The sequence below is a fragment of the Setaria viridis genome, chromosome 7 (assembly GCF_005286985.2).
Source record: "Setaria viridis chromosome 7, Setaria_viridis_v4.0, whole genome shotgun sequence".
Lineage (NCBI taxonomy): Eukaryota > Viridiplantae > Streptophyta > Magnoliopsida > Poales > Poaceae > Setaria > Setaria viridis.
The window spans coordinates 12595779-12666546 of NC_048269.2; the positions used below are offsets into that span (position 1 = coordinate 12595779).

At 44.4% G+C, this 70768-nt stretch overlaps 6 protein-coding genes across 6 annotated transcripts in view; 5 read left to right on the forward strand and 1 right to left on the reverse strand.

Moving 5' to 3' along the window:
* The first annotated feature begins 5045 nt into the window (after positions 1 to 5045).
* On the forward strand, positions 5046 to 11355 carry LOC117863771 (putative disease resistance protein At3g14460). Its single transcript, XM_072294897.1, has 5 exons — positions 5046 to 5592; positions 5708 to 10449; positions 10583 to 10700; positions 10803 to 10918; positions 10997 to 11355. The coding sequence occupies exons 1-2, from the start codon at positions 5390 to 5392 to the stop codon at positions 10437 to 10439; spliced, it is 4935 nt and encodes a 1644-aa protein (XP_072150998.1). The 5' UTR covers positions 5046 to 5389; the 3' UTR covers positions 10440 to 10449; positions 10583 to 10700; positions 10803 to 10918; positions 10997 to 11355.
* A 1602-nt stretch (positions 11356 to 12957) lies between these two features.
* On the forward strand, positions 12958 to 15783 carry LOC117862864 (pathogenesis-related protein 1A). Its single transcript, XM_034746398.2, has one exon. It carries the CDS (start codon positions 14852 to 14854, stop codon positions 15581 to 15583), a length of 732 nt encoding a protein of 243 aa, XP_034602289.1. The 5' UTR covers positions 12958 to 14851; the 3' UTR covers positions 15584 to 15783.
* An 11079-nt stretch (positions 15784 to 26862) lies between these two features.
* LOC117864600 (pathogenesis-related protein 1C) lies at positions 26863 to 27405 on the forward strand. Its single transcript, XM_034748727.1, has one exon. It carries the CDS (start codon positions 26863 to 26865, stop codon positions 27403 to 27405), a length of 543 nt encoding a protein of 180 aa, XP_034604618.1.
* Positions 27406 to 28053: 648 nt separating this feature from the next.
* Positions 28054 to 31869, forward strand: LOC117864320 (protein root UVB sensitive 1, chloroplastic). Its single transcript, XM_034748374.2, has 7 exons — positions 28054 to 28783; positions 28873 to 29148; positions 29328 to 29384; positions 29832 to 30030; positions 30533 to 30639; positions 30918 to 31091; positions 31171 to 31869. Exons 1-7 carry the CDS (start codon positions 28082 to 28084, stop codon positions 31441 to 31443), a joined length of 1788 nt encoding a protein of 595 aa, XP_034604265.1. The 5' UTR covers positions 28054 to 28081; the 3' UTR covers positions 31444 to 31869.
* Positions 31870 to 55287: 23418 nt separating this feature from the next.
* On the reverse strand, positions 55288 to 62043 carry LOC117863339 (putative ABC transporter C family member 15). Its single transcript, XM_034747001.2, has 10 exons — positions 59684 to 62043; positions 59412 to 59498; positions 58657 to 59322; positions 58396 to 58560; positions 57979 to 58273; positions 57670 to 57884; positions 56599 to 56904; positions 56143 to 56206; positions 55774 to 56013; positions 55288 to 55663 (listed from the first exon to the last, which is right to left on the reverse strand). Exons 1-10 carry the CDS (start codon positions 61970 to 61972, stop codon positions 55548 to 55550), a joined length of 4443 nt encoding a protein of 1480 aa, XP_034602892.2. The 5' UTR covers positions 61973 to 62043; the 3' UTR covers positions 55288 to 55547.
* A 6948-nt stretch (positions 62044 to 68991) lies between these two features.
* Positions 68992 to 70768, forward strand: part of LOC117865405 (short-chain dehydrogenase TIC 32, chloroplastic) — a 3199-nt gene continuing 1422 nt past the window's right edge. Inside the window, exons 1-5 of the mRNA XM_072295275.1 lie at positions 68992 to 69100; positions 69503 to 69734; positions 69959 to 70038; positions 70302 to 70515; positions 70616 to 70694. Coding sequence (XP_072151376.1) covers positions 68992 to 69100; positions 69503 to 69734; positions 69959 to 70038; positions 70302 to 70515; positions 70616 to 70694 — 714 coding nt within the window. The remainder of the gene's footprint in view (positions 69101 to 69502; positions 69735 to 69958; positions 70039 to 70301; positions 70516 to 70615; positions 70695 to 70768) is intronic.

Sequence of the window (70768 nt, forward strand, 5' to 3'; positions counted from 1 at the left end):
GTGAGGATGTCTTAGATGAAGCAAGGAGAGAACCAGGTCAAACACAAGCCAACAAAAACAGAGGAGCGTGTTGATTAGTTCATGAAGATTGAAAGAGTCATGCATGCCGTATGTGCAACGGACATGACGGAACCTCTATAGTAAAGACTTTCTTACTATACCGTGGCTACCGTAGCCTTTTACTGGCATTTTGATTTAAGTTGTTGGATTATGTAGTGAAAGCAACTCAACTTTTTTTTTCAATAAGGGAAATTTTATCAACTCAACTGCTGGTAATTGTTGAATTTATAGTTGGACAACAACACAGTCTTCAAACAATAGGTTTCAAATTCGCAACTCTACATAGTATGAGACTGTGAAGTTATGTTTTCAAACAAATCTACTTTTATATTCCCAAATTTATGGTACATATATACTTTTTTATGATACTAGACGAAACTTTGAACTTTTGAGTTGGAACTTTTCTGAAAACATCATGAATTTGAAGGGATTATCACTCAATAATACCGCAGAGGTTCTAGTTTACTCTAGTTGGCTTAGTGATCAGCTAATAATAATCTCATAAAAAATAGTCAAAACATATTAGAGATAGAAACCAATATAATCAATCGCTTATCGATCCGACGATGAATGAATATGTTCATGCACAGGCAACTAGGTAGGTGACCAACCTGTCGATTGGAATTGGTGGCTCACACCATTAAGTGGCATCAACTAATAATAACTAAGATGATTGATAGGATAGTCGTCTGAATATTTCCATTTTTGGTCCATATGCCACTATACAGTAGTGGAATCAATCAGTATCTCTTTTTTTTAAATAAAAAGAAATACCGAATTAACATATTTTCTTATATGATGTAGATAGATTGGTGCCGTGCGGTTTTGATAGTTCATCCCTGGAGTCAATAAGCATTGCTTTTATACAGATGCAAAAAAAAAAAAAAATAGGAGTCAGCTTTCAACCTTTACAAGATTGCAGCTAGTCTGTATGTGTGTGTACGTGGTACAATATCAGTAGGAGATAGCAGACTTGACCAAGGCGTGAACCTGTAGAGAAACACGTGCCAATACGATTTCTGAGATGATGTTGAATTGGTTGATCAACGTAGCGTCCTGTGGGAATTGACCTTGGGAGCTCGGATTTTGTGGATGGGAAAACACGTGCCTGCACGACTGAATTATTCCGCCTCCTGCCTATAGTCAAGTTTATTTGATGTGCAGCTGTTAGGTACTTAGGGTTGTAATAAAACGTTGGTTCTAATTGTTTCTAAGAATAGCCTAGCCTGTAAATTCCAATCTCATCTATTTTTGGCTCTATCGTATGAATTGAACCAGTTTTTTAAGGGCATGTAGAAATTTGATGAGGTTTAGTTTGGTCTTGAAGCAATTTCACTAGCTTTCCTTGTCTCTTGAGCGCAATTTCAATTTTTTTTTAAAAAAGATGGCAGTTTCTCTTTCTTCTACCCCTCTCGTTCGTTTTTCGCTAGTCATCTGTCAACAGGGTTTAGGATGAGGAGTAAGTGGTATAATAATGTATCAGGTGCAAACCATCTACCCCGTGTAATCTTGGAAACTCTAAATCAAGGCCAAAAGATGCTAATCCAATGGATAAGGTTAGAGATGGGGTTATTTTGCAATTTAGCACCCGCCGGCCAGCAGTTTTTTTGCGAATGCCCCCTACCCCTGAATCCATTTCCCCCCTGCCCCTTCCATTGCGATAAGCCGCCGCCGCCCCTTCGTGCCTTCGCCGCCACTCGTGGCCCTCTGTAACACCCAAAATCTCCAACTTTGCATTTTACTAAAATTTGCTAGAAACAATTTTGCTTGTTCAAAGCATATAAGGTCATTTTGCATTTTTAGGCATAAAAAAACATTTTTCCACATAAATTAATGAAATAAAGGATTTTAATTGAGCATTCATGCCGCTGCATAGTTTTCATCTTGTTTGCTCGATTTCAAGTTTGTGTTTTGCTTTTGGGTGGCCAATCTTCTTTTCTGTCTTAGTTGTGTTTTAGTTTCAGAGTTCAGTCAGTAGTTATCTGTTCTTTGGTTCTTCAGTTTCAGTACTGTAGCTTTCCAGTTTTCTGTCGCCAGGTGTTCATATCGAGCTTCTTCAGTCTTGGTTGCTGTTGGCAGTAGCAACAGGTGCCAGTTTTCTTTTCAGTCCACAGCTGGTGCCTTTCAGCGTTCAGTTCGCCAGTCAGTTTCTGTTTTCGGTTCAGAAACAGCAGCAGCTTGTGGCCATGCTCGCTAGCGCTGGGCAATAGCAGCAGTTGTGGCCTGGTTTCTTTTCTTTCAGCCAGCGAGCAGCCCAGTGTTTCCTTGCTGCGCTGGCCCAAAGCTCCTTTCTTTTTCAGCCCAGCGCAGCACCTGCTACTCCCTCTGGCCCAGTTCCGTTTATCCCTATGCCGGCCCAACAAGCAGCGCCCAGCTGCCCTTTCCCACGCGCGGCAGCTCTCCCCCTGACCGCTGGGGCCCGCGTGTCATCTTCCTCACCGCGCCTTCCTTCCTCTCCCGCACGCAGCGCCGCTCGCCCCTTCTCCGCACCGGACTCGAGTCCGAGCCGCACCCGTGCCGCGCCCCCTCGCCCCACGTCCGACTTGGCCTCGGGCCCGCACGCCTAGGCCGCCTAAAAACCGCCGCCACCGTTTTCCCCTCCCCCACCAAACCCTCGCCTTTTTTTCGCATCTATAGAGCGCCCGCCTCCCGAGCTCGAGCTAGCGCCGCCACCGTCGATCTCCCTCGCTGTCGCCTTCCCGTCGCCCAGAAGCTCTCCGGAGCATCGCGCGTCGGTGAGGACCCCGGCCGAGCTGTCTCCGCGCGTCTTCTCACCGTCTTCCGCCCGCACGGCCGCGCCGAGAGGAGCTCGTCGCCGTCACGCTCTGCGCCGCCACCTACGCCTTGTTTCGCCCGGCGCCGACCGCCTAAGCGTGTTCCCCCCGCTTCCCTCTTCCTCCCAGTGCAACCCGCTTGCTGAACCGGGCCCTGGAGCGCCGTTTCGGCCAACTCCGGCCGGCCGCCGCCGTGCGCCGCCGTCCCGCAGCCGCAGTCGCCGCCAGCCGTCCGTTGCCGATCTGACGGCCCGGATCTGGCCGCATCCGGTCAATACCGGTCAACCGCGCCGCATTACTCTTGCATTTAAGCCCCTGCGTTTTCCGCAAAGTGCGCCGCCGTCCGCAGCAGTTCAAAAGTTGTTCAAAAAGAGGTCCCGTTTTCGTTTGATTTAAACCCCGAGCTTTCGCAGTATAGCACCCGCAGTCCTGTGTTACCTTTTTGCGCATAAACCGAAGGTTTATGCGCGTAATAGTGTTTAGGTCCTTGTTTACTTGCTGTTTAGCCTCTGGAAGTTTGGTTTTCTCGCAGTTAGACTCCTGCATTTTGTTTTAAGCATAGTTTTTGCATCTTAGCTCCGTTTTTGGCGTTCTTTATATCCGCGTGTTCATTTTAATGCGTAGAATAGTTTTTCAAGCTTATTTTCTCATTGGGGTACTATTTTCTTATGTTATGTATTTGTTTACTTATATATGCTCGTGTGATGTCTGTAGACGGTCAGCAATTCAAGGGATTTGAAGATCAAGCTTTCGAGGAGTATGAACAGCAAGAGCAAGGTCAAGAAAGCAAGTCGTATCCTTGATCACCTCTTTAAGTCCTATTCACCTTTACTTTCATGTTCTATACAACATTGCCATGCACAATATAGTTTAAACTTGATGGATCCCAATTAAGGATGTCCTAGATTCCTTTACCTTTGCCTTAACCAATCGGGTTAAATTTATGTTGGGTAGCTCATGTTTAGTGCTCAAATATGGTTATGGTGGTTTAATCTGAAACATTATTAATTTGGTATTATTTATGTTATACCTTCAACCATAATGTTTAATCAGAACATGGAGCGACCACCTAGAAAAACAGTGCTACCACGAGACTAAATGGCTCTGATCTTGGCTAAATAATTAGAAACCTTGTCTAGGGTAATCTTACTCGTGATGAGGCAAGAGGGGGGATCGAGTCGTTGCATTAGCGGCCTGTGATAGGTTGTGCACGCCAGACACCGAAATCTTAGCGGGTTACCACTAACTAATGAATCTTTGTAAAGGTCTCGTAGCATCCCTATGCAATCATACCTCGGAAGTGTGGTATGGTGCCTTGCAAACACCGCATGGTTGGGTCCAAAGTTCTTTTGAACTTTTCGCGACTTGTGGGTAAAGATGTACAACCTCTGCAGAGTGTAAAACTGATCGATCAGCTGTGCTCACGGTTAAGAGCGGCCTGAACCCTCACATTATAATATTATCGAAAGATGGATTTAAATTGTTGTTGTTTCATTCATGGTTATGTTATTACTTTATTTATTCATGTTCCCATTTAATTTTGGGTGGCATAAACTTACACTTAGTTAATTGCTAATAAAATTTGACCAACTAGATTAAAAGTTGATGCTGATTAAGCCTTAGCCATACCTTGATTGATCTTACACTACACTGTTTCCCACGACTTGTTGAGTACCAATCATAAATGTATTCATACTTGCAAAACCGCTGTTCAGACCAAGTGGATACTGAGGAGTTCCTACAAGATTTTGAGGAGTTCTAGGCATGCGTTTCTTTAGTCAGCTGCTTGTGGAGTCGTCGCTACTTTTGGAGTTCCGTTGCGTAATAATTAGACTTCGTAGTTTATTTAAGACTTTCGGTCATGTAATAATGGTTAGTACTCTCTTTATTTCGTTATGGCACTGTCTTTGTTATTACATTATGTCGTACATGTATGTAATTTGATCCTGGCGCACATGTATTCAATGCACTTGGTTTTATCCTTAAAACCGGGTGTGACACCCTCCGCCAGCCTAGTGAGGGTACCGCCACCCCTTCGCCTCTCACCTCTCGCCCCTTCGCCTCTCGCCGCCCCTTCGCCCCTTCCCGGATGAAGTCGATCGCTGATCGTGCCTGCTTCGCCGCCGTCTGCCACCGCTTGTCTTTTTGAGACGACGACGCCGGCTCTGTCACCCGTGGATCGTGTTCCCATCCCCGGCCATCGGCAGCGCCATCATCACGACCTTTTGCCTCCTCTTAGGCACAACTTCATCCGAGAAGGGGCGAAGGGGCAGCGAGAGATGAAGGGGCGGCGGCGCCCTCACCAGACCGACAGAGGGCCACGGGCGGCAGAAGGGGTGGCAGTGGCGAACCGTGATGTGAAGGGGTGGCGGCGTCTTATACGCTACTGGATGGGAACACCGTCCGGGCCAATGTTATATCAATGCTCAATTATATGCCGCTCCTACCCCCTCCCGACAGATCCAGAGATTGGTGGACCAATGTTTTATCAATGCTCAATTATTGCGCGTTAGGTGCATGTCGTGGTTCCAATTACTCGATACCTTGCCTGCTTGATGATACTACTACCTATCTTTTTCCTGGTTTCCCCACTCCATTCCTGCATAGAGCTTGCTTTCGCGTACACCGCCTGCTCATCGCCTCCATTTGTGTCTTGCTTGACAGAGGGAGGAGTCTTCGATCTGTCTTGCAATAACACGGGACACTTCAAGTTCTGCGATCAAATTCCAGTCTCGTTCAAGTTTAGCGTCTCCCTATGGTGAGCACAATTTTACTAGTATAATGCCCTTTAATGTTCTCCACTGGCAATCTTAGAATCTTTACTGCGATTGTGTGACATCTCTAAATTCATGGTTTCCTCATCCTGCGCGCAGCAACCTCGTACTTGAAGCACACATCGGTCTGAGGTTCGTTGAGGTTTTGACGATGGAGGCCGCCGTCAGTGCCGCGCGGTGGGTGCTGGGCAAGGCCCTGGCGCCCGTCACTGACGGCTTGCTGGAGGCGTGGGCGGCCAGCGCCGGGCTTGGCGACAACATCGACGCCCTCAAGATGGAGCTCCTCTTCGCGCAGGCCATGCTGGACAATGCCCGCGGCAGGGAGCTTCACAGCCCCGCGCTAGCGCAGATGCTGCACAAGCTGCGGCAGCTGGCCCATGATGCCGATGACGTGCTCGACGAGCTCGACTACTTCCGCATCCAGGACGCGCTCGACGGCACCTACCACGCCGCTGACACGCCTGCAGACGGGTGCGCAAAGAGTCTTGCTCTCAACACTCTCTACACTGCCAGAGCTCTTGCCGGTAAACTCAAGCTCACCTCCGGCTCGAGAGATTCTGCTAACCATGGTGATCCTGACGACCAAGAAGATGATGATGCCAAAAGAGGACGCCTATCTGGGGTTCCCTGCTCATGTGGCGGCCGTGCGGTCACCTCTTCTCCACCATCTCCCACCAACAATGGTGACCAGAAGGCTAGTGGCAAATGCTTGCCAAAGTTCGCCTACAGGGCTCGCAATGCTGCATGCGCTGTCGGTAAACACCTCCCATGCTACTCCTCTCCATGTGCCCATGATGATGCTCACTCTAGCATGTCGGAGAAGGGCTCCAACGAGCCGGGAAATGGATGGAGAAGCATATTTTCTGCTTGTCCGTCCAGGCCACAAAAAATAAATGATGCTGCGAAGTTGCCAAAACTGAAGTTTGATAGGGTGGAAATCTCTATAAAGATGAGGGCTATCATAGAGCAGCTCAAGCCCATATGCGCGAAGGTCTCCACCATTCTGAATCTAGAGCCATTAGGCTCCAGCTGCACCACTGCCAAAGACATCGCTATGAACAGACCCATAACCAGTTCAGAAATCATAGAGCCTAAATTGTATGGGAGGGACAGCCAGAAAAAGAGAATTGTGGATGCCATTGCCGATGGTGAATATGCTGCCAACAAATTTACTGTACTTCCAATTGTTGGGGCGGGAGGTATAGGGAAGACAACTTTCACACAGCATGTATATCAAGAAGTGAACAACAATTTCCAGGTCTCAGTTTGGACATGCGTCTCTCTTAATTTCAATGCAAATAATTTGTTGCAGGATATTGTGGACAAGATTCCAGAAGTTAATGGTGAAAGCAAAAATGATAGCGTCGAAGAGCGAATAGGGCAAAGAATAAAATCTAAGCGGTTCTTGCTTGTCTTGGATGATATGTGGACATATCATGAGGATGAGTGGAAAAAACTGTTAGCTCCATTTAGAAAAGGGGAGGAGAAAGGCAATATGGTTATGGTCACAACTAGAATCCCAGAGGTAGCAAAAATGGTTAAGACAGTCGATTGTTGGTTAGAACTGGAGCGTTTGGAAGCAGAAGATTTCCTGCGTTTCTTTGAAGCATGTGTTTTTGGTGAAGAACAGTCATTTAAAGATCATGATGCATTGCTTGGCGTTGGAGAACAAATACTGGACAAGTTGAAGGGTTTCCCGTTGGCAGCAAAAACTGTTGGGAGGTTATTAAGAAACCAACTTAATTTGGATCATTGGAGAAGAGTACTGGATAGTAAAGAATGGGAACTTCAAACCAGTGATAATGACATTATGCCAGCACTAAAGCTGAGTTATGATTATCTCCCTTTTCACCTCCAACAGTGTTTTTCTTATTGTGCATTGTTTCCCGAAGATTATGAATTTGATAGCAAAGAGTTAATTCACTTGTGGATAGGACTAGATATTCTGCACTCACATGAGAAAAACAAAAAAGTTGGAGAAGTTGGAGAGAGCTACCTACATGAATTGGTTAGTTATGGATTTTTTAAGGAAAGCAAAACAAGATCTGGCTCACCATGTTATGTTATCCATGATCTACTACACGACTTAGGAGTGAAGGTTTCATCAGATGAATGTCTTAGCATATATGGTTCAAACATGGGGTCCATCCAAATCCCCCCTTCCGTACGTCACATATCTATTGTTATTGAGGACACAATTTTGGAGGATAGAATCCGTTTTGAAGAATGTAAAACAGGCCTGAGTGCACTGGATAAAAGATTGAATGCTGAGAACCTACATACATTGATGTTATTTGGAAATTACCATGTAAGCTTTGCCAAGGAATTTCGTGATTTGTTTAGGGAAGCAAGACGCCTTCGTGTTGTATTTTTGTCGGAAGCATTATCATCCTATGATGTCGATAACTTGCTATGCAACTTCTCTAAGCTTGTACATCTTCGCTATATACGGATTGCATGCCGTCCTTATCTGTTCCCAGTAAGACTACCTAGTAGTACTGCAAGATTATATCACTTGAGGATCCTTGATGTATCAGGATGCAATATTGACTCGAGATTCCTGAGGGAGATGAGAAACCTTACAAAATTACAACACTTTCTTACTCTTGATGACAGCATTCTCTCTGGGATTTTTGAGGTAGGGAAACTAAAACTTCTACAGGAGTTAAGAAGATTTGAAGTCAGCAAGGAAAATTCTGGTTTCGAACTAAAGGAGTTAGGGCAACTGCAAGAGCTCCATGGATCACTTAGCATTTATAACCTTGAAAAGGTTCAAGCAAAGGAAGAAGCAGAGCAAGCAAAAGTAATACAAAAATTCCATTTAAAACAGTTGACATTAAGTTGGGATAGTGAGCAGTCCGATGGCAGTAAGAATCCTAAGAGGGAAGAGCTTGTCCTTGAAAGTCTGAAACCACATAGCAATCTTCAGGAGCTATGCATTAGAGGACATGGAGGAGCTAAATGTCCTACATGGCTAGGCACCAACCTTAATGTTCAGAATTTAGAATCTCTTTGTCTTTATGATATAGGTTGGAAAAACCTTCCACCTATAGAAGGGCTGTGGATGGTCAGTGGCCATGCTGAGAACTGCCACGGCCAAAGTTTCAAGAATTTAAAGAGGCTAGAATTAGTCAAGATACCAACGCTGGAAAAATGGGTTGGAAATGACCCTTGTAAAGTCTTCTCTCACTTGGAAGAGCTGGTCATAAGAGATTGCTCTGTACTCATGGAGTTGCCATTTTCACGTTCTACTTGTGAACACCGAGATAAAGAGGTGAACCTGAATTGGTTTCCCATGCTAAGGAAGCTCGTAATTATTAACTGCCCAAACTTATTGTCCTTGCCTCGTTTACCTTGGACTCGTGCTCCATGCTCCCTCAATATAGGAAACAGTGATGCATCTAAATGTTTTGAGAGTCTATTTTACAGAAAAGATGAATCTGAATGCAGCTTGAAAGTCGATGGCTTGGATGGTGCATGGCTGAAGGTGTTGGACTTTGACAACCTAACGGAACTAAAATCTTTGGAGGCCCAGAGATGCCCTCCTCTGCCTCCGGATCACCTCCAAATGCTTTCATCCCTGAAGACCCTCGAGATCAGGGATCCGAATAGTGGCCTTTGGCCATTTGAAGGTGAAAGCCATGCCGGTCATCAGTTTCCAGTGGAAAATCTAGTGATCACAGAGTGTGGTGCTAGTGGAAAGGAATTTACACAGCTGCTCTCTCATTTTCCAAAGCTTTCTACTTTGCGTATAAGCAATTGCCAGAAGATAACAAGGGCGGGTGTCATGGGGAAGCAAGCAACGAGGATGATAGCTTCAACGAGGATAAAATCCGGGCCATCGCCATCAGCTTCAGCTAAAATGGAGGGCGTGCAAATTGGACAGAACCAGCTAATACATGCAAGAGGAGACAGGGAAATAGCAGTGGAAACAGAGGATGAAGAAGTACTGCTCTTGCCTCCCAACCTACAGAGCCTGCGAATGTACAAGTGCCCAAATCTGATTCTCATCAATCTTCCGTCCGATTTGCACTCCCTCCAATCTTTGGAAATTGAGGTGTGCCCCGAGTTCCTCTCCTCCTATTCATCGTCGTCCACTTCGTGTTTCCCCTTCGCATCCTCCTTGCAATTTCTCGAACTTCGTAGCTTGGAGGGCATGGAGGCAGCAGCAGTGCCTCTCTCAAACCTTGTCTCTCTCACAACGCTATGGATAATTGGATGTGGGGACTTAAGAAGCGAGGGCTTGGGAACTCTCCTCACCCAAGGTCAACTCACAGAACTAGGGGTCTCCGACAGCCCCAGATTCCTCGTTGACTGTTCCAAGCCATCACGGACGCGTGAAGAAGATCCTCTTCCCTGGTCCTCCAAGCTGCAGAAGTTGGGTAGTGACGACATTGCAGGCGTCCTCACTGACTCCTTCTGCAGCCTCGTCTCTTCCTCTCTTGCCACCTTAAGTCTTGCATTTAACTACGATGTGGAACGCTTCACAATGGAGCAAGTGGAGGCGCTTCTTCTCCTCACCTCCCTCCACGACCTTGAGTTCGAGTGGTGCGGCAAGATGCAGTACCTTCCTGCTGGGCTACATAAACTTGACAAACTCAAGGCATTATCCATCGTGGACTGTAAAGCTCTCCGGTCGCTGCCCAAGGACGGCCTCCCCAGTTCGCTGCAGCATCTATCGATCGGCTACTGTCCTGCCATCAGGTCACTGCCAAAGGTAGACACACTCGCCAGTTCTCTGCTCTCATTAACGGTCAATGCCCGCAACAGCAAGGAGCTAATAAGACAGTGCCGCAAGTTAAAAGGAACAATTCCAAGAGTCTACACCTGACTCATCCAGGGTAAGAGATGCTTTTGCTTGTTTGTTTGTACTACTTGTGCCCAGTTCCTGTCCACAACCTTTCCTTACGTTTGCATAATCTCGTGTGCTCATCTGAATAACCCGGATCACTTGTTTGAACACGTTTTGTGCAGGTCTCATGTTATACGAATCGAGCATCTTTCTTGTCTTGTCAGATTTCCTCTGCAAATATATTCCAGTCACACTAGAAGTCTATCCACCGAAGATCAAGTTCAACACCAGCTTCTCGAGGTTATTACTTATTATTTTATTAGTAACATTCCTCTATGTTTCTTTTAACTTTTCGCAGTGTTTCCACTAACCAATTTAATTATGACATTACCATCTCAACAGGATGCCCTCTGGAATGTTAGCTCTGCTGAATTTGTCTGCACGCCTCCGTCTCTTGAGCTCACCCAACCTATAAATGGTAGCTCTGCTGATTGTACGGCATTCATCAAAACACAAAGGTACTATGCATTTTGTATTTAACAGTTCAAATGAAGCCGCACCCATTTCTAACTGCCAAGCTTGTTGCTTCCTTGCAGATACCTCGTAGAATCCTGCTGAAAAATACATTGGTTTGTTTCAGAAACTCGTGCAGCGTAAAGTTGACGTGATACGGCTATTATGTGTACCCATTGCCATCATTGATGTGGTATGGGAAAACAAGTAATCTAGAGTCACAGCTTCGTTTGTGTGTTTTAATTAGGGGTGGTAAAGGTCTCTCTAATTTAGCCTAATAAATTTAAGAATTGGGCTCAATACGGACCAGGCAAAATACTATATGATTTTGTGCTAAAAATAGATAGGGCTAAGTTACATCGTGAAGAATGCATGAGGGCCATGATCAATTACCACCCATAGTTGTCATGCAGCTTGTGTGGACACTGAGTGACAAGCGTAATGTGGAGTTTGTACACCTAGTTCCATATATATATATATATATATATATATATATATATATATATATATATATATATATATATATATATATAAAAGAGCGGACGTCCGACTCATCGGACGCTCTAATCCCGTCACCTTTGTGTTGTTAGTTAATTAAATTAGAACAGTATAGAATGACGTGGCCTAACTTACACCACACATTTTTCTACTTTCATTCTTTATCTCTCCCAACTGCTCTCTCTCTCTCCAATTTCCAACCATTCAGCTCGATGAGACTCCGACGAGCGCAGCGGCCGCATGGGGGCAACGACATCGGGGCAGCGCTCGGACGGGCGAGGAATAAGCAGCACGCCATGGCACTCCGACGAGCGTGGTAGCGAGAAGCGGCGTCAGTGTGATGAGCGTGACAGCGACACGGGCAGCACTCCGACGAGCGAGGTAGCGGATTGCCATGATTTCGCCCGATTCCCGTGAGCTTATGGATTCTGTGAGGCAAGGCCGTGGGCGATCTACGCACGCTGCCGGAGCCTGGGAAGGGCGTCGGGTGCTGCTCGAGCATCGGGGGCGCGGGCCGCCGCTCCCCCGCGGCCAGGGGGCAAGCCACGCCAGCCGCTAAAGGAGTTGCTCCGCCCACAATGAGCTTGGCCGCCTGGGAGATTCACGAGGAAGGCTGTCGGGCGCTGAGGCGCTACCGGGCACGGGCTGTAGCTCCCCCGCGGCTAGGGACGAGCCGCGCCGGCTGCCGCCATCCTCCTCCAGCACCGTTTTCTAGCGTCGGATCCCGCTGTGTAGTGCTCCTCCTGCTAAGGTTTGCTTCATGTTGCAAGCGTATGTTTCAAGTGTTTCAGAAGTTTCATGTGGATGTTGCAAAGTAGATCTAGATGTTGCATATGTTTCACACATGTTTTATCTGGATGTTGCATTTTCAATAAAAGATTTGAATGTTCCATGCAACATGAAAACAGATGTTGCGGTGAGTTTTTTTCCTCATCATTAACGGACAGCCCCCCCGATTGCCATGTTGCAATAGGTATCTCACGATGTTGCAGTACGAATTCTTGGATGTTGCAAGCGTTGTAGATGCGCACGGGTGTTGCGGATGAACATATCGTCTGATGTTGAACGATTGATTTTCTGAGATGTTTCGATGTTGCAATAGTTCGCTTTTGTTGTTTCACCTGTCAATTTTTCATGTTGCAATATTTCTTCCCGTATGAGCTCAACCCCAACTCAACATATGATGATTTTTTTGGAAATGTTGCATGAAACATGTGTTCAATGTTGCGGTGGGAATTTTCCCTCACGAATATTATGTTTATATTGAGCTATTTTTTCGCATCTTTTTCATGTTGCAACCATAGATTTTCGATGTTGCAGTTATTTTGTTTTGATGTGTCAACGGAATGTCGGATAATTAGTGGTATTTATTGTGGTACTACTGTAGCCGTCAGATTTAAAACGGATGGTGATGCATGCGTCCGACAGGAGTTGCTCCCGCCGGACGCCAGCAAACCCCATATATATATATAAAATATATATATATATATATATATATTTCTTTATAGCCGGCCACAAAATAACTCATTCTGTAGCCGGGTCAACCATTTCCCTCGGTCACGCGTGGCTCGCGCACTCTCCCGCCCGGCTCCAATCCACAGCTCGGCTCGGCTCCAATTCCTACCGAGCTGCTCATCCCTGAATTTGCTCCTGTCCACCCCGCTCTCCCAGACCGTATCCTACCCGAGCCCCAGACGCCGCCGCCGCCGCCGAGGGGCTGGGCGGCGTTGCCGCGGGATGCGCTCGTGGCCGTCCTCCGCAAGCTCGACCACGTCGCACTCGTCGTCCCCAGGGTGGCGCCATCTGAGCCCGTGGTACTACCTCAAGCGGCCGGCGCGCCTGGCCCTCCTCGTCGTCGGCTTCGTCGCCACCACGTTCGCCGCCTGGGATCGCCTCTCCCTCGTCCGCGACTACGAGGTGAGGATGATACCCGCGCCCAAGCAGATCCGAGCTTTCCCGGCGTGGATCTGGCTGGTTCCCGTACTAGCTCTTTGGTACCTGAAACGCGAAAGGTTTACTTGATAGGTGAAGACATTGGTTAAAGATAGGATTTTTGTTGGTTAGGAACACATCAGCCGTAATAGGATTTTTGTTGACTACTTAGTAATTGGTTCTAATGCTAATCGTTGACCTGGCTGATAAGCTTCAATTATGTAAAACAAAAGATAATTATATATGTTGTACCGGTATCATCAAGATAACATTAGGATACGCCATATATATAGGTATATTAACTAAATACTACTCTCTCCGTCCCAAATTACTATTTGTTTTACTATTTGTTTTGACTTTTCTAAAAACATGTTTTTTCTTATGCACTTATACAAAAGTTAAAATGAATAGTAATTTAGGACGGATGGAGTAGGTATGTATTGACTATGTACACCAAATTATCAATAATCTAGTTTGCTTTCTTTGTGGTGGCATTGATCATTTGATTGTACAAGTTCCTGAAGAGGGCTAAGCGAGTAAAATGAGGGAAAAGCAGCTCGATCGAACAAAAAGTGTAGACTTGCCCCCTAACTAAAAAAGTCACTATCATTGAATTCCTAAGCAATTGCAAACCAACATATGCGATTCATTCCTGTATTGATTATAGCAAACAACAAACTCTTTGCCTTATTTTCAGTATAAGTATACAATGACCACACTGATTATCTCAAGGGGAAATTCATTTTGAGGCATTCATCGTTGGCAGCCAATTACGGGCCACCTCGCTTGATGGGCCTTGCTCTTGTGCATTTTTGGACCTCCAATTTTTTTTTGGACATCTTGTTTAATAGTCAGCCATTATATTATACTTTTTTTAATAAAGGTATGCATTTTATTATTTATTTTATTCAAACTCGCGGGACTACCTAGCATCTCGCAGCTTGTCTTATATGCTGCGTTTCTTTGAAGCATCACGGTCCACTTCACTTTATTATAGGTTTGTTCCTGCCTGGTAACGAGTAGCTACTCTCACGTATTTTGATAAAAATGGCAAACAATTATGTGTGCAGTATTCCGCAATATTTTTATGTTGACAGTTTCTCTGGTTGGTAAAAAAAAAAGACTGCGAGCTTAAAGTTTCATCATTTGTCATTCACAGCTGGTCAAATGCCGCGTGGTATAAGACTACAAGATATGCTAAACGGAAAAAAAAATCACGCACCGATCAGTCGATTACGGCAAGCAGTGTGGGCGGCAGGGCTTGCTTTGCAGTGCAGCTGCCCTTGCTTGCTCCTTAATCTTCGCTCTCAGTTTCATTGACAGGACGCCACCGGCTTCAGAAACACCTCACCGTAATCTCCTTGCTCTGGTCAAGGACATCATCTCGTTTTCAGCCATCCAACATGTACTTTGTTCGATTATCTCGGATAAACAATCTGAGAGATTCGCTTGTGTCTTGGATGCCAAGAATGAGCATGGCGTGAACCAGCTAGAGCACACAGTCATGCATGCTAGCCGCCATGCGAGCGTTCAAAGACATCGATGACCGCCTACTCGCACCTCAAATTCAGGGAACCGGACTTGAAATCCGCCTATATATACACAATGATAATCACGTCGAACTCGCAATCCATCCCATCAAAAGAATTGCTTTCAACAACCAAATCATGGCTAGAACAAGGATGTCTTCCCTCTGGTCCATCTTGTTGCTCCTAGCCCTGTCTGCTGCACTGTGCACACGCAGCGCCGCAGCCACCAACGACGACGACGGGAGCTACGGCACGGACCTAGACGCCGGCCGCCGCGCGCGCGCCGCGGCCACGGTCGCCGAGATCCTGTCGGTGCACAACGAGGCGCGGCGGGAGGTCGGCGTGCCGCCGCTGGTCTGGAGCCCGCAGATCGCCGGGTACGCCAAGGGCTTCGCGCAGTCGCGGCGCGGCGACTGCGCGCCCCGGCGGTCGCCGCTGTTCTACTTCGGCGAGAACGTCGTCGTTGGGAAGGGCCGGCACTGGAACGCGACGGCTCTGGTGGCGCCGTGGGTGGCGGAGGGGCAGTGGTACGACTACGGGAGCAACTCGTGCGCCGCGCCACCGGGCGCCGGGTGCCTGCGGTACACGCAGGTGGTGTGGCGCAACACCACGCAGGTCGGGTGCGCCAGGATCGTGTGCGGCTCCAACGACACCCTCCTCGTCTGCGACTACTTCCCGCCGGGCAACTACGGCACCGGCAGGCCCTACTGATCGTCGCCGGCCAGCTGATCATGTTGCTCGGTCCGTGCAAAATATAGTTGGTTGCCATGCATATGGTCGAGTCATCGAGTTATGTTTTACTGTGGATTATTGTGTGTCTATTCGTTGTGTGTTGTGATTCTTAAGCATCACCGAGACACCAACGTCCCATGGACGTACGGTATGCTGAAATAAAACTGAGATTCCATTGATTTGCTGCAGGGTCGTAGCTCCAAATTGGAGGTACCGGAACAAAATTCAGACGAACCCTGCTGGTGGTATTTGCACAATAACTAATCGCAGATGGAATGCAAATCATGGAAATTCTGAAACGAGAAATTAAGAACAAAGTGTGAAAGACTACTTAAATTACAGAACCTCCAACAAATCTGGCTGAGAACATTAACTCATTGCCAGACGAAATTTCATGACAAAGCCATATGAGAAGCATGCTCCATATCGTTTCAGAAGATGATCAAATGGATGATAGAAACACCAATCTGATTATCTGAACTGTCTCACATATTTTCTTTCTACAAGATGAATACATGGATCTGAATATTTGTTAGATCAAATAGCTGTAGAATCGGCGAGGAAGCTAGGTCCGAGAAGCTAGTTGGACAAACGGCGAGCTCGATCTGGTGGGCGGCGGGGTCGACCTGGTGGGCAGGAATCGGGAGGAGAACGAGGCGGCGGGGAGCTGCAAAGCCGGCTAATTGGATTGGGTACAAGAGCAACTTCAAAAGATCTTTAAAATTACGGTAATGCTATGATTCGATCGTCCGTAGGCATCGGACGCTTACCACAAAAAATATCTGACGCTTCCTATCTAGTCAGTCTACCTTATCTATTCTCACTGTTCCTTTCTTCCTCATCCTAATCCCGTGACTTTTCTTCTTCAACCTCCTAGTCCCTAGCTTCCTCCTCCCTTCCACGCTCGCGCCCCGTGCCTACCGCGACGCACGGCCATGGCTGCCTCCCTGGTCGGCGGCGGCGCGCTCCCCCACCACGACAGCCTCATCCCCTACCCGCTCCCCCACCCCGGCGTCCTCCTCGCCCACCCCGGCAGCACCCCTTCCTCGCACTGCAGCGGAAGCCATCCATCCCATTTTGCCTCTCTGTTTGCGCAGGCCTGAACTCAGGAACCTAGACCCCCTTCCTCATGCTCGACGAGGTCTCAGTCTCCAAGCCCGCCGGGTTCCCCAACCATTCCCACAGAGGATTCGAGACCGTCACCTACATGCTCGAGGTGCGTGTCCTCTACTCAAGCAAACCTTGTGTTACCTGCCTCTGTTCTTCTGCCCCCCACGAGCTGTTCGCTCAAATGTCTCCTTCTGTGTTGGATTGGAATTGCAGGGAGCCTGCACCCACCAAGATAGCAGGCCACAAGGGCACCATCAGGGTAGGGGATGTCCAGGTCAGCCAATCTGCTCTCTAATTGTACTCATGATCACCGTGCTCATGCAGTCCTGACATTATTCCCTGAACTGAATTCTTCCTTCAGTGGATGACTGCCGGCCGGGGCATCATGCACTCGGAGATACCAGCGGGGGATGGGGGTGCATAAGGGCACGAGCTCTGGATCAAGCTCCAGAGCAAGGACATCAGTCGCGCCTTGAAGGACGGCGTAGAGGTATGGATCATCGCCGGCGAGGCCTTCGGCGTGCGCTCCCTGGTCTACATGCGCACCCTGACCATGTACATGGACTTCACCATGCGCCCGGGCTCCCAAATCCACCAGCCTGTCCCAGAGGGCTGGAATGCCTTTATCTACATCGCCGACGGCGAGGGCGTCTTCGGCCAGGAGAAGTCGGCACCCGTGTCGGCGCACCTACTGACGGCTCCATGTTGCGATAGGTACCTCTTGGTGTTGCAGTAGAGATTTTTGGATGTTGCAACAATTGGCTTTTGATGTTTCATCTGTTTGCAATAGTCCAACTTGCTAGCAATCGGGTGTTGCACCAACTTGTTCACGATGTTGCATATGGTTGTTTTCTTTGTTTCGGCCTCCTTTTCTTTTATTGTTGCAATGTTGTAAGAGATGCTTTTTTGTTGTTGCAATGTTGTAAGAGATGCTTTTTTTTGTTGTTGCAGTACTTGATTTGGCCGAGATCACAAAATTATTTCTATTCGAGATGTTGCAACTTGTGTTTTTTATTGTTGCAATGTGTTTGTTTTGAATGTTGCACGAAACAATTCGAGATGTTTCATGCACGTAAAGGTGTTACAAATTTATCTTCTAATGAATGTTGCATGAAACATGATGAAATGTTGCACATGGGGATTTTTTATCCTTGAGATGGATGGCGTGCATGAGTTCCAAAACTATTTTTAGTGCATGTTTTCATGTTGCAAGTGTTGATTTTTGATGTTTCGATAGTTATTTTTCAATGTTGCGACGGAGCGTCCGATAAAAAAAATTATCGGACGTCCGGGTGCTAGCACATCCGAATTATCCCAAAACTTTATTTAGGAAAAAAATAAAAAAAAATTATCTCTAATAGCTCCCCAATTCTTCCCGTAAAAATACGTGGATGCTAAAAGTACCGGGTCCGGTCTTTCCCCAATCTCCCGAACTGCTCCACGTGTTCCGCATCGATGGCTACTCGTGGTCCACGACGATCCTTGACGGCGAGAGCATCAGCTCACCGTTCACCGCATGCGGCCGCGCCTGGCACCTCCACGTACTACTACCCGAACGGCGCGGACGCCGCCAGGCCGGACTCTGGCTCCATCTTCTTCTACCTCCGACTCGACGACCACGAGGCGCGCGTGCGAGCGCAGTACAGGCTCAGCCTGCTAGGTCCCTCCGGCGACGCCACGTACGAGCTCCCCGCCGAGACGGCCATCTTCACGGGCCCTGACGACGACGACGACGACTACGGCCGCGTGCACTACTACGAAGACTACTTCTATGAGGATAGGAACGAGATTGACAAGGAGGTGGGGCCGCCGGAGGAGCTCGGGCGTGGCTACGCCGACTTCATCAGCAAGGAGACGTCAGCAGCTTGCCGTGGCTTCGCGGCGCTGGGCGTCCGCATCACGCCGTCGCACCGGCGCCGGCGCAATACAAGTGGGCCGTGCGCTCGATCCAGCGCCGCTCGGGGCCCGCCGAGCCCGCGCCTCCAGACCGCATCGCGGGGAACGGCGCCTCCGCCTCCGCCGCGGCGTCATCACTCTACGCCATGAAGGGAAAGAAGGGTGACAACCAGGATGCCATGGTCGGAGGTGACACCCGCAACCACCATTTCCTCTTGCGCAGCAAAGATGACGATCGTGCGTGTGCAGGTGAGCCCAAGGAGGAAGAACGAGCCGGGGGTGATTTTGCGAGAGGAAAGAAGTACAGGTTCACCCTGGCTAGTTTTGAAGCATCAGGGAGTTTATTATTGGGGATCTGCTATAGGATGATAGGATCTTGGGAGAAAATTTTTTTTGTAGGGCCATAATTTTGGGGGAGATTTTTTTAAACTCTTGGAGTTACTCATTAGGTTGCTTTTGAAAGTTGTTTAGATTTAATAAGCTCATTCATCAAATGATTTGGTTTGGTTTGGATTGCTCTTAAGAGGAAATAGTTTGGGAGTGATTTAGAGTGGGTTGCATTAGTTTGATTCACAAAACAATTTAAGGATCGGATTCTTGATGTAGGCTTACATATAAGTTCAACTATACTTTTTTGCATGAAGTAGCTAATTATTAAACTAAATCATCTCCAACAAATTTCAATCAATTTCTCTCTAACAAATTTCAATCAATTTCTCTCTAACAAATTTCAATCAATTTCATTAAAATTTTAAAGTGTGAAAAAGGGAGGTTTTAGTTCGAGAGTCCGACTCTTGACGTGGGGCCCATATATATGTCTAGCTACACTATTTTGCACAAAGTAGCGGACACTTAAACTGAGTCATCTCCAATGAATTTTGATCAATTTCGCTAAAATTTTAAAGTGTGAACGTGAAGTTTTAATTTTAGGGTCCGGCTCTTGACGTGGGATCCACATGTATGTTTAGCCATACTATTTTACACAAACTAGTGGGTCGTGAAATTGAGTCATCTCCAACAAATTTTGATGAATTTCGCTAAATTTTTAAGGTGTGAACGTGAGGTTTTAATTCTAGGGTCTAATTCTTAATGCGGGCCTAAATGTATGTTTAGCCATACTATTTAGTACAAAGTAGTGGGTAGTCAAACTCTGTCCTTTTCAACAAATTTCGATCAATTTCGCTAAAATTTTAAGGTGTGAACCCTACGTTTTAGTTTTAGAGTTCAGCTCTTGACGTAGGATCCACATTTGACTCACATTTATTTCAAATATATACAAGTTTTTTTATATGAGCTCATAGGTTTATATAGTAAACCCGTGGGTTCTATCAACCAGTAGAGTGGATTGGCTTGGGTTTAGATAATATAAATATGGGGTGAGTTAGGTTGAAAAAATAAATTAACTTGATATGCCTACCCCAGGGGCGATTGGGGTCGATGGGAGTAACGAACCTGTCGCTCCTGTTCTGATTGGGTTCGGTCCGGTTCGATCCGTCTGTTAATTTCACAAGCGGATCGACCCGCTCCTTTGCAGGCCTATCGTCTTCGCTATCATTCCCGTGCAGCAGCGACTTCCCGGGTTTCAGTTCTCTCCAACGGATGTGTAAATCTTCTTCTTAGTACTCAAGTAGCTCCATTACATGCAACAAGGCTAGTTAGTTATCGAAGAAGCTATTAGCATATCCGCTTGCAGATGCTTTGTGTCTAAGCCTCGAGCACGTGGGCTCCGTGGATACAGAAATATCAGACGAGAAGTAGTTCGTCCTGCTGCCTTCTATTCCCAACGGGTTGCATGCTGCAACTCCGATCCCAAGTTCCCAACTGGTATCCTCAATTTCCTCCCAAGCGGTCGTTTACTTTTGGTATCTCTACCCAGGCTCCTTAAGTACCAAGATGTGTGTTCACGTCAGGCTACTAACTATCCTAAGACTACAAATATGAAAATGTAGCTGCTTCCTATGTTTGTTTGAAGATCCCCTCCCTTAGAGCCCCCACGTCACCTCCCTTGGAGCCCCCACGTCGCCCACCACCGCGGCCGACACGGGCGGCGCCATAGCAGCCGCCAACCCCCCTACCCCTCGAGCCCACCTCACCACTGCCGGAGGGGGTCGCTGGAAGCTCGTGCGCCCCCAAGGACGGCGGCGGCGGGGTAGACTGCTCGGTGCGGGCCTAGGGCGCCGAGGCGGGACGGCGCAAGGTCATGGCCGGGTGGCGTGCTGGAGCGGCGGCAGCCCGGATCCGGCCCCGCCGTGGGCGGATCCGGCTTCCCCGACCCCAGATCCGCTGCTCCTGTCCCATTCGGCAGGCGACGTGCGGAGCGGAGGGCGGCAGCGCGACGGCGGCGGCGCACTGGGTGGTGGACAATGGGCGTGACGACGACAACCGGTGCGAGAAGTGAGGCCGTGTGCGGCGGCACCGGCCCTGGCCACGGGTGAGGACCACGCGCGGCGGCAACCTCGGCATGAGTGAGGAAACCACGCGCGGTGACGACCGGCAGTGGTGGAGCCCCGCACGGGCATGGGGCCCGCTGGCGCCCCTGTGCCACGGCAGCAGCGAGCGTGGCGCAGGGCCATGGGGTCGCGTGGCCGCGAGGAGATGACGAGGAATGCGTATGTCTGGGAAGCTGAGAGTGCGCGTGGGCTGTGCACATTGCCAGGATGGCCGCGTGGTCCTCGACGTGGTGTTGGACGACTGCCAGGCGCGAGGCTGAGGAGTTCGCGGTGGCGGATTTGGTGGCGGCGGCGGACATGAGGAACAAAATGGAGGCATGGCCACGAGTACCACGCGACGCTGTGCGGGTGCCTTGCCGCCGGCCATGACGCAGGTGCGTAACGATACCATGACGCAGGCGCGTCGACCCGGCGGCGGAGGAGGCGCCACCTAGGAGAACGGCGGGCGGAGGGGGCACTAGCGTGGAGGATGGCGGCGCGGAGGTGGCGTTGGCATGGATGAGGTGATGCACGCAGAGCGTGCGCGGAGGATAGCGGCGCGGAGGGCGGCACAGGGTGCGGCGCGAGGAGGATGACTGCCGGCGAGGAGGTACGATGGTGCGAGGAGGTGCGGCGACGCCGCCGCTCCAGATAAGCTATCGTGATTGTGGCAGGGAATGCCGAGCTGTGAGTGTGCAGGAGTTGGGAGGCTCCGGGTGAAAGCCCTCACCGGCATTATTAGCCTGGCGAAGCCGACCTCACGAGGCGAAGTCAACCTGCGGCGGCGGCTTGGCTGATCGACGGAGATCTTGTGGAGCGGGGCAACATTGCTCACCACTCTGACAGCGACAAAAGAAATAGATCCGTGATGAGGAGTACGGTGGCAGGCGTGGCGAGGCCCCTGCGCATGGTGTTTCTCTGAGGCGACGAGAACGAGGTGGAGTCTAGCGACAGATAAGGCGAGGTCCCCGCGCGTTGTGTTATCACGGTGGCGACTGCGAGACAGCCTACGAGAGGTCCGGATTCGGTGGTATCACTCTGTCAGATGGAGTGTGGAGTTGCAGCGGTACTACAGCGGAGGGTCCCGCATGGCGGTGACCTTATCGGTGTGGTGCAGTCTGTTTCTATCGGTTCCCTATCGACGCAGGGCCACGCCCGGAGGTTTCGGCGAATACACGAGCGTAGATGTTGGTGGGTCCCGCCGTGGCGAGTGGAGTGGTGAGGCCGCATTGATGTCCCAATCCAACAGGTCGAGTGTGGCAGTTCTGAGTTGAGTGGCTACCCGTGTTGATATCCCAATCCAACCGGGCGAGTCTTTTTTGTTTTTCTCTTCTTTTCCTTTTGTATTTTTCCAGTATGGAACTCCTTCATTTCGGCAGCTCTCCTGCTCAATTAGTTTAAAAAAAACAAATTTGAAAATGGCACTGGGGAAGACTAACCAGGCAGAGAATCTGAGTGCTATACATACATACATATATATATATATATATATATATATATATATATATATATATATATATATGAGAAGAGGCAATGCTATTTGTTTGTATATAAGGAAAAGCCATACTTCACCTAACAGAGGTTCATGGGTGCACTGCTCAAATTACCACTTCACTAACAATCCACATGATTGTACCTAGTCCTGCTAATTGGGTTGTAACCCAGGTTATAACCCCACCAATCCATTCTCACAGGAAAATAAATATAATCCACCCTAAACCAAACCTCCACCATCATACACCACACTACCCCAAACTTTTCATTACATAAGTTATACAAACTGTTTGCCAAATATGGTTACAACCCAATAAGAAACCATTAGGTACCCAATAAAAACTCATTAGGTAGTTTTTTTGTTTGAGTTTGTATGCAACTTTTGACGCAGGGTCCACATGTAAATCTAGCCACACTATTTTGCACAAAGTAGCGGACTGTCAAACTAATTCATCTGCAACAAGTTTCTGTCAAACTAATTCATCTGCAACAATTTGTACCCAGTAGAAGAAGATCCACAGCATTCAAGCACTTTATTTGAACGGCAGTCATATACACCCACCCATGTTTTGAAAAATGTCAGAAATACCATTAATTGATACGGGGTGATATGGTTATGAGTCACTAAACTCATGCGCTAAGTAATTTTTTGGATGCACATACAGCAACTTATTCGAGCCCTGTTATGATTGTACTCCATCACAGAACGCTGACATGCCACTTGGCAACGTATATTTATATGTATACCATAAAATGATGTGAACTTGGTAATTATATTACCGCGCATGTGGTAGTTTCAATCTATAACAGACAGCAATAGTTATCTGGCATGAGGAATACGTAACTTGAAAATTTATGAGATAAACACTAGTAGATTAATCCATGCTCTTAAACAGATAAGTAGTTTTGGAAACAGAGAGTAGCTCAGTTGGTAAGGTTCCTTATGACGGAACCTGCCCATCTGGATTCGAGTACTCGACTTAGCAAAGGTGCATTGTGTTCGCCGATAGCGAGGCGTCAGTAGTGACTTAGTCAATCTCGAAGATTTGCCGGCTCAGTCTTTCAAATGTGCTTATAGAGGTAAGGTTGCGTGCGTGCATTCGTTGGGGGCAAATATGTGTGTGTATGTGAGCACCTGCGTATGTAATGTGTGATTGAAAAAAAAGACAAGTAGTTTTAATAGACGAAAGTATAGGAATTTCGTAATAAATTTGGGACCTACGCCTTATAAAAATATTTGTTACCTATGCTTTCCTCTTTTTTTTCATATTCTTCGCATCCTAGCCGGTGTGAAATTGGACTAATTCGGTGGAGTGAATTTGGTTCGATTCGTATCAGTGTGAATGGGGTTCAGAGAATTGAAATTGAAGCACTCTATCTTCCCATCCAAGGCCATGTTTACTTAGGCCTTGTTTAGTTGGCTGAATTGGAAGGTGCCAAATTACTGTGCTGGCACTGTAGCACACTGTAGCGTTTCGTTTCTATTTGTGAATTATTGTCCAAACATTGACTAATTAGGCTCAAAAGATTCGTCTCGCAAAGTACAACAAAACTGTGCAATTAGTTTTTAATTTCATCTACATTTAGTACTCTATGCATGTACCGCAAGTTTGATGTGATGGGGAATCTTCTTTTTGCATAGTGTCAAAGTTGGGAGTTGGGAGGTAAGCCCTTGATACTATGCAAAAAGAAGATTCCCCATCACATCAAACTTGCGGTACATGCATGGAGTACTAAATGTAGACGAAATTAAAAACTAATTGCACAGTTTTGTTGTACTTTGCGAGACGAATCTTTTGAGCCTAATTAGTCAATATTTGGACAATAATTCACAAATACAAACGAAACGTTACAGTGTGCTACAGTGCTGGCACAGTAATTTTGCATCTCCCAACTTGGCCAACTAAATAAGGCCCAAGTTACTTTAGTTCTTTCCCATTGAAGTTGGCGCACAGTCGAAACTTGTGTATACACATATGATGTTCTCTACCCTGCCTCATTCTTGAGCCAGTCAACATTTGTTCTGGAGTCCATCGAGATCGAACGATTTCTAGCATATCGAGGGAGTACATTATGCATCCATAAGAAGCAGAGTAGTGCCGGAAGTGGTGGAGCTCCACTTCATTGAGCTATGTGTACAGGAAAGAAGAAAGCTCCACACGTGCTCGCTCGCATCGCTTGGCCGGAAGGCGGAGGGCGCGGGCTCGTGACACCTGTGTAAATAGTCTACCAAAATCCGATGTAATATTCCTAAAAATTAGAAATATCAAATTGAGTGAATTTTCAAAAATTTAAAACTTTTTGTATGCATTGTATGCTCATTTAAAAATGGAGGTCAACTTCTAATCCCTCCTAAAAATTCCCTAAATATATCTCAAAATCATTTTGAAACTTATGTGCTAATTTGATTTGGATTTTATTGGGTTTTATTTGGCTTTCCAATTTGAGTGTGTTTGAATTTTGAATCTGATTCAAAATTCAAACTAAATCTAAAACTAAAAATATAAAAACAAAACCTAAACTAACCAACTAGCGCACTAGGTCGGCCCGCAACCAAACCGGCCTAGCCTGCTCTAACTCTCCCTCTCTTCCGCACCGGCCCACCTGGCCACCCCAGTCGACCCGCTAGACTGCCGCAACCTCGCTCCCTCTCTTCTTCCACCACCAGGTGGGGCCCGCACGTCAGCTGCCCTATTCCCCTTTCTTCTTCCTCCAGTGATACGCCTCACGCGCACGGCGTGTGCGCGCCCAATGGTACGGGCTCGCCGGCTGCGTCCACATCGGCGCGCACTACCATACTCGTGACGCCTCCCCCGCTCCTCCGCTTTTGCACTGGAGGCCGTGGATGGCCGCCACATCGAGCTGCCGCGCCATCGTGGTCACCCACTCGCCGGTGCTGCGCCCCCGAAACCTTAACCCTAGCCGCCTCGCTGTGCCTATAAAAGGAGGCCAAGCCCCAGCCCTCTCCATCCACCCGGGGTTCTCCCCAACCGCCGTTGCCAATTTGAGAAAAGAGAAGGGGAGGAGGAGGAGAGAAGAGAGGGGGATGAGATGGGAGGAGAAGAAGGAAGGAGGAGAAAGAGGCCGCGCCTGAGGAGAAGCCAGAGCACTGCGCCTGGAGGACCTGCTATCGCCGTCATCCGCACCAAGGAGATCCGCAAGTCACCACCTCTTCGTCAAGCCGACGTCCATCTTCTTCGTTGACCAGCAGTGAGCGCCACCACCTCCCTCTCCCTCACTCTTTCCTGGCCTTCGCCGCCGGCTCCCTTGAGCACGAGCACGACTGGCCGTCGACGTCACATGCTTGACCCCTCCATGGCCTTGTCATGCCGCGGGATCGCGCGTGCCTAGGACATCGGGTGTTTCTACGCCCCGGCCACACTGCTGGCATGGCCCCGGGGCTAGACCCCGCCATGCCGCCCACGCTGGCGCTCGACATCGTTGCGCTGCGCCGCCACCTCGCAATACCAACCCGTGTGCGCCCGCAGCCTCGCCGTACCCAAAGCCTTTGGCCGGGCCACAACCCCGCGCCGTGCCACGCCGCGTCACGTCGCCATCCCGCGTGGCCTAGGCTGCGCCTTGACCAAGGCCGGGCCTTTGGCCCGACCAGCGCGCCGTGCCGCTGCTCCACACCGCACCGTGCCGTGCGTAGCTGTCGCGCTGCACTTTGCCATGCTGCGACGTCACGCCGTGCCACGATGTCGTGGGTGCGCGATCTTCCTTGCACTTCAAAGAAAATCAATGCAATGCTAAATAGAACTCCTAGCTTATGTTTCATCTAGCATGTCTTGCCCTTCTTCTATTTCATTTCGCAAATAAACTAAAAATTGGACATATTGGTTTACACTAATACAACTGAACATTTTATTTGTGTGTCTGAATTTGTTTTGGCTTAGAACATTTCTTCAATCACCAAATTTGTCGATCTTGTGTATTATTGATCATAACCGTAGAGAAAAGTAACTTCTTTAAGACCTCTAATTTTATCACAGAAAAGCATTAAGCTTCACCATAACTTTAATTTGTTCCCTTTGTTCTTGCGTTCTGCAAGAATCATATTACAGTGAACTAGTTTATTTTGTAACTGCAATATATCTACGTACTAGCCTATTCATAGAAACTGCAAAACGCATATTTATGATACATTAAGTATCCATATAATGACATAATTCTCTATCACTCTTATGTTCATGTGAAACTAATTGTCAGGTACGTTAAAAGATTTATAAATGCAGGAGATAATACTGAAGAGTTACCTACCGTACGTAGAAAGGCCAATTACAGTTCTCTCTATATAAGAACGTAGTATGATCTGCAGACTTGACAACCATGTCTTCCTTAACCTACCTCACCGTCCTCTCACTGCTGGCTCTGGCGGCCTCGCCGCCCTCGGGCGCCTCCGCCGACGTCGCGGCCCCATCCCCACGCCGCGCTCCTCGCGGCCCGGCCATCGCCGCGCAGTTCCTGTCCTTGATCAACGCCGTGCGCGCCGACGCCGGGGTGCCGCCGCTGTCGTGGAACGCGACGGCGGCGCAGCGCACCAAGCTGCACGCGAGCTGGCTCCGCGACTCGGCGGGGTGCGACCTGGACCAGAAGGAACGGGCCCCCGTACGCGTGGAGATGGGGACGGCCATGACCTGGTACCGTGGCTACGACGGCCGTCCGACGCCCGCCGACGCGGTGGCGTTGTGGCTGACCGAGCGGCCGTGGTACGACCGCGCCGCCGACACGTGCGCGGCCGGACAAGAGTGCGGGAACTACAGGCTGGTGGTGAAGCCCGAGTGGCGCCAGCTCGGGTGCGCCCTGGTGGCGTGCCCGTCCGGCGGCGCCGTGGCGGCGTGCGCGTACCGCAGGGGGCTGGGGACTAAGTGATGTGACATGACGAACTTCTTCCAGCTTCTTGTACGCATTTCCAAACTTTGAAAGATACTGTTACCACCCATTTCCGAATATTCTAAAAATATAAATAAATCGGCACCATTGGTGTGCAAGGGTAACTAATAGATCGTCATAAGATGACTATATCATGACCATATGTTCCCAGAAAAAGGGAAAGCAGACGACTAAATCATTTTTATATGTTTCATTCAATATTCATGCAAATCGTCGTAAAGCAAGAAAATATCCTCCCGCAACATTTTAACATGTTTTTGGCAACGTTTTGCAAATAATCATACTCTTCATTCTCCAAGCAAGAGCCCGTCGCAACATTCATGGAAGTCACTAACAACAACAGGGAGCATTGTCTGCAAGATGTACATTTCAAACTAAAAAATATATCATAAAAATTCCATATTATGTTGTCACATTTGAAGCTATAAATCCAACACTCATATTCTATTTTTCTTACTTTTTCACAAAAACCAATCATTAAAAAAATCTCATTCATATTTTTTTGAGAGTAAAAAAACTTAGAAAGGCCACATGACACCTAGCCCATTTGGCCCAATCGCCGCCCCCACACCTCCGTCTTCGAGCTTGAAAATTCTAAAGCCACCGTCGCCGGGCGGCCTCCCCTCCCCCCCACCCTTCCCTTCCCTCCTCCGAGATGTCCTCGCCGCAATCCCTCCTCCTCCTCCTCCCCTCCTGTCTACCACCCCCACCTCCCCTCGCCCGCGTCGCCCCGCGCCCGCTCTCCTCCCCTTCCCTCACCGCCCTCCAATTCCCCCGCCTCGCCGCCAAGCTTTCCCCGCCGGCCCTCGCCGCATCGTCCCCTCCACCCGGCGGCTTCCGCGGCAGTGGTGACGCCGGCGGCAGCGATGGGGGAGGCGGAGGTGGCGGCGGGGGAGGAACGGACCCTCCCGACCCCGGCGACGGGTGGTGGCGGCGGTGGCTCCAGGCCCTCCACCCGGAGTTCCTCCTCCTGTTCCTGCTCCTCCAGTCCGGCGCCGCGTCCGCACTCGCTGAGGCCCTCGGCGCCACCGGGGATGGCGCGGGGGGCGTGTGGGAGGTGAGGGGCGGCGCGCGCACGCGGCTCGTGCCGGACCCGACCTGGACCTCATATCTCATCGCGGGGGACGACGGGTCGAAGCGGGAGGAAGGGGATGGCAAGGGCGGAGGCTCCCGTGTGGACGTGGCCGCGCTGCGGAGGCAGCTGGAGCGGTCGTGGCGGCGCTGCGCCGATGTTGCTGTCCAGCTGCTGCTCCCCGACGGCTACCCGCACAGCGTCAGCAGCGACTACCTGAACTACTCGCTGTGGCGCGCCGTGCAGGGCGTGGCCAGCCAGATCAGCGGGGTGCTTTCCACTCAGGTACCGGTTCTCGTCCGAGCATCTGTGGCAATTATCTGAAGCTGATAGGTGAAGTGTAGCGTTTTTATTCCCTGAATTGTATTGTTCAGGCTCTTCTCTATGCGGTCGGGTTAGGGAAAGGAGCGATACCCACTGCAGCTGCGGTGAATTGGGTGCTGAAAGATGGGCTCGGATACTTGAGCAAGATCATGTTGTCCAAATTCGGCCGGCATTTCGATGTTAACCCCAAAGGCTGGAGGCTGTTTGCTGATCTTCTGGAGAACACGGCTTATGGGCTCGAAATTCTGACTCCAGTGTTCCCTCACCTGTTTGTTCCGATTGGGGCGGCTGCTGGAGCTGGTCGCTCGGCAGCTGCTTTGATACAGGTTAGACTTAGTTTGGTAGAGTAAACTACTGCTCGCCTTTTTTGTTAGGAGTAAACTGCTGCTTTAATTTATCATCTTTCAACATTGACAGATTATGTATCATGCTGCTGTTATTTATCTTATGTGAATAGGATGATGCAATGCAACGGTTTTAATACAGGAAGTTTTCTTGTCTGCAGGCTGCCACCAGAAGTTGTTTCTATGCTGGATTTGCAGTCCAAAGGAACTTTGCTGAGGTGTGCTTATCCTCGTATGTTTAGTTTATTATTAATTAAGCAGACCCTGATAACTTGTTTTCTATTCATTGTGCATCAATCTATTAAATCAAATTATAGTTTGTATGTTCATTTATCTACTTAGTCAATGTGAAATTGTACCTCAACATCAAATGTTCACCTTATAGGCAAAATTTATCTCCCATAGATCTTCCTGCACCCATCCAGTACATTGATACATGTCATAGCACCATCCCCTCCCCTCCCCCCGCCCCCCCCCCCCCCCCCCCCCAAAAAAAAAAACATTTCCTACAACCCACTAGTCTGAATCCCTTCCACTTTTGTTCGTACTAGGAAATAAAGAATCACACTATCATATGAACACTTCCGATATTAAATTCAGTAAGTACATTGTATGCCTATTCATTACATTTTCATCTCAGTGACTAAAATGACATGAATATTCAGGTTATTGCAAAGGGTGAAGCACAAGGAATGGTTAGCAAGTTCGTTGGCATAGGGCTTGGCATTGTGTTGGCTAATCACATTCATTCATCTGTACCATTAGCTCTTATTTCATTTGCTGGAGTTACTGCTGTCCACATGTATTGCAACCTTAAGTCTTATCAATCAATTCAGCTGAGAACACTGAATCCGTACCGTGCAAGTAATTTGATTTCTTCACTGTTATTTATCTCAATTCTTCCCTTATTTTTATTGACCCTATATGGCCACAACTTGTGTAGGGATGATATTATGTAATCAAATTGGCTACTTTTTCATCTTAATTTCTTTACTAAGCTAGATATGGAATATAAAAAGTTCAACAGATGTAAAAACTGACAGTTTATTTCTGATAAATGGTTGAGTGAAATGGTAAACATGGAAGGTACATTCAGTATATTTCTTCAGTCAAAAATGTGTCTATTTTATTCAATGGATAACATTAAACGCTGGAAGCATATATTTAGTACTGTAGTGATATTTTGCTAAAATAATACTCTCTTTCTCATACTCCTGAATTTCTTTTTTTTTTCTATATGGGACAAACTTACAACAGTAGTTATTTCCTATCCTTGTATCAGTTCTGTTCCCTGACATTTAGCATTTGTTCTCTAGAATGATAATGTTACAGGATGTGATTAAACTTTTTTGTCCTTTTTATGAAGGCTTGGTGTTTAGTGAATATCTATTAAGTGGACAAATTCCATCAGTCAAAGAGGTGAATGATGAGGAACCTCTCTTCTTCAATCTGTCACTTGGTGCTTCACGTAAAGTAAGTCAAGGTTACTTTCAGTATTGTATAACTGACCAATTTTTTCTCCCGACATTATATTCTCAACTGTTAAGCCTTAAAGCTCCTCTTTTCAATATTGCCTGATCATGTGGCACATATAGTTGTGTTTCGTAATGTCCAAATTATAATTGTGTCCTGTTAGATCCAACTAGCTTCTGGTTAGGAATGCTCGAGTAATATCATCACACATATTCATTTTTTCTCCTTTGTTTTATTTCATTTTCTTATTTTCTGCGGTTTCTTGGATTTTGCAACAGGAATGCAAGATTTTGTCAGCAGAAGCAAAAGATGCTGCAGATCAAATTTGTCAGCGGTTACAATTGGGTTCTAAACTAAGTGAAATTATTGAGAGTAAAGAAGATGCATGTGCATTGTTTGATCTCTACAAAAATGAGCAGTACCTGCTTACGAATTACAAGGGCAAATTTTGTGTAAGTTCATCTTGAAGCAAGTATTCCTAAATGTCAGTTTTGTTGTGCATTCAGCTAATAATATTTTACCTGCTTACAGATTGTACTTAAAGAGGGATCTTCTCCTGAAGACATGCTCAAATCTTTGTTCCATGTTAGCTATCTGTATTGGTTGGAAAGATTTATGGGCTTTAGACCAAGCAATATTGTCTCAGAGTGTAGGCCAGGTGGAAGGCTTGAAGTATCCCTGGATTATGCTCAGAGAGAATTCAGCCATGTCAAACATGATGGTTCTGTCGGTGGCTGGGTGATGGATGGTCTAATTGCGAGGCCCTTACCCGTAAGAATACAAGTAGGAGATGTTACTCCTTAGGACTTGGCTCAATTAGCTGTCCTCGTAGATCAGTCCCTTGGAGATGTACAGTGCGCTCATTATCTGATCAGTTTTCGGAGAGTTATATTTTGTCTAACTGGCAGTGTGGTTTGACACCTTATCCTTCAGGCTTCTAAACTAACAGTCTTCAAACATCCTGGTGCTCAAATAACCTCAGAGTTACCCTCGTCATAGGATGGAGCTGGCAACATCTCTAGTATAGTTTTTGTTGAGAATTGAATTCTTTTTAGTTGGTTTTGACTGTTGAAGCCTGTACTAGTGCTCACAAGATTAAGAGCACTCGGGCAACTATAAAGATTAAAGACATGATGAAAGATTATCAGTAGGCCACCTTGTGTGCTTGAGATCAACTTTGCTGATAATACTTGTCTGGTTAGTTTATTGGAATAAATCCACATTCCATAATATTAGTGCAATATGTCTGAGAATGTAAACTAGTTAATTTGCCAAGTATCAATTTACTCGGGCAACTACCTGCTTGAATCATAGTCTGGCAGCTATTCATAGCTTGTCCAGAAACAAGTTTTGTACCCTCTGCAACATGTAGAAAGCCAGTGTGAGCTTTCTTAATGTGATGGTGTACAGGTGAAGTTTGTTTCTCCCAGTTTGCTTAGTGAGTTCTTTCTGTTGTATTCACTGTGTCAATGCTTTATAAATTGGAGTTAGATGTCTTCTGGTTTGCAGAACCTAGTGGCAAAGCAGATATGAATCGTATTGAGAGTATGTTCTGATTCTTATCAGTTTTATTTCTGAGGAAACAAATGCTGCATAATTTACAGTATTACTATTATCCAGCAAAGAGCAAACTTTACAACTCTCTTACATACTGAACCCAGATAGCAATACAGCAATACTTCTTGATAAGTATGATACAGACCCAGACCAGTTTCGTACGTAGTACATGTACATGCATTGACCACTTTGCTGAAGGACCCCTGCAAGGATAATTGCCATAGACTAAGCCAAAGCATCCGAAGAACTCAGCCTCCAACTGAACCCAGTGACATGCCTGAACATTAAGAACCTATGGAGGTGTGCGGCTGAGTTCTCCCATCATCACCACAACCATGGAAATCCAAGCTGAGATAACACTCAGCTTCGCCACTGCTGCCTTAGTCTCCGCATCGGTCGAGAACAACGAGGCCATGGCCAGCAGATATCCGACGGCCAGATTAACCCATAGAAGGATGTGTCCGCCTTGCTCCATGGCGAGAGGCAGGGTGGTTATGTTCAGAAGGCAAGTCGTGATCAGGCAGAGTGAAAGGATAACGTGGTTACTGGTGCCAGAAGATCTCTGGCTCTGAACTGAACTTGCCATTTCCTCGTTGCTCTGTGCCTCTTCCTTGGTTGTTGTTTCAACTTTGAACCAGCTACCAAGAGGAACTTTGTGACAGATCTATGTGTTTGGGATTGGAATGGGGATGGTGCAAGGATTGTTCTTAGAAGGGAAGACTGAAAACAGAGGTCAAAAATACTGTTAAAAACAGTTTAATACAGTTGTGTATGAATTTTATTTTGAAGACAGTGGATATTACATACTACCTTTGGGTTGGAATACTTGAGTGCTAGCTATCCGGTGCAGACCCTCTTCAGGACCCACTTTCCTTGGCCTATTGAGAAGCACATGAACATGTTGGATTATATTAGTTATGATTATGAAAGCATGAAACAAAACTTAAAGCGACAAACCCTCTTTTTTTTTTGTAACAGGGGAATTTCACCGCGACTCTGCACACGACACTACAAATTCCTCTGAAATCTTTCTGCTGATAATAAGGTGAGAAGAAGCTGACCGAAAACACGCAGAAGCGACAGGTTATGGCGATCGGAAGAACTAGCAGCACTCTGTCTCATTGCCACAAGATGCAACAAAGAGCGCAGGAGTTATCAGTGAAATCCAGCTCCGGGTCTTGGAATGATCGGAGGAACACGCAGAAGAAGCACGGGCTGAGCGATTCAATCGGCCGGTGCAGCAAGGAACTGGCAAGGAAGGCTGTAGTACTCTGCTTTTGCTCTGGGTTACAGTTTCATCGTGGATTCAGTTGGGGGAGGCATGTGCACCTTATATGAATTTTACCGAGGATGAGTCAGCATAATCATCTGAAGATAGGTGTCGTAAGCGCTGGCATCATCTAACCCCTCAACACTATGACGACACTCTGAATCGTAGGCCGGCCATCCACATAGCTCACGCTTGACCTGGAGGAAGTCATAACTGAACGAGGAAGTTCATTGCGACGTGTGCCAAGGTCCTGTTCGGCTGGACGGTCCTGTTCGGCTGGACTTATAAACCGACTGAAAAGCTGAAACGACTAATTTGTTATAAGAGGAAAATACTGATAAGCCGGCTGATAAGCTGAAGCGAACAGGAACAAACTTACAGTAGCTTATGAACTGACGCGACAATTTGACTTTGTTTCGAGGTCCAGCTAAAGCTGACGTGGATCCAAGACCTCTTAACCAAACCTTTGCTTGTACTGTGGATAGTATGGCATCAGACTGTCTCCTATGCTCCGGCCACATCGTACCTTAATTATTTGTCCAATCCAAATATCCAATTCAGATCCAGCGCAGCATGAGGTGAACTAAAGCTATGGAATAGGTACGTACGCCAGTAGACAAATTGTTGTACTGGAGCAACAATCCTTGGCCTCGAAGGCAGCTATAGTTAAAACGACATAATACTAGATGGGATCATGGGACGCCACACATCGTCGCTGGTTCATTTTGTGATTATACTAGGAAAACATAAAGAAAAAAAATCCTATTTTCACCCTACCATCGCAAAAGTTTAATTTTTCAACCCATAATTACAAAACCGGATAGTGAGAGTCATCCAACTATCAAAATTGGATAAATTTGATCCTTTGAGTGGTTTCAATGGTGGTTTTGCATTTTTTGGACTTTTTAAATTTGATAAAAAAAATTCGAAAAAACATCAAATTGATGCCAAAAGTTTTTTTTTGAAAATGTAACCTATCTTTTGGTGCTCTATTTGGTGTTATTTGAATCTTATTTGTTCATGTTACTTGTATTTTATTACGAGCAATAAGACAATAGGAAAAGCAACAAATGAGATGTAAACAACTTTAAATAAAATATCGAAAATAGCCTACATTTTTTTAAAAAGGTACCAAATTCATAATTTTTCTAATTTGAAATGAATTATTTATAACTTTTTTATTAAATCAAACTTTTTAAATTTCTAGAAAATGTCAAAACATTCTTGAAACAACCCAAAGGTCAAATTTGTCCGATTTTAAGAGTTGGATGCCCTTGCTACCCGATTTTGTAGTTGCGAGTTGGAAATCAGATTTTCGTGACAATTATATTATAAAAATATGACTTTTTTCAAACGCAATCCTGCGAATTAGTAGGACATGTGCTTATGAAGAACGCGGTGGGACGTGATGGGGGGACCCGTTGCACTCAACCAAACAATCTGGTTAGCTTTTTGAAGTTTGCATCGAGTGATGCAATATCTTGTTTCCTCAAAGCCAACATCGGAATCACAATTTCCTTTATTTATGCAAATAAAATGATCCCCACAACAATGTTGTTTCTTCCCGCTATATGTCCTTTAATCTTTTGCTGATTTCCTTGTTTATCTATCATAGTTATATGGTGCACGAACAATGGTTATGTCACTATATACTTGCATGGTCCTAGTTTTTTAAAAGACTTAGGGCCCTTTTGCAACATTGCAAAAATTTTCTTATATGGCCCGGCCCCAATTTTCCTTGAAATTCATGTCGAACGGTCCAATCAACGAGTACTTTGAACGAGTTCAAACATGCACTACGGTGTTCGAAAAATGGCTCATGGAGAGGCCCATTTAATGGAATCCTAAAGTTAGTAAAAGTGCGGTGGCATTCAATAGTCCCATACTGTTAGTTTAAGTTGGTGAAAGCCAACTTAAATAGGAGAACTTTCTCACTTCTTTGAATACGTAACTAAAAGAGAATGGGGCTTGGGTTACACAACTGTGCACGCGTATTCATGTTCCTTTTCACGTAACCAACCGCATGACTTGTGACTTGCAACGCAGCGAGCAGCCAAGTCAAGTTGGTGTAACCTTTTTGCCGCTTGCATGTGATATTTTGACAACGGTCATTAGAGGTGATAATCACGCAGTCAATGCTTTAATCCCGAATTAACTGAGCGGTTACTACTGCCAAGTAGTGGGGCGATTTTGTAGCGGAAACAGTCAGCAGAGGGCTGCCGTCTTCTCTATAAGAAGTCCTGGAGACATCCAGGAACACACGCACGAGAGAGACCCACGAATTCCTTCTCTTCTCCCTTTTTACTTCTGGTGAAGTGTGCTGTGGTGCTGAGCTGCTGGATCTCACTGGCTCTTCTCCTTGGCGTGCACCGAGGAGGAGGGTGAGCGGTATCTCCGAGCTGTGTTGCCGTCAGGAAGCCTTCATGAGAGGCGGTAATAAGGTTTCTAGGCAGCACAACTACGTAACCGCTCGAATCGATCAACTACGTTCTGCGCTACCTCATCGACGATCTGCACTGCACCGAGTAACCCTGCATCCGAGTCTACACAAGGATGGAGCGCTTAATCTGTAAGTTCAAAGATCGGATCTGTTATAGTTTGGGTTACATCATGTGCAGGAAAGTTGCGTGCTTAGAAGTTTTGATTACATCTGATTTGCTTATGTTGCTTTTATACACCGTTTATATTAGTATGTTGCGTGTTACACATGTCGGTTTAAATCTAAATTTGGTTACCTAGGAGCAGCAATGAATTACATAATATGCCTCATGTACGGTGGATTTAAACGCATATCTCCAACATACAGTTATTTTTTTTGAAAAATCAGATGTGATCTTTTCTTTAATTCACGGGCATTTTCTTTATTCCATCTAAATTGTCTATCTTACCGTTCGTACCTGTTTGGCACAAACATAATTTCGCTCCTTGGTCTAACGGATAGTCTATGCCTCTTTTTACTAGTTGTGGGTTTTGTGTTCGGCTGTTTGCATGACAAATAAATGACATTTTCTAAAGTCAACTATTTTAAATTTATACATATTATTCTTTTGTTTGTTGTGTGTGTTCGAACCTAATTAATATATCCGTATGAATATAGTCCTACAACAGTATATATTTTACATGTATTATAAATATATTAACAAAAAAACTAATGTTAAAGTTATGGTTTGGAGACTATCATTGAGTCTGGACTATGGAGGAAGAACACCATTGGTTTGAGAGATCAGGTCCAAACTCCAAAGATGAGCATAAAAAAAAACTCCGAAGTCCAAACTGCCCCTGCCCTGCTCTCCCACCTACTGGGACTACGATGTGGGGCCTACTTCGGCGGAGAATGAGCCCATCGGGGTTCTCGCCGTCGTCTACGGCGGAGGAGGTCACCGCCGGCATCGACGGTTCCGGCCTCGTCGCCATCGTCACCGGTAACCTTCTGCTCCCTCCCTCTCCTCGCATGCCTTCGCAACCAAGTGTACTCAGTCTCTCTCAATAGCCGTACCTGCTCTCCGATTCCGTGGCACTTGATTTGTCCCTCCCCTGATTATTGACTAGTTCTAGGGAGAGGAATCGTTTGTATTAATTAATCAATTACCACTCCTAGTCGCTTCTTGCCTTTAGCTCACTTTATTAGTACTAGCACTCTGAGGAAAATATATCAGGAGTTCAGGACAGGTCCGGAGTTCATCTTCTGTATGCAATTTTTTCAGGATTTAGTTGTTCTCCAGTTCTTACTCTGCTATTGAATTTGTGCTACTTACAAGTGCGTCCAGTGGGATTGGAGCTGAAACATGCCGAGTTCTTGCGCTGCGTGGCGTGCATGTCGTGATGGGGGTGAGGAATCTGTCCACCGGCTCGCAGGTGAGGGAGAAGATTGTGGAACAAGTCCCCAAGGCCAAGATTGAGATGCTTGAGCTTGACCTTAGCTCAATGTCATCAGTGAGAAGATTCGTCGAGAAGTTTAATGCGCTGGACCTCCCACTGAACATTCTTATGTGAGTATAGGTGCATAACTAAAACATCAGAAGTAACCGCTATTAATTACACTGTATTCTGATGGTCAATACATTGCAGGAAATCTTAATGTCGCTGTGGAATGTCACAACATTAATGATATGTTGCGATCTAAGGGCCAGTTTGTAGGGAAGATTGCTCTGTGAAATTTAGGATCATGTTCAATCTTTAACTAAATCCTAGAGATTTGGATCCCAATTCTACATGCACAACTAGCACTAAGAAACTGTTTATTTAACTAACTCTTTTACACATATGTTACAAAACATATTGTATTCAACACTTTTTGGTACTATACAAAATGGATGATTCAATTCCTCTCTGTTTCAAGTAATAATGCAGGGATTGCATTTGTTCCTTTCAAGCTTTCAGAGGATGGCATTGAGCTGCATTTTGCAACGAATCACCTTGGTATGGCACCATTGTGGTGCTACTCTCTTATATAGCTTTTGTATGAAATCAAAGAGTAAAATATTGTACCCAGATTTTTTTTTCTCAAGGAGAAAAGCAAATTCCTACAGTTTCAGTTATTTGAAGGAACAAATTAAAATATATGCAACATTAAAAAATGACATTTGTATGTACTGGTTAGATTTATTGGACGTAGTAACCCATGATTCTTAGTTAATGCAAAATTTCAGACATCATAAAGTAACTGTCCTGTTCTGCAGGACATTTTCTACTGACTGATCTTTTGCTTGGGAAGATCAATGTTACGGCTAAAGAGAGTGGCATAGAAGGAAGGGTTGTGATAGTTGCTTCTGACAGCTACAAGCATCCATATCGAGAAGGAATTCGTTTTGATAAGATCAATGATGAGTCTGGGAGCTGTTTTCACTTATACTACAATCATTCTTTCATTTTCCATGTTCATCACTTTTAACATGTTATATGATTCATTCGAACTTGAATTTATTCCAAAACTTCATCACGGGAAATAAATAAGTCTTTTGCTTTGATACATCACAGGGAATTTCAATTTTGTCTTTGTTGACAGCTATAACAGCATATTAGCTTATGGCCAGTCCAAGCTTGCCAACATATTGCATTCTCTTTTTTTGTTTTTTCCTTCAAACGATTAAGCTGGCCATGCTTCCGGTGTTTCTGTTATGGGCTTGTTTTTATTGGGGAGGGGGGGGGGGGGAGGGGAGGAGGTGACTGGCAGAGGCAGTTGAGAGGCGGAAGACAGCAAGACAGGAAGAGAGAAGGATTTAGGGTTTCCCTTTTTTTTCTTGAACACATAGGAGAGCTGCGTATATTTGTATTTGTTGGTGTATTGTGTGTATTATGGCCCAATAGGCCCATGTAAGACATCTATATAGCTACCCTCTAGGGTTAGCCCAATAATCTATCTATTATCTTCCAATATGCCGAGGGACAGTTCCTGGGCAACGCCGAAGCCCGGGCCCTTCGTCTCGATGCGAGCTTCCGCACCTTCGTCCAGGGCGATCTCTCCGTTGGTGAGTTCTGCCGGAAGATGAAGACCATGGCGGACTCCCTCGGGGATCTTGGCTGGGCCGTGGAGGACCGGATCTTGGTTCTCAACGTTCTTCGCGGCCTCAGCGACCGCTACGCCCACCTCCGCACCTGGATCACCCGGCAGTGACCCTTCCCCACCTTCCTCCAGGTCCGGGATGATCTTGTCATGGAGGAGCTTACTCAGGGCATCCAGCCTGGGTCCCTTCCTGCGCCGGGGTCCGCGTCTTCCTCGACCGCGCTTGCTGTGACTCCACCGCCACGACCCTCCGCTTCGCCACCATCGTCCCTTCTTGGTCCTCCTCCTCCTGGGCCGAGCGGGGGTGGGGGGGGGGGGCCGTGGCGGCCGCCGTCGCCGTGGTGGGGGACGTGGTGGGGGGCGCGGTGGGGGCACACCGGCGGGCACACCGACGCCTCCGCGGGGTTCTCCCTGGCCGTCCTTCACCCACCCATGGTCAGGGCGCATCTCTATGTGGCCCTTCCAGGCCACCGGAGGCGAGCCTCGTCCACCGGCCGCCATGCTCGCTGGCGCTGTCCCAGCTGCTCAGTTTGCGTCGCCGTGGGCTCCTCCTCAGTTTGCGTCGCCATGGGCTCCTCCTCCCGGGGCCTCGCCTGGGCCTGTCGGGTGGGACCCGACTGCCTTGGCACGCTCCTTCGGCACCATGGCCTTGACACCTCCAGTCGGTCAGGACTGGATCGCAGACTCGGGTGCCACCTTCCATACTACACCCGACCCTGGTATACTCTCTTCCGTTCACCCTCCTTCTTCCTCCCACCCTTCGTCCATCATGGTCGCAAATGGTTCTTGTCTTCCTGTCACCTCCGTGGGTACTGCTCACACTCCTGGTTCTTTTCAGGTTTCTGATGTTCTTGTTGCTCCCTCCATGGTTCACAACCTTCTTTCTATTCGCCGTTTTACCACTGATAATTCCTGTTCTGTTGAATTTGACTCTTCTGGTCTTACTGTGAAGGATGTGGCTACCCGGCGACCTCTTCTCCGATGTGACAGCACCGGGCCCCTTTACTCCCTCCGATTTCCTGCGTCCACTTCTTCCGCTTCGCCCTCCGCTTCTTCAGCCGCTTTTGCCGCCACAGCTTCTTCCACTACATGGCACCGGCGTCTTGGTCATCCTGGTCGTGCTGTCCTGACACAGCTTAGTCGGAGTTCCGATATACCATGTACTCGGGCTCATGATGAGCACCTGTGTCAGGCGTGCCAACTGGGCCGTCATGTTCGACTTCCTTTTCCTACCTCTTCTTCACATGCGACCCATGTATTCGACCTTGTACATTGCGATCTATGGACATCTCCTGTTCTGAGCATTTCTGGCTACAAGTACTATCTTATTGTGGTTGATGATTTCTCTCATTATTCTTGGACTTTTCCCTTGCGTGCCAAGTCCGATACTTTCCCCACACTTCTCCACTTCTTCGCTTGGGTGTCCACTCAGTTCGGTCTCACCATCAAGGCCGTCCAATGTGACAACGGCCGCGAGTTTGATAACACCACCTCCCGTGCCTTCTTCCTCTCTCACGGCGTGCACCTACGCATGTCATGTCCATATACCTCCTCCCAGAACGGTAAGGCTGAACGCATGATTCGTACCACGAACGACACCATGCGCTCTCTTCTGTTCCAGTCTTCTCTCCCTGCCCCCTTTTGGGCTGAGAGTCTTCACACCTCCACCTATCTCCTTAACCGCCTACCTTCTGTTGCCTGCCCCGCTCCCACTCCACACCACGCTCTCTTCGGTACCTCCCCCCGTTATGATCACCTTCGGGTCTTCGGGTGTGCGTGTTATCCTAACACCGCAGCCACCGCTCCTCATAAGCTGGCTCCCCGTTCGACTCAGTGTGTCTTCCTCGGGTACTCCCCGGATCACAAGGGGTACCGTTGCTTTGACCTCTCCTCTCGGCGGGTCCTCATCTCTCGCCACGTGGTGTTTGACGAGTCCGTCTTTCCTTACTCCACCACCTCCCCACCTCCTTCCACCTCCGACCCTGATCTCTCCTCCCTGTTTCCCACTGACCCGGTGGACCAGCCACCGCTACCGTTCTGTCCTGCAGGTACTGCTCCGCCGTGGTTCTCCTCGGGCTCGACATCCACCGGTGCTGTCCCTGACCCTGCGCTCAGCACGGGTCCGACGGTGCCGGCCTCTGGTGCTGCTTCTTCCTCTTCGCCCTGCGCGGGACCGGTGGCACCGCCCGCAGCACCTGCTGTCCGGTTTGCGCAGCCCGTACGCGTCTACCAGCGCCGGGCGCGGCCGGCTCCCCTGGACCTGCAGCCGGCTCCGCCACCGCCGTCGCCGCCTCAGTCATCGCCGGTGGACTCTTCTCCGCCGGCGACGCCTACACCACCACCACCTCCACCGGCCCCGACTGCCCGTGTCGCGCCGACGGTGTACCATCCGCCTCTCCTACACCGACACCCACGTCACGTTCACCCTATGGTGACGCGACTTGCGGCTGGTACCCTGCAGCCCCGGGCTCTTTCAGCGATGCCCGGCGCGCCGCAGGTTTCTCCTGTACCCTCCTCCGTCCGCGGCGCCCTGTCGGATCCTCACTGGCGCCGCGCGGTGGAAGAGGAGTACGCGGCGCTCCTCGCCAACCAGACTTGGGATCTGGTGCCCCGTCCGCCTGGCTCCAACGTCGTCACCGGCAAGTGGATCTGGACTCACAAGCGGCGGGCTGATGGTACCCTTGAGCGGTACAAGGCTCGCTGGGTTCTCTAGGGTTTCACTCAGCGCCCTGGTGTCGACTACGACGAGACGTTCAGTCCGGTGGTCAAGCCAGCTACTGTCCGGACTGTTCTCTCACTGGCTCTCTCCCGCTCCTGGCCCGTGCATCAGCTCGACGTCAAGAACGCCTTCCTGCACGGCACTCTGACTGAGACTGTTTACTGCAGCCAGCCAGCGGGGTTTGTTGACTCTTCTCGGCCTGATATGGTCTGCCGACTCAACAAGTCACTTTATGGCCTCAAGCAGGCCCCTCGAGCTTGGTATTCGAGGTTTGCTGCCTACCTCCTGACGCTGGGCTTTGTGGAGGCCAAGTCCGATACTTCGCTGTTCATTTATCACCATGGAGCTGAGACTGCTTATCTACTGCTCTATGTTGATGACATTGTCCTCACTGCCTCCAGTCCGTCCCTCCTACGGCGGACCATCACCTCGCTTCAGCAGGAGTTCGCTATGAAGGATCTGGGTGTGCTCCATCATTTTCTTGGGGTCACGGTTGAGCCTCGTCAGGCCGGCCTCTTTCTTCACCAGCGGCAGTATACTCTTGATATCCTGGAGCGAGCTGGGATGACTGACTGCAAGCCCTGCTCCACTCCAGTTGATACTCAGGCCAAGTTGTCAGAGGCCGCCGGCACTCCTGTGACCGATGCTACTGCGTACCGGAGTCTAGCTGGGGCCCTTCAGTACCTCACCTTCACCAGGCTAGATATCACTTATGCAGTTCAGCAGATTTGCCTTCACATGCATGATCCCCGGGAGCCCAATCTCACTGCTCTGAAGCGCTTACTCCGTTACCTCCGGGGCACTGTGGATTACGGCCTCCTCCTTCACCGGTCTCCCTCCACTGAGCTTGTTGTCTACACCGACGCTGACTGGGCCGGGTGTCCGGACACTCGGCGCTCTACCTCCGGCTACGCCGTCTTTTTGGGCGGCAACCTGGTGTCCTGGTCGTCCAAGCGTCAGCCGGTGGTCTCCCGCTCCAGTGCCGAGGCGGAGTACCGCGCTGTCGCTAACGGCGTGGCCGAGGCATCCTGGCTTCGGCAGCTCCTTGTCGAGCTCCACACTCCTTCTTCCCGGAGCACTCTTGTCTACTGCGACAACGTCAGTGCGGTGTACCTCTCCACCAACCCTGTTCAGCACCAGCGGACCAAGCATGTGGAGATTGATCTTCACTTCGTCCAGGATCGGGTCGCCATCGGCGATGTTCGGGTCCTCCACGTCCCGACCACCTCTCAGTTTGCTGACATCTTCACCAAGGGCCTCCCGTCACCCGCCTTCACCGAGTTTCGCTCCAGCCTCAACATCACCTGTGGCTAGTTGCGTCTGTGGGGGGGCTTGTGTGTGTGCCTTTCTTTTCATGTCCAGTCTGCAACTCCGCTGCGTCGGTAGTTCAGACTGCGGGGGAGTGTTGGTGTATTGTGTGTATTATGGCCCAATAGGCCCATGTAAGACATCTATATAGCTACCCTCTAGGGTTAGCCCAATAATCTATCTATTATCTTCCAATAGTATTAAGAGAGAATAGATGGTCCAATTACAAAAATCATCCCCACACCTTGGACTAGAGTGAGGGATGAGGGTTTTTTAGACAAGACTCTTACATAGATGAAAAACAGCTAAGACCTAACCAAGATAAAACAGTTCCAACACTACAACAGCACCCTTCCTAGGTCCAGGGCAGCAAGCCCCTTGGCCCCAGCTATTTGCCATAGGTGGGACTCATCTTTGAAGGCCTGAAGGGCTCCTGGAGACTAGGAGCAGACCCGTTGAAGACACAAGCATTTCGGTGTTTCCAGAGGGTCCATGCTCCAAGAATGACTAGAGAATTAAATCCATTTCTGTGTTGCTCCCTGGAGACTAGGGTTTCCACTTTTTACTTCTTATAAATGCTAACATGAGACCACAATCATATTTATAGTCAACCTTTTCAATATGAAGATTCTAGACTCTTCCCTAATTATAGGGATATGATAGGCTTCCATATTTAGAGATAAGCTTCCTATATTACTGACCCTTCTAACTTGGCGTTGAAGTAAGGTAACTACCAGCAAGGCCGGGTTACTGACTCTTCGTCCTGTTTGATAATAGTTGTCATAAACTCTTTTGTGTGGAAACACCAAAATGGGACAGATTTGAGATAGCACCATCTTTTAATAGCTTTACATACTTGATTGACATTAACTATTTCTATGGTACAGGAACAAGATGCAAAGGTAGTTATCAACTCCCTTCATCCTGGAGCTGTTGTCACCAACATTGCACGCTACTGGGGTTTCTTAAATGGTGGGGATATATCAGACTAAATGGTCCCCTTAACTGATTTGCATGGTTAACTCACTCAATAATTATGAATATTCACTTGATGTATTATATCTGGTCAGTATTTGTACTCTGGATAAGCTATTAGAGGTATTTGCTCTTATAGTTTGGTGCAAATGTAAAAGCTCTACTTGTAACCTAGTGAAAAGGCGTACCCTTATTATATTGAGAATGCCCTGTTTCTTTCAATTACATTAAGTATTTCAAGAACTTTCTTTTATTATGTGCACATATACCGACATGATGATATTTTGCTTTGGAATAATTAAAATTAATGTCGAAAAAAGTTTTGTCAAGGCAAATTATCATATTTTCTCTGTGGGATCAACTTATTTTACTGTGCACATCCATTGTTTCAGAGTTAATTTGTACTCTTACCTGGAAGCTAAACTGCTACCCTTCTCCCTTGTTATCTTTATTTCAGGTCTTCTTTCCTCACTCGGTAAATTTGTACTTAAATGTGTTGAACAAGTCTGTGATCATGTTCTATTCCTTTGTAAACAAATGCAGATGCGTTGAATTGGGTGCAATTTGCTAGGCACAAACATTGGCATTCGTACCATTGATATAACCAACCTAAAGTTGAGAATGTACGTTCTCCTGTCTACATATTATAGTTTGGATTATATTGTCCTGGCTCCAGCCTTAAGTGTACATTGTCTGCCAGTTTCAACTTTTAGTTTAAGTGGCGCACAGACCTGGATGTGTGATGACTTTATCATAAGAAGTATTAGAAATTGTTTGATACAAAAGTTGCATATGCTTTTCATGTTTACAGAACTAATGGTGCTGCAAACCATGAGTTATTTAACAGTCATAATCTGAGCTAGCAGTAATGAATCTCTCATGGATCTCTGCTTGCATTTAGCAGTATCACTAACTTCAGTATTTTAGATGAATTAACTTACACTACCGCTGTAATGCTTGATGTCGATACACCATATCTATGTCAACAAAAAAGAAGAAGAAGAAACAACTGCTCCTGTTTCGGTGCCTGAATGCAATCTCTTGAACAATCTTATAAATCCATGGAAGAACTATTTAATCCTTTTGCAAGGTGCCGCCACAGTGTGTTACCTGGCATTGCATCCTCAGGTTGCGGGAGTCACGGGCAATTACTTTGTGGATTGCAGTACGGTTCAATTAAAATCCCATGCCACCGACAAGGAGCTGGCCAAAAGACTCTGGGATTTTAGTATGAGCCTACTCCGCTGATACAAATTCGTATAAGAAATGTGCAGTATTATTTCCAAAAAGAGAACCACGTAGAGGAACTGTAATGTCTTCACATGTTTGTACAAAAAAAGTGTATAGCACAAAACCTAGATTCCAAATGAATGAGTACATGGTTACATGGGATACAATGTTACCCAGGTATACAATAGGTGGTATAAAAATTATTGGAAGAGAGTTGGAACTAAATGGTGTTTATGCCACCTATATAGAATTTGAATAAAGCGATTGGATTTATTTCATTGCTAATTTCGAATTCTTGCAACTCCTAACCTATTTACGACGTTATGAATAAAATGTTTTTTTATATATTTCTTTTCTGTCTTTCAAAGTTATGGTTAGTTAGGAATGCCTTATTCATGGTTGTTGCATCAACTACTGAATTTATATGTAAGCATTGTGCTGCCTCAGGATGTATTTGCTTTCAAAGTTCTTGAGTGAGTAAAATCTTATTCTTACTGTCAGTGGCCACTAGTATATGCTATAGAACAATTGACAAAATTATTCTAGTCAATAAGCTTGGCTAAAATATCAAGATGTTTCAATGGAAACAGGAAAGGAACACACATGATTGCTACGATGTATGTATAAGGGTTTTGTAGAGAGGCGATGGAAATAATAAGTAGTAGTACTACACTACACTTTTTTCTCCGGGTGAGCTGGGGCAATTTAATCGTCAGCTACTCATTAATATAAGTCTGTTTGACATTTCAGCCTCAAAGGAAAATTATTTTGGTACCTAAAAGGACACGATTCTAATTCAAAATATCCATGGGTTATTTCGAAAGACCGGCCAAACTAAAAGATATATTGTCTACATTTACTAGAACAGACAGATTGCCAATGAAACAGAGCAAGGTTATACAGGAATACAGGATACACGATGATCCATGTGCGCAATAGGTGGTACAACAAATTGTTGGTATAGAGGCAAAATAACATAGGTTATGCCAATTACATTTGGGAATTTAGAATGTAACAGCCCTTTTTAAGCTTCGTGGTAAAGCATGTCATCATGAGCATCATTAAGCATTAATCTTGATTAAGTTATGCTTAAAAACTTGTAAATTATAGGGTTAAACTCGGTTCTCTTTACACCGGCGGACGGTCCGTCACTTGACGCCGGATGGTCCGCCGTACACATAAGCACAACTGACTTTAGTCAATCAGAATAGTTCAAAACCCTGTTTCATCTTCCAGCGCGGACGGTCCGTGGCCCCATAGAACTCACCTCTTCAAAACCAGAGTAGTGCTGGTGCGTGCCGAGGTCACAGAACTCGTGCGCCACGTACACCCCATGGCCCCACGTGACAGCCCGAGCTGAGCCTCTCTCAGCTCCCTCTCCCACTCTCATTTCTCCCAAAACATCCTCTCTCTTCCACCCCAAGCCAAGGAGAAGCCCCTGTAGCTCCCTCCATTGGATACCTTCAACCTTACTGGAGGATTGCTGAAGCTCGATGCTGGCGAGCAGCACCACCCGGACTTCATATCTTCTTCCTTGGACTTGGAGCAAGAAGCTTCCCCAAGCCTTCTTCCTCCATCTCCTTCATCTCCTCCAAGTTCAAGGTCAAGGACGAGCTCAAGCTTCCCCAGCACCACCCTATGCCAACCTGCAGCCCCTCACTGGAGTCTTGCTCGTCACCCGTGAGCCATCTCCATCCCCGATCCATCCTCATTGCTTAGGGATTCAAGTTCTTGAACCTCTTTAAAGCCAAATCACCATTGATGGTTTAGAGCTTCCAAACCTTGATGCATGTCGAATCCACCTTTTGGGATGAACTCTAGACACTCCCAGGAAACCATAGAAACAAACCCCATCCAAAACCGTGGCCGGAGTCACCACTGGCGAGCTTACCGGTGTGGCACAGCGATCTCGCAGACGGTCCGCCATCCACCCGTGAAACCACCAGAGCCATGCAAAAACATGTCCCCTAGATACTTTTGTACCATGGACGGTCCGCTATTCAAAAACTAACTCACCAAGCCCCTGCACAAAACTTGCACAAAACTTGAGTCGGTTGAATTTTGTACCGCGGACAGTCCGCCAATCTGAGGGAGACGGTCCACCCTCACGTTTCCAGCACCTATACTTTTGCACTAGTAACACCTACTTATACATGCTATAACCAAACCTTTATATGATTATCTAACGATGCTAAAACAAGCTTAATCATGTCATACTCATATCATTGCAATTATTCATGGCATATTTACTTATCAAGATCATTGCACTCGTGTAGAGGCCGAATCGCTAGAGCAAGAGGAGGGTGAGCTCAAGCCGGAGCCTGTTGTCGACGACGCTTCCTTTGTGAATCAAGGCAAGCACCTAAGCATCTCTTAACCCTATTTTGGATCAATGATGTATATGTGTTTTGCATGCGCATGAGTTAATAACTATGTATATGTTTGCTTAACTCCTACTTGATGCATTATCCATCCTTGATCTGGACAACTCCTAGGCGAGTATGCTTGTATAGGTGTCACAAATTTGAATTGCTTATCCATGCTTAGCTTCGGTAGAAGTCGAGAAGTGGCAAGGTCACCACCACTCGCGAGTTATAGGATGCTTGTTAAATAATACTTGGTTAGCTATGTATGGATTAAAATTGAGCAACCATGAATGATGAATTGAACTTGAGCAAGAATGGTAGGGTCATGTTGAGATTGGAGCTCACTTGACTTAGTCTTGTTTAAGTGGTGAAGGCCCGGTCGTCATCACTGTGATAATTGAGCACTAATTCGTATAAACACATGCTTAATATGGGAATGACAAGCCAAGTTGCATAAGTCGCACCTTGCCTTGACTGGATTCAGTGCAGGATGAGATAAGGTCGTCCGTGTCCGGTGCATCTATCCATTCCGACCATTCGTTCATAGCCGAGTGTGGGTATGTGAACGGTCGGAGGCATGAATCAACACTTATCCTCGGCCAGGGTTATGGTCGTTGGTCTTGCATCTCGTGTGAGAAAATTTGTACATCCCTGCAGGATTATGATCTATTGCAATAGCCGCGCTCCCGGTCAAAGAGCATGCTCATGTACTTGGATTTTAACATAGAGTTACCGAATGGAGTTCATGGAAGATTGAGCTCATGTCATGATCACATTTACGTATTGCAATTACTTGATGCTTGACTTAGAGATCATAGAACCACATGTCTTTACTTATTAGAACTTGATCAAATGTAGATGTTTTTTATACAAATTTATTTACCAATACCATTCCTTGCTACTTAACCAAATGCATTCTCCTTGAGAGTTGGGCAACTATATACCCATATTTGGATAAGACCTGCTCAGTACCTTTTGTACTCACGGTGCCGCCGTTAAGTTGTTGCAGGTGATCCATAGCTGGAGGCTGTCTTTGAGTACTTCTTCCCCGCGGACGGAGGTGCGGGTAAGAAGTGATGGTCATGGCTATAGAAGGGCACTATCAGCATATAGTGTTAACCTTCTTATTGTATTGTATCGTATGAGCATGAGGATAGAACTTTCCGTTGCAAACTCTATGAACTTGTTACTGTAATGTGATGGACTATGTATGGATTGCTATATGGTAATGATGTTTATATTGTTTGTGCTTGTGAGGTGTGTATAAATCCTGAGCAATGCTCCTGACACATCTCAACAACGACTAAAATTATTTTTATTTAGTTGAGTTGATCAAACATTGATGACTTGATTAAATGGCGTAACTAGGAGGCTCCTCACATAGAAATCCATTGGATGTATCGGCAGTTCGAAGTTTGGATGCAAATGCAGAGGTACTTGCGGTCCCCACCCCCACCCCCAAATTGAGATCAGGAGAGCTGCATTGGCACCATTCATTACGGTAGGACGGAGATGATGGCAAACTTAACCCCTAGAAAAAGAAAAAAAACACATAGATCGATATATACTATAGCATACACTATATCTCACTATCGAGGTATCCAACGGGTAAATGAACAATGTGCAAGTATAACGATACTAAGGTGGTACATATGAATAAATTAACATGCATCAAACGTTGACCCAATCAGTCTTAAAATTAATGAATATTGTGAGAAGACAAACCACCACTAAAGCTATGTGCAAGTTTAGAAGGCGTATGCAATTATCCATTTTTAAAATTCCATTCTTCAAACATCGTCTTAATTTAATAATTGAGATAATCTCTTTCTTGTTGTAGTGGTCGCAAAATATCAGTTGTTGACCGATCATTATACTAATTCATAGGCAAGAAGGTTCTTTCAAATACTAATGAGATAGTTAAAAAGAGCTAATGAGATGAGTATTTTTATATTCATAGGCAATTAGTGCATCATAGGTAAAGCTCGGGCTTTTCTTCCGTTCTCTATTTCATTCTACATAGGGCTTTGTAGACCCATAATCAGTCTGAACTAACATGGAAACTAGTTCTTACGATTCTGCACCATCAGGACGTCAGGCAGATGAGTTCATGGAAAAAGAGAGATATGGTAACAGCAACCCTGGCTCTCCCTACTAGAAGGTTCACAATAACAAGTGTACATGGTGCAGCTAGCCTTCCGAGACCTCTCATTCCCATAAAATTCTCTGTACGTCAATGGAAGAAAATTATTCTAGCAACCATGAAACAGCAAAATGCTACAATACAATGAGCAAATAGGCATTCAGGCACGACTCCTTGGATATGTATATATAATATATAGTAAAGTATTGTGGACTGATAGAGGAGCATTGGCTACGGTAGTATGAATTATGGCACCAACTCCAAAGGAAGAACATTTACTATATCATTGAATATTAATATAATTCATTTTCTGGTCCAAAGAAAAAAAAACATTTACTGTTTATCTGGTTAAATAGTTGTTTCGTTTTGGACTTGATGAAGAGCACTATAGATCTGTTTGGATGTATGGCACCAGGAAGTCTGATGTTGTGAAAGCCGTCCCAGAGGGTTGATCTTGCGGATGTTGGACATTTCTACAAAGTTAACCGGCAAAATTAGTCTTAAATTTAATAACCAAAGTTGTACATCAATACTGGAGGATGGAGCATATCCTCCTTGACATTCTTGTGCTGACATTTACGATCAGTGTAAAGACGTTGTTGTCTGGTTTTGTGCAGGAAATGTTTGTGAGGGTATTTCCTGGGTTGATTTAACTTAATTTTATATAGTCTCTAAAATATGGTCATAATGAGTTTGACTTAATGCTGTACCCTGTACATGGAGTTCATATCTATTCTTTTTTATGTTCATTTCAGATATCCTTTCTCCGCTTACTAAGGGGGTGTTTGGATCCCCGGGCTAAACTTTAGTTCCTATCACATCGAATGTTTAGATACTAATTAGGAGTATTAAACATAGACTATTTACAAAACCCATTACACAGATGGAGGCTAAATAGCGAGACGAATCTATTAAACCTAATTAATTCATCATTAGCAAATGGTCACTGTAGCAGCACGTTGTCAAATCATGGACTAATTAGTTTTATAATTAACTCATATTTAGTCATCCTAATTAGCCTCCGAATATTCGATGTGACACGGACTAATTAAACTTGTATTTAGAAGGGTTGAACAAGTAAGACTGCAGTGATGTTCTATTCTCTCCATAGAAAATAAGTTGCAGTGTTCATTTTCCTTATATTAAAAATTTAAGTTTGTTATTTTATAAATTTTAGAGTGCTTAAAAAATGAGAGCCGTCCATCCGGCGAAATCGAACAGTAGAAACAAAGGAAGTACCATGAAATATCTAAAGAGAAGTACCAAGAAGTAACAATTTGGTGGGACCAAGTACCAAAAATAATGAGAAATTCCTATGATGCCCTTTTAATTATGTGTAAATCTATTTAATTCTTTTTTTTAAGAATAATAAGAAAGGAAAGTACATGCAAGTACCACTGGTACCTTAAAAGCATTGTTATTTTACTTTGAAGAATCATAGAAATTTATATCACCGACCCAATGCCGAGAATTATATTACGATATTCTAGTTCCAATATCCTGCCCTGCGAGCAGTAGTCTTTAAGTGTGCAAACTTTTAAAACTGATCTATGCGCATACAATGCAATTCTTTCAATTTATCAAAAACATAACCATCTAAATAATTGATTAGCGAACATATTATCCTCCCCCCTTCTGTCCCCCCCGCCCTCCTCATTTGTATCTATCCGTTGCCAGGAAAAACAAATGCATGGTCAGATATGTGAATACTCTTTAGGTACCGTATGTATCTGGCTATAAAAATTGGAGGATAAAAGTGGGTCTAACGTAACTGATATTATTAGCATGATATAATGATTTTACATGTTTACAGCTAGGTCGCGTGTATATATGGAATCCTTACTGGCAGGAATTAATAATGTACTAGGGATAAATAGAAGACGAGCCCGGGATGGTCACTCTTTTCATACTTTCACTAATTTTCTTGGGTTTTTCCTCAGGCAAAATAGAGGTTGTACTGTATGTCTAAAAAAGTGGGGGAGGGGTATTTTTACGATACATTTGGTGACCTTAGGCATAGCAAAGTAGGAGTGCTTTGAATTTTTCATTCACAAGCCAAGCTAGAATGAAAAAACAAGAATTAACATATTCTACCATCCTAGCAATTGAATGAAGTTTCCTTGCCAAACTTAGAAATTTATGTAGTTGTGTGATATTTCCAATTGCTCTAACTCTACCCGTGACTTAGCATTGATCTTTATGCACGATGCAGGGTGCAGCCACAATATGTTATCTGGCATTGCATCCTCAAGTTGTTGGAATCACCAGCAAATTCTTCATGGACTTCAATGATGTTGAACTAAAGCCTTCTGCAACTGACAAGGAATTGGTCCAAACACTTTGAGATTTTAGTGTGAACCTACTCCATTGATTCATATCGATCAGTGCAGCAACTGGGAAATTCAATTTTTCGGGAAAGAAACAAAAAAAAATACTAAGGACATGATTTGAAGTATCTGTGCAAATAAATGAATATGTTGTGTCAATTTAGTAAAAGATTGTAAATGAGAGAACATGCTGCAATAGAATGCCTGGTGATTCAACTGCACAATATATAATTGTCACTGCTGACTAGTTATGGACACCATATATGTAATTTAAATAAATTGATTGGTTATATTTCCTCGCTAGTTTGAATCCGTGGAAGTGCATGCCAAGCGCCTCTAGCATTGATCTTTTTGTAGTGTGGGGGGGCCTAATATGTTATCCGGCATAGCATCATGAAATTTATTTCCTGGAGTCAGTGGCATTTACTTTGCAGACAGCAATGCTGTTGAACTAAATCTCCTGTAACAGACAAACCACTGGGCAAATGACTCCAGAATTTTCCGTGAGCTAGCATACTCTGGCAGTACAAATTGGTACAGTGAATGTTCAGTAGTTTCTACTTTCTTTGTAGAAGGAAACAACCACTGCACGTAAAGAAATAATAAGACACTAGTTCTTCATTCTAAATATTTGCATGAACAAAAAGATATGTCATGTGCACATTTAGTTGAATGAACTAAATTTAATCAACTGACAATATGATTAAATTGGATGTGAGTATAGGGCAGTAAAACCATTTGAATAGTTAAACTAATTAACCATATAGTTATACGTGAGATTTGAATTAACTGATCTGTTCAATTCCCTCACCAGTTTGAGTAGGTAGCAACTCCAGACAAAGTTTTTTTTTTCTTACTTTGCCTATATAAGTTATGTTTAAGGTGATGAAGCCAGTTGTAATGATGCTTTTGTCATGATTCATGCCAAATCAGACGTGATTCTTGCTTTCAACTTTCAGCAAACCCCTGCAAGTTTAATAAAACGACATACTCACGAATGCTCGTTACAAGCAAAATGAGCGGAGTTCCAATTGGTTAGATCATTACGAATGAATTTAGCAATCTAGGTTTGAGTCTTGATCTTTCTACAGATGTTTGTACTCTTTTGGTTAATTATATATTCTTTCAGTGTTAGGCAACTTGCCCGACGGCTAATACTCATCACATGATCAATTAGAAAGGGCACTTCCTTCGCACCATCATGTACAATCTCCAATAAAAAGCTGAGTTTTTCAGTAAGATGATGCTATGGCTCGGTTCCTGAGGTCTCTCGTTCTCAAAGTATTATCACTACAAGGGAGAAATTATTCGAATCCCTATGCTAAAGAGGAATATATATGTTGCGTTGGGGAGATGGAATAGGCACACACAAAGGATGGCTACGATGCATTTATTTATAGAGAAGTATACGGTAGTAGTAATTGTTGTGAGCTACCAGCTCGGCTCAAGAAACAATAGTTGTGGATCTTTATGGTATTACGTATCGAAGTGGAAGAAAACCCGTTTCATAAAAGAGATCGACTCAACAGCAACTGTCCTGATCTTTATATAGAAAAGTAAAGGAAAGGTATGCAAGAAGAACTCCATGGCGAAGTTCCACTCTCCCCAATGCATTCATACGAGCCTTGTTACTTGAATAATACTACTTATACTTCCTATTACTTGATCTTTATATACAGTGTATGTCTAGAATCTAGAAAAATCAAAACGACCTACAATTTGAAACGAATGGAGTACCAACTAGTGGAGCCCTGATTCTGAACCCTGAATATTTACCTTCCAACTTACCGATGTTCCCACGTTATTATAATTTTTCTTTATCTTACTTCAGAACGAAACTATCCAAATAAAACGAATTTGATACATATATACTACCATGTTTTTTCTCAGTGTAACGAGAAGAGAAAAAAAACTACGCTAATAGTTTGCTACCTTGCTCTGTTATTTGGGAACCGACTGATGATATGGACCTATGGTCTGCTGACCGATGACATCGCCGAGCTAGGATGCCGGGGCATACCTCATGCTGGCTCTGCAATTCGGATCTAAAGCGGCCGATCACTCAAATAATAGACTGGTGGATGCAACTGAGGCTAGCCGTCGTGAGAAGCAGCATGCAGCAACGCTAAGGGATTGACAGGCGTGTAAGCTATAGGATTTCCCTCCAACCATGTCTCTCATTCGCCTTCGTGTGCGCTCCACCCCCCGCCACCCCCCCCCCCCCCCGGCCCACCCCCCTCTTTGTTCCTTTTTATATTTATTCCTTCCTTTTGTTTTATTATATTTTTCAATTCTATTTCTTTTTTCTTTATAACTTTTCTTTTTTATATATATACTTACATGTTCACCATGATAAATTATTTATCCGCCACAGATTCATTTTGTTCGGAATGTTAACTTGTTCTTTTTTGGACTAAGTTGTTCTCTCTTACGATAATTTTGTTCGTATTTGTTTTCATGTAAAATGATTTTGTCTGGAGGTATTTGTTCACTTGTAGATTAATTTGTTCATGATGTGAAATTATTTGTTCACAGATAATATTTATTTGTTTTTCTTATTGTTCGCAAGATATGTTCTAGCTTCGTAAAATATAGAAAAATAATAATCATATAAAATAGTCAAGTATGATCTTGTTTTCAATATCATAAAATAATATCATCTCGTACAAAAATGTTATAATGCAATCGGAATTTGGTTTTTATACTCGGTCTAAGATTTATAGAAAGATGTTTTACGTGGTGGGCTGTATTTGTTCGACGTGGTGGACTGGCCTGCTGCGCTCTGAAGCCAACAGCGGCAGCTGGTTTGTCGTCTTCGGTCATGCACTCGCTAGTCTGCCCGTCACTACAACGTTCCCGCCTCAACCGCCGCCAGATAGCTGACTCCAGGATATCCATATGCGTTCTTACTACAATTCCACAAAGCATCCCATAAAGCCCAGCAGGTAGCAGGACTCCAGGAGCTGTTATCTGTTAAGCATCCGTCTCCATATATTCTTACTACAATTCTTTTGCTCAGATGGGTTTGCCTTTTCTCGCAGCCCCGCGGCGCGCGCCACCTGCTCGACGGAATGCCCCGACCCCAGGGCCGACGCGTCCCGCGCAAAAGTTTCCTCCGGAAATATCGGTTATGATTCTACCTTATTTCTCGTGTTGTTGCCTGTGGAATGATCCTCCAACTTTGTGCAGAGTTTTTTTTTCCTATGCACACATTTTGCATGGAACTTATAGCTAGGTATTATCTCGTTGCTTCTGCAGACGATTTCATTTTGTAATCAGGTGCCAGTTGCGTGCAGCATGCACCTCATGGTAGATTAGAGTATTAGACATTGCTTCACATTTGTGGGTCAGATGAATCTAAGAGCTATCCTGCACACCCGCCCAGGCAGACCGTGGATCTCATATTCTCATATGCATTGTTGAGTAGCCTTCCTAGTTTTGGGTGTTTTCATTCTGTAGTGTGTGGTGATCTTGTTTGGTACAGTCCTATATTGTCGCCATTATTCAGTTTCATACTTTGCTATTGAAGCTCTTAGATCGCCATGAGTACTCCTTGATGAGTCTGGAGAATTCGGAGTTCTTGTTCTCCAGCAGCCTCGATGGTGTGTCATATTCTATCATTCTTCCTACGTGTCAGGAAAAAAATTATGCAGTTTAGTAATCATGAAAGCAAGGTCTATCTAGTAACCTGTATTCAATAGAACGTTTCTGCATCCATCAAGGATGTGTGGCTTACCAGCGCTGAAAACAAGAATGAGATCATTGTCAATGACAGTGTGAATCCTGTGTGCAACTGTCAGCACCGTGCAATCCCTGAACTCCTTGCGGATTGTTTCCTGTATAATTGCATCAGTGGCGGAGTCAACTGAAGCAGTTGCCTCGTCGAGGATAAGAACACTGCTCCTCTTTAGGAGAACCCTTCCAAGGCAAAACAACTGCCTCTGTCCAACACTCCAGTTTTCCCCATTCTCTACAACTGCAGGAGAAAATTATCATGATCATTTCAAGAAGATAGCAGCATTAGCACACAACAATAACCAACCCATTTCTAAGCACTGAACACTTCTGTTACATTTTGCTGCTGAACCAAAAGAGGGTGCATTACCTGCGGAGTCCAGCTTCTTTGGGCTCTGCCGAACTATATCACCAAGCTGGCATTTGTCCAATATCTGTTCCAGAGGAAAATAAACCAGATTGTTGATCATATGTTAGGAGTAAGAGCGTTTAACTTTTGATCACCAAGGTTCTCTAAATTTTCAGTTTCGGTTTATACTGTAAAGATCAGTCCAGGTTGTACGTTCAGATCTAGTTGCAGTCTGTACGAAACAACACAAAAGGTCATGTATACTTTGGTCTAGTTGAAAGTATTAGCACAATCACTATACATAAACTAAAAGAGGTATTGTTAGACCTGCAATTTGTTCTGTCACCTGCAGTATGAGCAAAATAATGACTGTTTGCCAGTTTACCTATTGATATTAATAGTTAGTCTCCCTCTTTTTATAATGTTATAATTACTGCATTATATCATCATGATGTTTTCTACAGGTGATTAATTTACCTCCCATACACGTTGATCAGAGTATTCATTCAGTGGATCCAGATTTCCTCTCACTGTGCCCTCAAACATGGTCGGATCTTGTGGGATGATGCTAAGTCTGCCTCTTAAGTCATGAAGCCCAATTTTGGAGATATCAATACTGTCAATTTCTATTGTTCCTTCCCTTGCTTCAACTACCCGGAAAAGTGCTTGAATCAAAGTAGACTTTCCGCTACCAGTACGTCCTACAATCCCCACCTTCTTCCTTCCTGGAATTATACAAGATACGTTTCTCAAAACAGATGGCAGATGCTCTGCATATCGAACCTGTTGAAGTGAAGGGTCATGTTAGATGGCTCCATTTGAGAAAGTGCCAGTATTCCAAGAAACATAAGGAAATCGTATGTTTTTAGATAAATACTCCCTCTGGATTTTTTTTACATGTCACATTAGGTTTGTCCTAAGTCAAGCATGTTCAACTTTGACCAAGTTTATAAAAAAATACAACATCTACAATACCTAATTTGTTTCGTTGAATGCACCAAGGAATATATTTTGATAGTGTATATGTTTGGTAGTATAGTTGTTGTTATAGTTTTCTATAAATTTGGTCAAAGTTGGACAGGTTTGACTTATGACAAACCTAACGTGATATGTAAAAAAACCGGAGGAAGTACTTAATTAGAGAAAACAAAGTGACAGTTGCATGACTGTGTTTCTATTGCCTGTGCATTTGTCACTCTCATATGTTCAATTTCTTCCTATTTTGCATGGAAAGCTATCATGATCATGCTCCTTTTCTCTATTGAAATTTTTGTAGGTACACTGATTCTATCTTTGGTACTGCCAATTATGATTTATGAAGTATTGTCATGGAACATTTTCCACAACTTTTGGATTTTGATTTATCTATTTGTGTGTGGATGATTCAGATTTTAAGTCAACTTAAGACTGGAGTTCATTTTAACTTTTTGCTGATTAATGTTATCTTTCTTTTCTCGAACAATAATGCAGGAGAACTGCATAATGGTATCTTTTAGATATCCTACTGAAATCATGTTGGGTCGTAATTCATAACAGGGTTACACATACTTCCAAGCATCGTATCCTGATAGCTCCAATTTCTGGCCAGCTGTTTGTGGGTCGACAGCAGTCTACTACAAGTGGAGCCTCACTAGGGATCCTTGAGTACTGCAATATTCTTTCAACTGATATCATTTTGTTCTCTGTGTTGCAGATGTTCCAAATTATGGATGCCAACTGTGAGTTGAGGTTCAATGCATAAGTCACCGCAAGTCCAGCAAGACCTGCATGTATAGTATAATAGTTTGACTACTACTGTACGATGGTAAGTTAAGATTCCTATAACCATAAAGAGCATATATATAATCTAGAACATACTTGGATTTATGAAACCTTCAGGAAGGCTGACTAGCAGAGTCAAAGAGAAGGCAAATACAAAGTTAGATAGCATGTTTAGCCTGAAAGAGAGCCACTCCATTGAAGAAATGTTGTGGAACCATGGTCGGGAATGGTTGTCGATAAGAATGAGGTTTGCTTTCCTGAAACGGTCTTTTTGTCCATACGCTCGAACACTTGATGCTCCTGAAAGGGATTCTGCAAAGTGGTGTAGGATTGGAGCCCCCTGGATTTGTGACAGACGAGCCAGCTCTCTTGCTGTTGGTATGTAGTATCGCTGCACATCATATAGAATATATCTTGATTCAGCTTACTGGAAGTGAATAAAAATAACACTTTAGGAGCCTACCAGGCTACCAAAGTACCAATGAACTAAATATCTTTATCAAAAGTGCATACCTGATACAGAACACAGGCCACCGTCACTGGAATAAATATGGCAAAAACTGGCCATGCAACCTGGGACATAACACCAATGGTACCCAGAAGTTTTATGCTTGAAAATACGCACCAACCAAGTTTGATAGCTATTTCAAGATCTAGGACACTTTGATCAGTGGAAACCTATAACCAGTAAATATACCAGTATTAGTTTAAAGGAGTGACCATGCCATGCAGTATGAACTATGAAAGTATCGTCGAAATTACATCAGCACTAACCCTGTTCAGAATTCTGCCAGTTGGTGTGGAGTCGAAGAAGGACGTAGGGGCACGCATGATGCAATGGAGCATGTTCTTGAAGAGCTTTTCTGATGTTAGTAGACCAACTAGCGATACGAGCCAGGACCGAATCAAGACACACAGTGCACATCCCATGGATAGTGCTATGTATACCAAGAAGAGGAGGCCTAATCCAACTCTTGAGGTTGTTGTAGAAGTTGGGGGAGATCCCCATGCTATCCAATAGTTGCTTGCAACTTGAAATATTTGGAAGAATGATTGTGCACCAATTGTTACTGGCACCAAGGCACCGCCATGAACTGCCCTCAGGTATGCCCAATAAACCGTCATGCCAATGCCACCCTTTTCTCTTTCCTCATCTTGTGTTAACCTTCCCTTCTGATTGATATCTTCTGAGACATCATGTGAAGATTCTTGCTTTGTCATAATCTGAAATTTGTTATCCATTTCATTTTCTGTCTCAAACTCATTGTCACTTTCCACTGAATTTTTGTTACCAGCCAATAATAATCTGCTGGAACTTTCAGCTTTTACGACAGACTCAAGGGCCTTGCTATGAGCTCCTACTATGGTCTCAAATCCTATGTTCTGTTGAAGGAGCTCATCAAATTTTCCTTTCTGCACAATTTTCCCATCCTGCATCACCTATGATTTTGTATTCATGTGGTTATTTACTTAGCATACTTAACCTTTTGGATGCGATTAGCTAGCCGAAGTGTATTTTAAATACATACCAATATAAGATCTGCAGCTGGAAGAAATTCGACTTGGTGGGTCACATAAATTATAGTTTTGTCTTTAAGAAGACCCATTAGGCAATCCTGCAAAATGCTATTATTTCAGTCGCTTACGATACTGCCTGAGTGGTCCTCCAAAAGATAATACAAGATATCAAATAGGAAAGTAGTTAATATATCTATTCTGAAATAGCTAAATTATCGAATTAACATCTCAGTGACTACATAATTAAGTATTCATTGGTTCTGTATTTGTCAAAAGTAAGAACCTTGAAAAGGTGGCTTCCAGTGTGAGCATCTACAGAGCTGAAAGGATCATCAAAGAGGTACATATCTGCTTCCCCATACACTGACCTCGCAATCTGAATTCGCTGTTTCTGTCCACCACTCATGTTAATTCCTCTTTCTCCAATCTCTGTCAAATCACCATTTGCAAACAGCTCAAGGTCTTTTGTCAGTGCACAAGCTTGTATTATCTTTTCATACTTGTCCTTGTCATATGGATTCCCAAACAAAATATTGTCCCTAATAGTACCAGACAGGATCCAGGCAGTTTGGGGAACATATGCTTTTCTCCCGCTGACCGTTACTGTCCCTGCCAACTTTCGCATCTCTCCCAGTATGCATGACAAAAGGCTGGATTTCCCAGAGCCAACCATTCCACATACTGCTATTTTCATCCCCCTCTTAACTTTTAGCTCTATACCACTTAGAGTTGGGGATGTGTTCTCAAGTTCCCAGCTAAATGTTCCATGATCAATTTCCACATCACAGTCTGTATCACACCTTTGTAGTTCAGTAACTTCATTTGGTTTCAATTCTTCCTCACGTAGGTACTTTGCTACTCTATCAGCTGAAACCTTTCCTTGTGCAAATGCTGAAAGCAAGTCAGGAAGTTGGAAGATAGGATCCTGTAGCATCTGGAATGTTGCAAGAGCGGACAAAACAGTTCCTGCCGTCAGAGGAATCCCCATCAATATACATAAGCCAAACATTATAGAAGATACAAAACCAGGGGAAGCCCAAAATATGAATTGAGTTACAGCTGACAATCGTGCAGATTTCGACAACCAATTGTACTCGACACTTCGTAAAGTTTCTAGCTTTGTGAGGTACTTCATGTCCCAGGCTTGAAGCTTAAGTATTTTTATGCTTCTAAGAACTTCTGTTGTTGCCTTCATTCTGTTGTCTTTAGCATCCATGATCTTGCCTTGCAACCTTTTCTGCATTCTTGTGAGTGGAATGTTGCAAGACATTATTGCCAGTGTTGCTGCTAAGCCAGCCCAGGCTGCAACCCCTAGGTTTTGATGAAGAACATAGATTGCTAGAGAAAGCTGTATGGGTAACATCCAAATGTAGTTTGCATACCATATGACATCGGATATCCTTTGTATATCTACGCTCATATAGTTTATGATCTCTCCACTTGTATATTTTTGCCTCGAACTGCAGGACAAGGAGAGCCCCTTTTGATAGACGTGGGATATCAAAGCAGCTCGTAGCTGCATCCCCAGCTGTCGAGCCCCAAAAATCCACTGCCTCTGAGCTATGGTTTCGACAACTTTGGCACTGAGAAAAGCAGCAGCAAGAAGGTAACCTCTTTTGAGTCCATACTGCCTTTCTCCTCCAAGGAACTTCACCAAGTCATTGATCAGTGATGGTCCAACAAAGGTTGCAGTTGCATTTATTGCTGCGAATCCTGCATTGATGATTGCCTTTCTTCTGATTAGAAGAAACATTGCCCTATAGACTGATGAAGTAGTTAAACCATGACTACGCTCAACATTTGAAATGATTTTTTTGAATGTGTCAGATAGGAATTCTGCAGAGTCCTTCACATCAACATCTGGCATATCCCTCTCCTCTAGAGGTCTCTTGTATCCAATAGCAAAGACAGGGCTCATCCATGAGAATGTGACAAGTTCTGAAAGGCTTCCTCTTGCATACAGACACTGCCTTTTTGTTTCTGTGTGCTGTCCAGTTGTAGGACTTAAACGTGGTTCTGTTAAGCTTGCACCAAGGAAGGTAATGCCTGTGTTTCCTCTAACTGACATGGCAAATAGATAAGAGCTTGTAACTAGTGTAAGTAGGTCAGTACATTTCTTCAATCCTATATTTCCATGACCTGATAAAATGGACCTCAGATCAAATACAATGGTAGTAACATACTGCATGAAACTAAATATCCACCATGCTCGGATTATCCATGGAAGTTTTGCAGATTTGGTATTCTTGAAACTGAATACTGCAAGTGACAGTATCGTCCAGGATAGTACCTGTAAACCTTCACCTAGTAGAAAATATGGATATTTGCAATCACTTGGTCCCCTTTTTAAGTGAAACAACACTAACTTCAGGACATGAGTGGCTAATATAAACAAGCAGCAAGCTATGCTTGCTTGATATGATACATTCAACTTTACGTCAGCATACTTGTGTTCCTGAGACAAATGATTATCTCTTTCAGAACTCGTAAGGTTCAATTTCTGCCTGCACCATCTGATTTTCCTGAACAGTAACCCGGCCAATACGCCAATGACAAATACCATATGTGTCATGGTAAAAGTGCCCGTCCAGAAGCAAGGTGAATCTATCTGTGGCCACCCTCGTAAGTGTTGCAATACTGTGGAGACTGTAATTCCATCGAAGCTTATGTTAAAAACCAATGGCATAGTAATATTTTCAGTTATCATTCTGTTTCGAAAACAATGCAGGATTTACGATTATGCATCAGACGAGAAAAGGCAAACCAACATTTTTTTTTGGTAAAATTGGAGTTTCAGCCCGTGGTTCTATAAGTGAAAAAATAATATGGATTTATTGTTTTTTTTTTACTCTGAACAAGTTTGTTTAGCAGAATAACTAGTTCAGAAATAAACTTAAGAACAATTGGCTCCCAATAACAGGATAAAATATATGCTGGACATCAGTAACCATTGAGAATCAAACTTGTCAGCTAAATTGTGAGAAACATTTTGAGTATAGAAAGCTTATGTTTCTTCGCATATTTGAACAAGTGAGACAACTACTATCTGTCTCTTGGATTGTTAAAATAAACTCTCTTGGAGGGTGTTTGTATGCTCGTGCTGTCTATCTCTTCGAAGGTTACTTGTGAGGATGATTAACACTATCCAAGTACTCTATATGTAATAGCTTTGAGCTAGAGTGATAAAGTAATCCTGAATGCTACAATTGAGAATAGGAGGTTAGGAATTACCTCGATGAATTTTCTGAAGTATTAGTTTAATGCAGCAAAAACTAATGCCATGATATACCCTTGTCATTCATTGTTTAGTCGGCCCTTTCACTTAGAAAATGCATCTCTGGCTTTTGTTTATCTCATTTTAATGGGGTCTAGTTGTCCTGCTCTACATCAGAATGTGTCAATTGGATCCTAGTGTTTTAGACCAAGAATTATATAAAGAAAAAGGCAATGGCAGTTGGCGAAGGCAAGCCACGCAATGAAATTAACTCATGAACATGCTCCAAAGGCGGAGAATCAAAATATGCATGAAACCTATCATCTCCATGCAAGATTTAAGGGATTAATTAGGTGTTACCTGAAGAGTCATGGAGCAGGCCCCTGTGAAGAAACAGATCTTCAACCATCCTCGAAATCCTTGCAAGAAGAGGAAGCTACTGGCTTCCCCTTCCCATGGTACAGTCCCAATGCTCCTTGGAGAGGGAGGAAGATGCTGTGGAGGTGGGTGAGGTGTGATATAGCACTGTGAGAGTCAGAGATGGGTTAAAAACATGAGCCACCTCGAATTTGTATATCCTATTTTGGTCATATTCAAAAATATAAGAAGGTCAACTCTTGCAAGAGCTGGCGTCACAATGAGCTTACAGATTATCATTTGTTTGGTTTCGCTAAGTCTTGTGACTGGCCAAAATTGTTAGGAAGGCTGGTTACCTGATCTTGTTTGGCATTATTTCGCAGAATTACTATCTCTGTCCAGTTGAACGGATAGGTTCCAGTCAATTTCTGCTATTATAAATAAAACACCTTGAGATGTTTGTTGGACAATTTTGTGGATCCTGAATGCATGTGTTTCCTGAATGGCCTAGATCTGTACTCCATTTTTTGCAGGACTGGAGGCTGTAGATTAAACCAGTTGCATGTGTTTGGTTCTTTTGAACCTCCTAAAATTCCTATCACATCGAATGTTTAGATACTAATTAGGAGTATTAAACATAGATTAATTACAAAATTAATTGTACTGATGGAGGCTAATTTGCGAGATGAATCTATTAAGACTAATTACTCCATGATTTGACAATGTGATGCTACAGTAAACATGTGCTAATGATGGATTAATTAAGCTTAATAGCGAATTAGCCTCTATCTGTATAATTAGTTTTATAATTAGCTCATGTTTAGTCCTCCTAATTAGCCTTCAAATATTTGAACACCCCTAACTGATTTGTTCAGCTTGCAGATGGAATCCAATCAAATCAAGTCTCGCTCGGCTGGATGCTGGAAGAGACAAAATGAGTAGTGGCTCACGCACAGTATCTGTGTGTCGGACACAGACAACCAGTTGAATTAGATGAAGTGATCAGGGCTAAACAATTGTTATCTCCGCAGGCGTGCAGAAAAAAGAAAGTGTGAATTCTTTATTTGCATATAGAATAAGAGTTGCTTTCTTGCTATTAAAATATTCGGAGTTCCTTATTTGTCATCCATTCTATTTTAGTTTAGAACATCTTTAGTAGTTACCTAATAATTTTTTCTCAACAACTACATAAATTCCGATATCGGTTTCCCAATGGGGATCTGTAAGAAAATGCTCTTATATTCGCCACTTATTCGAGATCGAAGCCAAGCTGTGGGCTTAATCGAAATTCGAGGTGCGGTGGCGGAAATCAACGCCTGATGAACCATCGATAGTGGGTTCGTGCTCACAGCCTTAGCAAATCGGTCCGTCTGGGAGCTCGATTTGATCTAATCCCTATCGCACGGCCGGATTAGCTGCTGAAATCAACTTCGATTCGCTTTGCTCGTCACAAGATGAGGACCTGAGGAGAAACAAACAAGACGGAAGGGCGCTGGTGACCTGCTTCTTGGCCCCTCGCGCTCCGATTGCTGAACGGCCACCGTCTTCTTGACCTGCGCCCTGGCCTTCCGCTCCTCGGCCTTCTCGATCTGCAGGCCTCCGACGCGACGTCGCGGCGCGGAGCTGCCTCTGCCCCCTGGGCAGAGGAGAGAGAGAGGAAGTAGAGGAGAACAGTGGACAGTTTGATCATTATCCCTAGGTATGCATCTAGACATGATATACGTCTAAGATTCATAGCAAAAGCTATGTATCTAAAATATCGTAGATATCTTTATCTTTCTTATGACAGAATTCAATCAATAGGTTAGTATAAGCAATAAATGGATTTTCCAAATTATCCTCTTCCTCTCCGCCTCTATCGAAGTCGACCGCCGAATCCTCTACCTCTGGTTCCTCCTCTTCCCTACATCTAGGTGCATATCAAAAGATATGAATCTACAAAAGTCAAAACAAATAGTAATTTAGGATGGAAGGAATACATACTAAGTATGTTGTCATGAGATGTATTTTCTATAACTACTGCATAGTTAGATTCTATAACTACTGCACTGCATAGTTAGATTAAAGAAATACCTTCCAACAAATCAGGCATATCGCGGGACGGTGGGAACCAATAACTGCCGTGGTGCTGATTATACGTATAAACTGAATCGCCATACATATCGAATAAAACTATTGGGACCAGAAAGGAAAAAGGGTTAAGCTGAGCTATCAAGTGCGCTATTCACATGTCCTGAGTCTCAATTCAAAATGGTTCAAAGTTCTATTTCTGGAAGCAAGATGTCTACTACGGTGACAATGCAATCGTTCTTTTTTCTTTTGAGTTCCAGGTAAAAGATCTCCAGTCCATCTGCATTGCAATCAGGGCAAAATGCAATCATTCTTTGTGTTAGTTATTCTAGATGCTGAAATAAAAGGTTGCCTTCGTGTGGCCTGGCTGCACAGCACGTTGCTGAGTTTTAAACACAAATTCACTGCTTTATTTACACACATTGATCTCTTTTCATATTGCTGTAGCCAAGCATACGAGACACCTAATTCTGCATTCACATATATGGTTTGAGCGGCTAGCAATATACTTGTTCTGGAATGCAACGGCTCTGAAGTACCACCATCATGCACGGACAGACACGAAAGCCATGGTGGCAGGAGCTTATGGCAAGACAGCGGTAGTTTGTTTCCCAAGGTCTCTCGTTCCCATCAATCTCGCCATGATGACAAAAAAAAGAGTGCGAGATATAAGATATTACCAAGGAGGTGTACCGGAGGCGGAGGGCAAAGAAGATTTTGGCCATATTTATAGCAAAGTGCTACTGTGCTAAAAAGATATATGGTAGACATTAATGAGTATAGTATTCTCTCCCATCACAATATTTAAAACATAACTTTTTTTTACTTCTCTTTTGTTTATATTATATTTTTTTTTATAAAACTAGCTCCGCACGGCTAGCACTTTTAGGTGACATAAATATTAGTAGTTTTTATGTAATTTCATCTAGGTGAATAATCAATCGAATTTGCTATTTTTGGTTAATTTCCTAACACTTGTGGCATCATTAGAAGGATCACAAAAAAATTTCAGCACAAACTCTAAATAATTTAAATAATACATAATATATCAATTAGTGCTTGTCATGATTGGGGAGCAAGATATATACATGTTGAAGATTGTAGTGCATACTATGTTTGAAATAAAATTGCTAAGTACAATTAACTTTGTTTTTATTTCAAAGATCCAGGACAATAGGAAGCAAATCAATATGTTTCCTATCTTCTCTTTGGTGTAGTTTGTGTTCCACTATGACAGCTATCAAGAAAATTGAGTACATGGGCGTATGGGAGCCCCCTCTTTTGGAATTCAACCGTGTATAGTAGCTAACTACATTCAAAATAGCAACGGTTAATTCACATATTGAGTAATTAGTAACATGTTGAATATGATACGTTTGGAGTGTAGTACTATGTTTTGTATGTCTCATCAGTTACTTCGAATTATCTTAAATTTCACAACCATGAATAATTTATAAACTGAAAATAACCCCAAAAGTGCTATCATAGTGAACAACAATTATACCTACTGATCAATAAGCATCATGTCAACTTTAATGCGTGTTCGTGAAAAAAAAAGATCATGTCAAGACTTAATTGTTCTCCACTACCAAGCAAGATTGCATTCCACTGTCTGGTTACCGTTGTCTTGATTTTTCACAGCTCATTTCCTGGTTTAATTTTGCTTAAGGTTTTGCACACCATCGCAACTTGTTCAATTGCATCAGCAAGATGGTGATGGATCTAATTGTACTATGTTTCTATGCAAAAGTTATAGTATACAAACATGGCACAATACAAACAATTTGAGAAGAAGAATGATCTTGTGAGATAGATTTGGAAGGAATATAAATTGAGCTACTTTTTATACAAAAGTTACGGTATACAAACAATGATCGCATAGAGTATAGAGATTCAGTAGGAATAACATAGTTCAAGAAGAATTTTGTACTTTAAATTCGGAAGGGAGATGCAAAATCGACCTTTTTATCTGTATAGAAGTTATGGTATAAAAAAAATGTTCACGTAAAATAGATTTGGCAGGAATAACAGTTCGAGAAGAACTCTTTACCTCTCAATTGATGAAAAATAAATTCGGAAGGGAGATGCAAAATCGACCTTTTTATTTGTATAGAAGTTATGGTAAAAAAAATGTTCACGTAAAATATATTCGGCAGGAATAACTGTTCGAGAAGAATTCTTTACCTCTCAATTGATGAAAATGGCAGCAGGCAAGAGGCGAAAAAGAACAAAGAGAATGACTTGAGGTGTCGTTTGTCTTTCTAGTTGATGGGAGCAGTACAAAATTATCGGTTTCTTTTTATATATACACATACGTACACGTGGAGTATGTTGGATTAGCTAGTTACCGGCCCTTTGGGGTATAGATTATCTCTCTGATTTAAGTAAGGAAGAGAGATTGAAAAAAAAATGAGAGATTAGCTAGGGTAGATGTGATTGGTAGGATATTTTAGGCTTAGTTTTTTCGTAAAGATTTAAATTAGGCTGGATGTGATCAGTAGGATACTATTAGTTTAATTGTTTCTTAATGGTAGACATGGGTAATTGAGATATAGATATTATAAGTGTGGGTAATTGTTTTTTAATGCCAGGATACTATAAAGATTTTAATTGTTTTTTAGTTATTTCTCCATAATATTATAAGTGGGTGATTTTTACAAATAGAGCATAGACCAACGGCTATTATTAACAATGATGATTACGATTCAGTGAGTTGATGGCCAGATGTTTTATTTTTTTAAGAATTTCTAAGATTTCTCTATTTTTTATGCCTACATAGGCTCCTGTATGGCTTCGTGTGGAGGTTTGAAAAAAGAACCTCCAATTATTTTGATGGAGAGGAGACGCAATCGACATTATTTTAGGTGAGGAGAGATCGGTAGTAGATGATCAAGTGGATTAAGTGTAAGCCTGGAGAAGGTAACCAAGATTTGCTTCACGTCAGCTGTATAGGCTAGATGTTTTGTTCAATTTTTTTTTAAATAGGATATATTTATTTTCCCATGAGGAGGATTCACGGCATCTTTTGATGAGCTCCCATTGATAGAGATTAAGGATTAATATTTTTTTACTTTATGTTATTATTAGTTATTTTGGAAATTGGGATATTCACGACATCTTTTATGAGATTCCATTGATAGAGATTAATGATTAAGATTTTTAGTGGCACATTTTGATTGTTTAGATACAATTAGATGATTACATTAGATTATTTTCATAGTTGCAAAGGTCCTTATATAACGGATATAATGGCATATATGTGTGTAATTTTATAGAAAACATAATAGATCTAATGGCTACTATTAACCATCATGATTAGAGTCTACCAGATTGATAGCTAGATGTTTCTAATTTTTGTGAGAATTTTTAGAATTTCTCTCTTTTTTAGAGTGTCCACCTAGAATACTAGGTGACTTCACATAGATACCTCAAAAGGAGCCTCCATTAGTAATAGTAATATATAACAAAAGTCCGACTTTACTCGTATCATTTCCTCGTATCCAAATTTAACAAATAAAAATAATTTCTATTTGAGATCTTCAACCGGGACTAAGGTCACTTTTCTACCAGTGCTACCCATCAGGGTTCAAGTCATGATTTAACCGGCGCTATTCTTTCAGCGGTAGGCGACATGCCCGTTGACAGCGAGGCGTCAGTGGCGACTTTGTCAATCTCGAGGATTTGCCAGTTCAGTTCTTCGGAGGGCTCAGGGGTAGGGTTGCATGCGTGTGTTTGAAGGGGCGAGTGCGCATGCGTCTACGTGAGTTATTGAAAAACTAATCAAATTTTAAAATAATTGAATTAAGACTATCTAAAAACATAATTTATTCGTCGCTGTGTACAGTGAGTTTGTTTCTGATGAACGTACGAGTCACTGTGGATTACCTGTCCAAGGCAGGTGTCGTCAACAGTAACACTACACCAAGTCCGAGTTTGCAGTATCATACGGCATGTTGGGACTGCTGAGGCGGAGGGCCCCCTCGGGTTTCTCGCCGTCGTCCACCGCCGAGGAGGTCACCGCCGGCATCGATGGTTGCGGCCTCGTCGCCATCGTCACAGGTCACTCCGCTTGCATACCCGCTCTTACCTCCCTCTCAACCTAAGTCAACTCTTGCTCCCGTAGTCGTACTTTGTCCTTGACTGAATTCAGCGATTCTTGATTCGTTCCTCCTTTTATTCTTGACTTTCAGTCTTCTACGATTGTTTATCCCCCCCAAGTATTGCTCAATCTTGTGAAATTAGGGGCGAAATCTTTTTTTTTACTGTTCTGTGATTTTGTTTGCTCCTCCGCTTCTTGCTTTTCAGTTCAGCAGGTAGTGACAGTGTATCACATACCACTAGATGTAAGCAATTATTGCAGTCGTTCTTGATTTGCATCTCAAATTGTGCAGTTGGTCTGAAAATTAAGGTGGCTTACAATTGATAGCAATTGCCATTGACGGTAATGCTTCTCACCTACAGGTGCATCTCATGGGATTGGTACTGAAACATGCCGGGTTCTTGCGCTGCGAGGGGTCCAGGTGGTGATGGGTGTGAGGAATACATTGTCCGGTGCGCGCGTGAGGGAAGAGATTGTGAGACAGATTCCTACGGCCAAGATTGAGGTCCTGGAGCTTGACCTTAGCTCCATGTCGTCAGTGAGAAGATTTGTCAAAAATTTCAATGCGCTAAACCTTCCCCTGAACATTCTGATGTAAGTATAAATGCATAACTAATCTTCAGGACCAACCTAATACTGGACTGAGCTCATTGAAGTAGAGAATTATGTGATGCTCATTAGTTACTAAAAGTTGTAGTATAGCCAATGCCTTAAGAATTTTGCCATTGCTGTTTGTGCATTACCTTTTTGTTTTACACGTTCTCATTTGGTGTTACTTATGGTTACACAAAAATGATTTGGCTGTGTTTTGTCTAAAGTAATAATGCAGGGATTGCGTTTGTTCCTTTTGAGCTTTCAGAAGATGGCATTGAGCTGCATTTTGCAACAAATCACCTTGGTATGCCGCACTTGTCGTCCTACACTCTTATGTTGCCATTTATCTAAAGAAAGTACAATTTTAAAGAGTCCCTGTTTCGTCAAAGAAAAATTTTCTAGTTAAAAAAGTCAACGAGTAAAACTTTTTGCAACACTAAAGCTATACAATGTCTCTTTCACTTTACTTCACTACAGTTGGTTGAATATCGTTACACATGATTCATAGTAGTTATTGGAAAATTTTCTGGCCCTTACTACATCTTGCAATTGGGTCCTGTGACGTAGGCCATTTTCTGCTGACTGATCTTTTGCTCGAGAAGATCAAAGTTACAGCTGAACAGAGTGACATAGAAGGAAGGATTGTGATTGTTTCATCTCAAGGTTACAAGCATGCATACCGGGAGGGAATCCGTTTCCATAAGATCAATGATGAATCTGGGTATTTTCTCCTCAACCAACCACATCATTTCAAAGTAATGTTTTTCACTTTCATCTTGTCATAAATTGGCTACTGAATTATTAGCTCACTTCATTTCTGGAAAATAACGTTTGTAAAGAAGCATGACAGCAAAATCTAACTTCTTTTTGACAAATGACAGTTATAGCAGATTCTCAGCATACGGCCAATCTAAGCTCGCCAACATATTGCACTCAAATGAACTTTCTAAAAACTTGAAGGTACCTGCACTTTAATTTTTGATTCAGATGGTGAAGGTGTGCATACGATTGCATTGTTTAGTCTGGTGATGCAT

Excerpts from the sequence above, each read along its gene's own strand:
- LOC117863771 (XM_072294897.1), top strand. The coding sequence starts at position 5,390 with ATGATACTACTACCTATCTTTTTCCTGGTTTCCCCACTCCATTCCTGC. Across the intron at positions 5,593-5,707 it reads AAGTTTAGCGTCTCCCTATG|CAACCTCGTACTTGAAGCAC; the intron begins GTGAGCACAATT and ends TCCTGCGCGCAG.
- LOC117864600 (XM_034748727.1), top strand. The coding sequence starts at position 26,863 with ATGTCTTCCTTAACCTACCTCACCGTCCTCTCACTGCTGGCTCTGGCG.
- LOC117862864 (XM_034746398.2), top strand. The coding sequence starts at position 14,852 with ATGCTAGCCGCCATGCGAGCGTTCAAAGACATCGATGACCGCCTACTC.
- LOC117863339 (XM_034747001.2), bottom strand. The coding sequence starts at position 61,972 with ATGACACATATGGTATTTGTCATTGGCGTATTGGCCGGGTTACTGTTC. Across the intron at positions 59,323-59,411 it reads CAGCTGCAGATCTTATATTG|GTGATGCAGGATGGGAAAAT; the intron begins GTATGTATTTAA and ends ACAAAATCATAG. Across the intron at positions 56,905-57,669 it reads TCAGGATACGATGCTTGGAA|GTTCGATATGCAGAGCATCT; the intron begins GTATGTGTAACC and ends TCACTTCAACAG.
- LOC117864320 (XM_034748374.2), top strand. The coding sequence starts at position 28,082 with ATGTCCTCGCCGCAATCCCTCCTCCTCCTCCTCCCCTCCTGTCTACCA. Across the intron at positions 29,385-29,831 it reads TCCAAAGGAACTTTGCTGAG|GTTATTGCAAAGGGTGAAGC; the intron begins GTGTGCTTATCC and ends ATGAATATTCAG. Across the intron at positions 31,092-31,170 it reads ATTACAAGGGCAAATTTTGT|ATTGTACTTAAAGAGGGATC; the intron begins GTAAGTTCATCT and ends ACCTGCTTACAG.